Source organism: Myotis lucifugus, unplaced genomic scaffold, assembly GCF_000147115.1.
Source record: "Myotis lucifugus unplaced genomic scaffold, Myoluc2.0 scaffold_518, whole genome shotgun sequence".
NCBI classification, from domain to species: domain Eukaryota; kingdom Metazoa; phylum Chordata; class Mammalia; order Chiroptera; family Vespertilionidae; genus Myotis; species Myotis lucifugus.
Window position 1 is genome coordinate 131,967 of NW_005871566.1, and position 72,089 is coordinate 204,055.

The 72,089-nt window shown below is 40.6% G+C and overlaps 3 protein-coding genes across 6 annotated transcripts in view; 1 reads left to right on the forward strand and 2 right to left on the reverse strand.

Moving 5' to 3' along the window:
- Positions 1-15,344: 15,344 nt before the first annotated feature.
- SYCP2 (synaptonemal complex protein 2) lies at positions 15,345-52,308 on the reverse strand. The gene is made up of 17 exons (XM_023745125.1): positions 52,244-52,308; positions 50,273-50,416; positions 49,204-49,332; positions 48,327-48,431; positions 47,788-47,812; positions 44,568-44,653; positions 43,285-43,370; positions 42,990-43,024; positions 42,037-42,179; positions 40,849-40,901; positions 40,000-40,045; positions 39,383-39,475; positions 39,267-39,269; positions 29,505-29,565; positions 17,262-17,410; positions 16,037-16,111; positions 15,345-15,581 (listed from the first exon to the last, which is right to left on the reverse strand). The coding sequence occupies exons 1-17, from the start codon at positions 52,265-52,267 to the stop codon at positions 15,414-15,416; spliced, it is 1,425 nt and encodes a 474-aa protein (XP_023600893.1). The 5' UTR covers positions 52,268-52,308; the 3' UTR covers positions 15,345-15,413.
- Positions 52,309-63,397: 11,089 nt separating this feature from the next.
- Positions 63,398-66,568, reverse strand: PPP1R3D (protein phosphatase 1 regulatory subunit 3D). Its single transcript, XM_006103886.3, has one exon. The coding sequence runs from the start codon at positions 66,488-66,490 to the stop codon at positions 65,591-65,593; it is 900 nt and encodes a 299-aa protein (XP_006103948.1). The 5' UTR covers positions 66,491-66,568; the 3' UTR covers positions 63,398-65,590.
- Positions 66,569-69,293: 2,725 nt separating this feature from the next.
- FAM217B (family with sequence similarity 217 member B) overlaps positions 69,294-72,089 on the forward strand; it is a 6,370-nt gene continuing 3,574 nt past the window's right edge. For 2 of the 4 annotated variants that reach the window (XR_002826519.1, XM_023745126.1), the window contains exons 1-3: positions 69,294-69,401; positions 69,500-69,585; positions 71,816-72,089. The exon at positions 71,816-72,089 is cut by the window's right edge. Coding sequence is in view for 3 of the 4 variants with exons in the window: in XM_023745126.1 (XP_023600894.1) it covers positions 71,820-72,089 (270 nt within the window). In the remaining variant the exon portion in view is untranslated. Of the gene's footprint in view, positions 69,402-69,499; positions 69,586-71,800 lie in introns of all 4 variants that reach the window. The other 2 variants (XM_023745127.1, XM_023745128.1) reach the window with 2 other exon arrangements.

Below are 72,089 nucleotides of genomic sequence, written 5' to 3' on the forward strand. Positions count from 1 at the left end.
TTACCAGTCAAGTATGAAAATGTTTTAGTAAGTCATTATAGAAGTTAAAATTTACCATATAATTAATCAAATTAAAGATTAAAAAGTTCCATTATTGCTACTATATTTATATCTACCTAAATATATCTCATATAACTTACATGTTCCACTGTATATTTAAAGTAGGTTACATTTCTCTACATTCATACTTTATTATTTTTAAAATCTCATTCATTTGAATCTCTCAATTTGAAAGTAGTTATGTTGGTACAAATGGACAAAACAGACTATTCCCCATTGTGCTATCATAATACTTGAGAGATGATAATGCTATAAACAATCTATATAATAAAAGCCCAGTGACCGTATGGCAGAACGACCAGAATGACCGGTCGCTATGACGTGCACTGACCATCAGGGGGCAGACACTCAACGGAGGAGCCTCTCCTGCCTCCGAGGCAGCGCTAAGAAGTGGCGAGCCAAGCGGTAAGGAGCGAGGAGAGGGGCAGTTAGAAGCGAGCAGGCGGGCAGTTAGGAGTGAGGGGTCCTGGATTTCGAGAGGGCACAGGCTGGACTGAGGGACTACCACCCCCCCACACACAAATTTCATACATCAGGCCTTTAGTAAGACTATAAAGCCTTTTCCTTTAAATTTGTCACATTCATCAAAAAGTAAATATACATGCTTAAAAAATTGATGGGCTTTCTCATACTTACACAGATTTATCTATTTTCCCCACTGCTTGAGAACCACGAACACTATACTGGGATTCATCTAAATAAAACAAAAATTATGGTATTTTCATTTTTCATGCAGTTGGCAGTGTAAAATTGGTATAGATTTTGATCAAGGTTTACATATTGGGATGGAGAGATTGATTGATTGAGTTTTCCCGTTCTCAAACCCAAACTTCTTGGGAACAGAGAGTATATTCTATTTCCTTGTAACCTCTAAGTTCCTTGCATAAAGTTGAATACATTTATTATAAATCTTTCTTTTTCAAATCAAAGAAAGCCAGTGTGGCAAAAGGAAATTTATAAAGAAGATTAAATCAAAAAGTACTTACTAAAATTTTGGTTTAGGAATTCAATGTTCTTATTTTCTGTCTTTTCTGCAACATCAGCAGTTTTGATATGCTATAAACACAGGAGACATGTTAATGTAAATTTGAATTAAGGTACTGTAGGAAAACAACTTTTAAAAGTCAGAATATTAAAGATTAAAACTTTAAAAATAAATTTGCTTTGCTATTAAAAGCTGGATAGTATTTCTATTTACAGTTGATCTTAAAACAAATTGGGGTTGCCCTGACGGGTTTGGCTTAGTGGATAGAGCATCGGCCTGCACATTGAAGGGTCCCAGGTTCGATTCCAGTCAAGGGCATGTACCTTGGTTGCGAGCACATCCCCAGTAGGGGGTGTGCAGGAGGCAGCTGATTGATGTCTCTCTCTCATCGATGTTTCTAACTATCCCGCTCCCTTCCTCTCTGTAAAAAATCAATAAAATATATTTTAAAAAAATAGAAAAAAAATCACAGACATTCCAGAAAACTGGGATCTTAAGCCAGCCAAAGGAATGACATTTCAATTTTTCATTTTTATTTTTATATTATTATTTTGTTAGGTTTTTTTTTGGCTTTTTTCTTTGTTTTCTCTTTTTTTTGTTGTTGCTCTTTTTTTTTGCTTTTTTCTTTGTTCTTTTTTTTGTTTGTTCCTTTATTTCCTACTTCTTTTCTAATTATTTTTCAAACACGTGAGCAGCAGACACGTGTGCATTGCGCTCTTATCCAGGGAGCATCAGCCCCGTGAGCAGCCTGCCTCGGGCCTAAAGAGCAGAAGCCTCATGTGGCCTGCCCCTGATCAAGGAACAGCAGCTGTGTGAGTGGCCTGCTTCCCCGTCCGAGGAGCAGCAACCACGCGAGCAGGCCGAACTGTCTGAGGAGCAGCAGCCCTGCGTAGCCCGCCCCCATCCGAGGAGCAGCACCTGCACACAGCCCACACCCTGCACTAGTCTGAGGAGCAGTAGCTGCACAAGCATCTTGCCCTCATCCAAGCAGCAGCAGCCGCATGAGCAGCCTGCCCAATCTGAGGAACAGCAGCTGTGTGAGCAGCCTGACCCCATCCGAGGAGCAGCAGTTCTGCGAGCGGCCCATCCCCATTCGAGGAGCAGCAGCAGCTCACCCCGGTTGGAGGAGCAGCAGCCACACAAGCAGACCACCCACATCCGGAAGCGGCAGCCCTGCGCAGCACGCACCGGTCCGAGGAGCAGAGCCACAACAGCCTGCACCTGTCCGATGAGCAGCAGCTGGGTGAGTGGCACATCCCTGTCCGAGGAGGAGCAGCCACGCGTGCAGCTCACTCCCGTCCAAAGAGCAGCAGCCTCACAAGCAGCCCACCCCCGTCCGAGGAGCAGCAGACTTGCAATCAACCTGTCCAAGTCCAAGGAGCAGTAGCCCCACAAGCAGCCCACCACATCAGAGGAACAACAGCAGCGTGAAGCCAGCCCCCATTCAAGGAACAGTAGCCACGTGAGCAGTCCGCACCAGTTCAAGGAGTAGCAACTGCGTATGTAGCCCACCCCCATCCAAGGAACAGCAGCCTCGTGATCAGAACACCCTCTGTCTGAGGAACAGCAGCTGTGTGTGAAGCCTCACCCCATCAGCCAGAGGAGCCACCACAGCTGTGAACAGCACCCACCAAAGGAGCTGCTGCCAACTGAGGAGCAGCTGCTACCACAACCACCTGAGGAGCAACCACAGCCCGAGGAGCCACTGCCACCCAAGGAGCAGCCCCCGAACGACTCAACATCTAGATATGTCAGTGAGATCAAACATGGATAGACAAAGAAACCCCCAAAGGAAAGAAAAGGAAGACTCACCAGAAAAGCAGCTAAGTGAAACAGAGGCATGCAGCATGACAGAAAAAGAATTCAGATTAGGGGTCCTAGAATGCATAAACCGGACAAAGGAAAAAATCAACAACTTATTAAAGAATCAAGAAGAAACAGATGAAAAAAATCAACAACTTATGTAAGAATCAAAAAGAAATGGATGAAAAAAATCAATAACTTATGTAAGAACCAAGAAGAAATGAAGAATGATATAGCTGCAATAAAAAACACCATTGAAAGTTTCAACAGTAGACTAGGAGAAGCAGAGGACCGAATTAGTGAATTAGAAGACAGGGAAGCAAAACACACCCAAACTGAACTGCAATTGGAGAAAAAAAATTAAAAGACAGGAGGACAGCCTATTGGAGCTATGGGACAACATGAAACGAAACAACATACAAATAATAGGGGTGCCAGAACAACAGAAAGTGGAACAAGGGTTAGAAAACCTATTTGAAGAACTAATATCTGAAAACTTCCCTGAGGTGGGGAAGAAAAAAGTCACACAAGCATAGAGTTCCAAACAAGGTGAACCCAAAAAGACCCACACCAAGACACATCATAATTACCATGGCAAATGTTCAGGACAAAGAGAGAATCTTAAAGGCTGCAAGAGAGAGACGGAAAGTTACATACAAGGGATCTCCCATTAGATTATCAAATGATTTCTCAACAGAAACACATCACGCCAGAAAAGAATGGATGGAAATTTACAAAGTGATGCAAAGCAAAGGACTGAATCCAAGAACACTCTATCCAGCAAGGCTATCATTCAAAATTGAAGGGGAAATAAGAAGCTTCACAGACAAAAAAAAGGCTAAGAGAGTTTATCACCACCAAGCCATCAATGCAAGAAATGCTAAAGGGACTAGTGTAAAAAAGAAGAAATAAAAAGCTCAGAAAGAAAACAGCCACAAAAAATAGAAATGGCGACAAACAAGTACCTTTCAATGATAACTTTAAACGTAACTGGACTAAATGCTCCAATCAAAAGACATCGAGTGGCTGAATGGATAAAAAAACATGACCCATACATTTGCTGTCTACAAGAGACCCACCTCAGAAGAAGGGACTCACACAGACTGAAAGTGAAGGGATGGAAAAATATCTTTCAGGCAAATGGAAATGAAAAAAAAGCTGGGGTAGCAATACTTATATCAGACAAAATAGACGTCAAAGTGAAGGCCATAACAAGAGATAAGGAAGGCCACTTCATAATACTAAAGGGATCAATACAACAAGAGGATATAACCCTAATAAACATATATGTACCCAATGCAGGAGCACCCAAATACATTAAAAAAAAAACTCCTGGAAGATATTAAGGGAGAGATTGACAACAATACAATCATAGTAGGGGACTTTAATACACCACTGACATCACTGGATAAATCCTCTAGACAAAAAATCGGCAAAGAAACAGCAATCCTAAATGACTCACTAGATCAGATGGACTTAATTGACATCTTCAGAACATTTCACCCCATAGCCACGGAATATACGTTCTTCTCAAGTGCTCATAGGACATATTCAAAAATAGACCACATATTGGGTCACAAACAAAGTCTCCCTAAATTCAAGAAGATTGAAATCATACCAAGCATCTTCTCAGATCACAATGGCATAATATTAGAAATAAACTACAATAAAAACAACCCAAAATACTCAAACGCTTGGAAGCTGAATAGCATGTTATTAAATATTGATTGGGTTACCAATGAGATCAAAGAAGAAATTAAAAACATCCTGGAAACTAATGACAATGAAAACACAACAATCCCAAAACTATGGGACACAATGAAAGCAGTCCTGAGAGGGAAATTTATAGTTCTACAGGCCTATCTCAAAAAACAAGAAAAAATGGTAGTAAATCATCTAACTCTACATCTCAAAGAATTAGAAAGCGAGCAACAAGAAAAGCCCAGAGTGAGCAGAAGGAAGGAAATAATAAAGATTAGAGCAGAAATAAATGACAGAGAGACCAAAAAAACAATACATAAAATCAATGAAACCAAGAGCTGGTTCTTTGAAAGGATAAACAAGATTGATGAACCTCTAGCCAGGCTCACCAAGAAGCAAAGAGAGAGGACCCAAATAAACAAAATCAGAAATGATAGAGGCAAAATAACAACAGACTCACAGAAATACAAATGATTGTTAAAAAATACTACGGACACTTCTACTCCAACAAACTAGACAACTGGAGGAATGGACATATTCCTAGAAAAATACACCATTCCAAACTCAATCGGGAAGAATCTAACAATCTCAACAGGCCAATAACTATGGAAGAAATTGAAGCAGTCATCAGAAAGCTTCCAGCAAACAAAAGCCCAGGGCCTGATAGCTTCACAGGGGAGCTTTACCAAACATTCAAGGAAGAACTAAAACCTATCCTCCTCAGACTACTACAAAAAATTCAAGAGGAAGGAACACTTCCTAGCTCATTCTATGAAGCCAGCATCACCCTAATACCAAAGCCAGGTAAAGACAACACAATGAAAGAGAATTACAGGCAATATCCCTCATGAACATAGATGCCAAAATCCTCAACAAAATCTTAGCAAATCCGATCCAGCAGTACATCAGAAAGATCATACACCATGACCAAGTAGGATTTATCCCAGGGATGCAAGGATGGTACAATATCCACAAATCAATGAACATGATACATCACATAAACAAATTGAAAGAAAAAAAACACATAGTCATATTAATTGATGCAGAAAAAGCATTTGACAAAAACCAACACCCATTTCTGATAAAAACTCTCAGCAAGGTGGGAACAGAAGGATCATACCTCAACATAATAAAAGCTATATATGACAAACCCACAGCCAACATCATACTCAATGGATAAAAACTAAAACCATTTCCCCTAAGAACAGGAACAAGACAGGGATGCCCACTCTCACCACTCCTGTTCGACATAGTACTGGAAGTATTAGCAATTGCAATTAGACAGGAAGAAGAAATAAAAGGCATCCAAATTGGAAAAGAAAAAGTAAAACTGTCCTTATTTGCAGATGACATGATATTATACATAAAAAACCCTAAAGACTCCATCAAAAAACAATTAGACTTAATAAATGAATTCGGCAATGTAGCAGGATACAAAATTAACGCCAAGAAATCTATGGCATTTCTATACACCAATAGTGAACTTACAGAAAGAGAGACTAAAAAAACAATCCCATCTACCATCTCACCAAAAAAATTAAGATACCTAGAAATAAACTTAACTAAAGAGGTAAAAGACCTCTACTCAGAAAAGTACAGGACGTTGAAAAAAGAGATAGAGGAAGACATAAAGAGATGGAAGAACATACCATGTTCTTGGATTGGTAGAATCAACATCATTAAAATGTCCATACTACCCAAAGCAATCTATAAATTCAACGCACTTCCCATTAAAATACCAATGGCATATTTCACAGACCTAGAACGAACTCTCCAAAAATTCATCTGGAATAAAAAAAGACCCCGAATAGCTGCAGCGATCCTGAGAAAGAACAAAGTAGGTGGGATCTCAATACCAGATATCAAGCTTTATTACAAAGCCACTGTTCTCAAAACTGCCTGGTACTGGCACAAGAACAGACATATAGATCAATGGAATAGAATACAGAGCCCAGAAATCAACCGGAACCAATATGCTCAATTAATATTTGACAAAGGAGGCAAGAACATACAATGGAGTCAAGATAGTCTCTTCAATAAATGGTGTTGGGAAAATTGGACAGATACATGCAAAAAAATGAAACTAGACCACCAACTTATACCATACACAAAAAATAAATTCAAAATGGATAAAGGACTTAAATGTACGACGGGAAACCATAAAAATACTACAAGAATCCAAAGGTAACAAAATCTCACACATATGCCGAAGCAATTTCTTCACCGAGACAGCTCCTAGGGCATTGGAAACTAAAGAGAAAAATAAACAAATGGGACTACATCAAAATAAAAAGCTTCTGCACAGCAAAAGAAAACATCAACAAAACAACAAGAAAGCCCACTCCATGGGAGAACATATTTGCCAATGTTATCACCGATAAGGGTTTAATCTCCAACATTTATAGGGAACTCATACAACTTAACAAAAGGAAGATAAACAATCCAATCAAAAAATGGGCAAAGGACCTAAATAGACACTTTTCAAAAGAGGACATTCAGAAAGCCAAGAGACATATGAAAACATGCTCAAAGTCACTAATCATCCGAGAGATGCAAATCAAAACAACAATGAGGTACCATCTCACACCTGTCAGAATGGCTATCATCAACAAATCAACAAACGACAAGTGCTGGAGAGGATGTGGAGAAAAAGGAACACTCGTGCACTGCTGGTGGGAATGCAGACTGGTGCAGCCACTATGGAAGACAGTATGGAGTTTCCTCAAAAAGCTGGAAATGGAACTCCCATTTGACCCTGTGATCCCACTTCTAGGAATATATCCCAAGAAAACAGAAACACCAATCAGAAAGGATATATGCACCCCTATGTTCATAGCAGCACAATTCACCATAGCTAAGATCTGGAAACAGCCTAAGTGCCCATCAGTAGATGAATGGATTAGAAAACTGTGGTACATCTACACAATGGAATACTATGCTGCTGTAAAAAAGAAGGAATTCTTACCATTTGCAACAGCATGGATGGACCTGGAGAGCATTATGCTAAGTGAAATAAGCCAGTCAATTAAGGAAAAATACCACATGATCTCACTCATTTATGGATAATAAAGACCATTATAAGCTTATGAACAAAAATAGATACAGAGGCAGAGCAGCCTCAAACAGACTGTCAAACTACAGCGGGAAGGCCGCGGAGGGTTGGGGGGCAAGAGGGGGGGCGGTAAGAGATCAACCGAAGGACTTGTATGCATGCATATAAGCATAACCAATGGACATAAGACACTGGGGGGTAGGGGAGGCCAGGGGATTGTCAAGGGCGGGAACAAAAGGAGACACATGTAATACTCTTTGTAATACATTAAGCAATAAAACAATTTAAAAAAAAATTGGGGGTTAGGGATACTGACCCCTCACTGTCAAATTTGCATAGAACTTTTGATTCCCCCAAACTTAACTACTAATAACGAATTGTCTGGGTTCCTTACTGATAACAAATAATTGACTAATACATATTTTGTATGTTATATGTATTATATATTGTATTCTTATAATAAAGCCCGAGAAAATAAAATGTTAAGAAAATCTTGAGAAAATACATATATTTACAGTATTTATTGAAAAAAATCCATGTATAAGTGAACCATGCAGCTCAAGGTCATATTGTTCAAGTGTCAATTGTATTTTATTAAGGTTATGCCCATTTTAGAATATCAGTTAATTTAAACTGGGTCTCCAAATTGCCTAACACTGATACTCATTCTTAGCCTTTTCCATTATCTCTCAGTAGCTATTCCAAATCTTTACTTGTCCCTAAAATACAAGAAAATAATTTTCACTGCAGATAAGGAAGCACAAGATTCTATAAATTTTCTGATCACTTCATAGCCAGTAAAACAATTCAATCTTCATCTGGAACTGACAATTTCTAGAACCTCCATGGCACATTTCTTATTGTTTTGATCTCATAACCTGCATCTATTCTGTCTTTTCACTAATATACATAAAGGAGTTGGAAATCATGGAACATTAAATGTTTTGTAACTTTATGGCCATTGCACAATCAACTTCTTAACTACAGCAAGCTTCCCTTTTTCCACAGCCACAGATACACACTTACCCAGATCAAATAAAAATCTGACATCAGTGTCAGAAGAATATACCCTCTAGGCCAGTGATGGCGAACCTTTTGAGCTCGGCGTGTCAGCATTTTGAAAAACCCTAACTTAACTCTGATGCCGTGTCACATATAGAAATTTTTTTATATTTGCAACCATAGTAAAACAAAGATTTATATTTTTGATATTTATTTTATATATTTAAATGTCATTTAACAAAGAAAAATCAACCAAAAAAAATGAGTTCGCGTGTCACCTCCGACAGGCGTGTCATAGGTTCGCCATCACTGCAGTCTAGGCTAAGATATTTTGCTTCATCCTGGCTTTCTTTATTTTTTTAAAAAAATATATTTTATTTCTTTTTTTACAGAGAGGAGGGGAGAGGGATAGAAAGTTAGAAACATCGATGAGAGAGAAACATTGATCAGCTGCCTCCTGCACATTCCTCACTGGGGATGTGCCTGCAACCAAGGTACATGCCCTTGACCGGAATCGAACCTGGGACCCTTCAGTCCGCAGGTCAACGCTCTATCCACTGAGCCAAACCAGCCAGGGCCATCCTGGCTTTCTTTCCTACTTACTCTAGCCAGTGGTTCACTACCTTGGGAGAGGAGCAGTATGAAAATGTGAAGGTGTGGTTTTGGTTGTCATAAAGACAGATAAGCCAGCACAGACCTAGCATGCTTATCATCCTACAACATTCAGTACCACACCACAAAACTGAATAGTGTTCCTAGTAAGAAGCACTTAGCGAGACAATTTGAACCATCACTTTGACTACTTTTTCTAATATCTTCAACTCTTGCACCCTTTATCTTTATGCCATATAACCATTTAATTTTTTAAAAATCACCATCTATTCTTTTTCTTTTTTCTGTTTGCAATCTTCTTTTATTATATTCTTTTTCAATCTAACATCAAGGATACTAAACTCTGAAAGAGTATTACATGTTAATTCATAGTCTCTAATTTAAACTGGGTCTCCACATTGCCTACCACGATACTCATTCTTAGCTTTCTCCATTATCTCTCAGTAGCTATTCCAAATCTTTAATTGTCCTTGAACACTCTACATCAATTTATCCCCAAGAAAAATCCACCATCCTCACACTTCAGAGGAAAGAAAAGCTAGCTAGTAGGTGTTCTTCACCTACAAAGTTATCTGTATCTCTGATTACCTCCTATTTCTCCAAGAAACAACTTTCTCTTATCCATTCCCTGCTCTGTTTCCTCAGAGCAGGAATGAATACCCTTCTTCTCAATGTCCATTTGAATAACCTTTATTTATCCTTCAAAAACCAACTCATTTTCCATCTCCTTAGAGCAGCAGTTCTCAACCTGTGGGTCGCGACCCCTTTGGGGGTCGAACACCCTTTCACAGGGGTCGCCTAAGACCATCGGAAAACACATATATAATTACATGTTGTTTTTGTGATTAATCACTATGCTTTAATTATGTTCAATTTGTAACAATGAAAATACATCCTGCATATCAGATATTTACATTACGATTCATAACAATAGCAAAATTACAGTTATGAAGTAGCAATGAAAATAATTTTATGGTTGGGGGTCACCACAACATGAGGAACTGTACTAAAGGGTTGCGGCATTAGGAAGGTTGAGAACCACTGCCTTAGAGAGCCTCTCTTGATTTTTCCCTCCCTCTCCAGCTCTGGGGTTAGACATTAGCCTCCCAATAGGTTCCTACTGAACCCTATAGGTCAGTGATGGCGAACCTATGACACACGTGTCAGAGGTGACAGGCGAACTCATTTTTTTTCGTTGATTTTTCTGTGTTAAATGACATTTAAATATATAAAATAAATATCAAAAATATAAGTCTTTGTTTTACTGTGGTTGCAAATATCAAAAAATTTCTATATGTGACACGGCACCAGAGTTAAGTTAGGGTTTTTCAAAATGCTGACACGCCGAGCTCAAAAGGTTTGCCATCACTGCTATAGGTATATATGAGAAGATTTATACAATAGTAGAATGATCTTATTAATTTATCTAATTCCCATGCTAGAGTTGGAGATACTTAAGGACAGAGTCCACTTGTATTTTATATTTCTATACTAGAACATCCCCATAGCACACACTAATTTGTATAACTAAAAGAATGATGATGAGTCCATTCTCCCACCAAATGGGTAAATCAGAGTTATATTGAATGGATATTACTAAAGTCTATTGTCAGCACAGTAAATGAGTTGTATGTGAGAATGACCTTACTTTCAAGGACAATAAATGATAACTTTTAAGAAAGCAATGCCTTAAACAAAGACACTCACTGCTTGTAAAAAGTTAGCTCTATATGTATTTCTACAATAACTTGATAAATAACTTATTGTAAAAATGCTTTCAAAGTAAAGTTACTTTGTGTGTCTCATCTCCTCTACTTCTTTCTGCAGGTGATTCAGACTGACGTGATACAGCATTATCCACTCCAGTTTCAGAAACACAAGGTTTCTCTGCAGAACTCCTCACTTGCAGCGGTGGTTTAATTTTTCCTCTTCGTGATGCTGCTAAAAAGGAGAATGAACAACTGGTATATTTGTGGGTTTTTAACATTACATATTGCTATTATTGAGGTACTATTTAGATGAGGAAGGTAAAAAAGGAAGGTTCTAGGATGGGTCCCAGGTTTCTGGTTTAGATGAGTAAGTGGATACCATTTACCAAGGTAAGATATGGAGAAAAAATTGGTGGGGGGTGGTGGTGGAAAGATGAATTTATCTTGGACCTGTTAAATTTGAGGAGCCTATTAGACATTAGACAGCAGCCCAGTAGGCAATTTGATTCTGGAAACAGAAAGTCACTATTAAATTGTCATAAAGATTTAAAAAAATTGTCATAAAAATTAAATAAGATGGTATTTATAGCAATTTGTATATAGTATCAGGTTATTTATTTTTATTTAGCTCTTAGTATGTAACAGGTACTGTCCAAATGTTTCACAATATTCCTTGTCATGTGAATGAATGATTTTTACTTAAACCTCTATACAACTTTTATAGAAAAGAAACTGGTTCTAAGCTTAGCTAGAGGATAATCTGTACCATGTACACAGTTGGGAGTGGGGAAACAAGCCAATGTGGCCTAATTCAATGTTTTATCCACTATGTCATTCTACTGCCACTTGTGATATTAAATTATTATGCTGGATATTAATATTTTGAATAATATTTATGTCAATACCCATTAAACCTTTCTTAGTCATTTGAAATTTCTTGACAATTACAAGATATTAGTGGGTCATAGTTTTCAATTTTTATATCCCCAACTTATCCGGCAGGTAAATTATGTACAGAATATCCCTGGATTTAAAAAGGCCTGATTTAAAATATATTAACAGTTGTTAGAAATCTTTTAAGACTGGAAAACTCACATGTGTTGGTTAAATGTAATGGACTTCTCTTGTTGTATATTTCTGCACCAGTAACAAGAATTGAGGCTTCAGACATTTTTCTTTTGCCAGGAGTAAATATCTTAAACCATGAGAAACAACCACAGTAAATACACAATATCTTTTGAAATTAAATATTCTACAATATTCTTCATAACAATTTACCTTAACTATACACAAAAGATATGTGGCATTTTATAAACAACACTAGAGGCCCAGTGCACAAAATTTGTGCACTCAGGGGGTCCCACAGCCTGGCTTGTGCCCTCTCACAGTCTGGGAGCCCATGGGGGAGCGGGCCTAAGCCATCAGTCAGACATACTTAGTACTGCTGTGGAGGTGGGAGAGGCTCCCAACACTGCTGCTGTGCTCACCAGCCGTAAGTCTGGCTCAGGGCTCTGGCTGAGTGGCGCTCCCGTTGTGGGAGGGCACTGACCACCAGGGAGCAGCTCCTGCATTGAGCATCTGCCTCCTGGTGGTCAATGCGCATCATAGCGACCAGTCATTCTACTGTTCGGTCAATTTGCATATTAGCTTTTTATTATATAGGATGATGCCCCAAAATTTCTGTTTTAGGCTTTCATTAAAAATTTTATCCTAATATTTGATATTGAACAGGTAGCCAAAACAAGAAAGAAATGTTGTTTTTAAAGTATATTTATAGAACATCTAGACATGTAAAAAAATTTTTTTATTGCTACTGAGTTTATCTAGTTAACCAATGGCTCACAGTTTCCTATTCTATTTCATGTAGAGGATGTTTAGACACATATTAATGTAAACTTGTTTGTGGATACATTCATAATGTTAATCATTGTCTAAAACTTTCTCACATTTAAAAATTTGTTTTAGCCGAAACCGGTTTGGCTCAGTGGATAGAGCGTCGGCCTGTGGACTGAAAGGTCCCAGGTTCGATTCCGGTCAAGGGCATGTACCTGGGTTGCAGGCACATCCCCAGTAGATGTGCAGGAGGCAGCTGATCGATGTTTCTCTCTCATCGATGTTTCTAACTCTCTATCTCTCTCCCTTCCTCTCTGTAAAAAATCAATAAAATATATTTAAAAAAAAATAAAAAATAAAAATAAAAATTTGTTTTAATATTTTGTGAAGACTACTAGTAAACTGCCTTTGGAGTAAAAAGTAGCTACAGGAATTCAGAAGCTCAATGACACACAAGCTATGAGCTGCATTTTTAACTTCATCCTGGAATGACTGGTAAGAGACACAGAAGTAGATAAGCAGAGGCAGGGATAATATGGGACAGGAATGTTAGAGGGTACCATATAAAGGAGTAGATGGTGACAAAGTATAGAGGAGGAGGAGAGCTATTTAAAAAATGCACCTGCCCCTAAGAGAAAAAAATACTGATGGAGTCTGGTATAGGTCTGCTTATGGTGCATGGAAGAAAGGTGGGAGAGCACAGGAGAAAAGTGCATTCTAACATTAAGCTGGAAACAAACTATGAAACCAGTTGCTTCTTCTTAAAAAAAAAAAAAAAAAGGCAGTTCCTAGTGGTATAGCAAATGGGACTTGACACAGTTTACTCAATCATATAAATGCTTCAGTGACTCCTTATTGAGGCATCAGACATTTTTCTTTTGCTAGGACAGTGGTTCTCAACCTTCCTAATGCCGCGACCCTTTAATACAGTTCCTCATGTTGTGGTGACCCCCAATTTCATTGTTACAAATTGAACATAATTAAAGCATAGTGATTTATCACAAAAATAATATGTAATTATATATTTGTTTTCCGATGGTCTTAGGCGACCCCTGTGAAAGGGTCATTCGACCCCCAAAGGGGTCGTGAACCACAGGTTGAGAACCGCTGTGCTAGGAGTAATTATCTTAAACCATGAGAAACAACCACAGTAAACACACAATATCTTTTGAAATTACTGAAAACATAGTGGCTATTTCACAATACTGCAATATTTTAAAACTTTACTGTGCTTAAGATCTTTCCCAGAGGTTTATGATTTAGTAGTTATAAGGGGATGGGGGAAGAGTCCAAGTATCTGCATTTTAATAAGTACTCAAGTTATGATTCTGATATAAAGACACAAAAATGCCTTTTACGATATAATCATCTAAGGAAATTATGACATTTTAAATTTAATGACAGACACAAGATTAAAGGGAAAAATCATAACAAACATGATTAAATGTACGGAAAAGCCTGTGTGATTTATAGTTGCTTAAAGGTAAGAGATTAGTAAACACTGAAATAATCAGAAAAAAACTCCAGGAAGAAGAAAAATGAACCAAGATTTGCAAATGTATGTACACCTTAGATGAATAAAGGTAAAATAGGAACAAACAATTTAAGTAAAAGTATCGAGGCAAGAATGACCATGACATAAAAGAGAGTAAAGCAACTGACCTTCTCAAAGTGAAGGGCATTTTAATATAGTAAAATTGTAATCTCAGAACAGAGTCAAAGGTTAGACTGAGTGAGATCAACACGGATCACAAAGTTTTCTGAGCAGAAAAGTGCTAATATTAAGAAAAACCAGTGTTTACCATATAAGGTAGTCACAGGAAAAACAATGTTCAAATAAAATCAATTAAGAGGTTACTATGTTAACTGAGCTAAGTTAAAGTGAGCAATGAAAGGGAACAAGGAGGAGAGTAGGGAGATATAGGAAACACAATCACTAACACCTTGGTTGTAGTAAGGGGGAGAAGAGGCTGGAATCAAGGATACTGTCAATGGTGCATAATGGAAGTATGAAGGCAGATACAAATTTGAGGTGAAAGATAAAGACTTATCTGTTAGACTTCAGAAAAGGGCTTGAGGAGACATAGAGAAGGAAATACTAAAACAATAAGTGGAGATGTAGCTATAGAACTTTAAGAGCTTAAATTAATGCACAGGAAGGAAGCTGGCTAAAGGAGAAGGCATAGAGATTTTGGGTATGAAGCTTTGAGAGCAAATCTACTTTCTGGAGGTAGGGAGAGAGTATTTCTGATACAGTAATAGAAGGAGGTAGAGAATTAAAATACTAACATAGAAGTCAAACAATAGGAGGACATTAAGGAAGAGAGGGCTGTTAGCAATGTTCATTGTCCCAGGAAGCTATGACGAAGGAGGCTGAGGCTGAGAAATGGTGCTATAGGACATGACCTAGAGAAGATCCCCAATGGCACAGGAAGAGGGGAAAACAGAGGACAGAAAGGTTATATCTCTAACTTGGAATTTCCAAGTATAGAGTGCACCTTGTTCTAACCTTTACACATGAACACAATTTGCTAAAACACTACCTTTTGTTTCTATTTGTAAAAGGCAGGGACAGTACTTTGAAATGTTACAGATGCTTTTCTCTGTAATTATATATAGCAATAATTTGATCTATCTATATATTTTTTATAAATAACTATTTTGACACCATATTTACCTCAGATTGACTGTTTTTCCTGTCCCCTTGAGTATTATTTTTGATGTATTCTGGAGGTTTAGGACATTTCTTTTGGGAGTTAGGATTTTCTTTCAAACTAACGAGTTCTTCTGCAACAGGTGAGATTTGACTTTCTGGCACAAGAATCTGTTGGAGAATGTGGGAAAAAATATTTAAAACTGAAACCTATAGGACATCCTCAAAAACCATTGGATATCTCACACTTCCAAAGGTCAATTCTTTCCATATTCTATGTACTGTTATAATTTTTAGTCCTACAAAATAACTCAACTAAAGGCATCCACTTTTTCAAATGTTAATAGACCTAACAAAAGCTTTTGCATTAGTGGAAGGACATATACTTCTGATTTTTAAACTTACCAAAACTGATATTGATTAAAAACTTAATATCTATCTTCTGTACTCAAATAATCATTAATAACATGTCTAAAAATCATTAACATCTTATTGAAGCATTCATTATCCATGTTTAGACAATTTAATTTTTAGACAGTTACCCTACAACATGAACTCTTATTATTGTGCTATTATTTGAGTTAAACTTAGCCCAATGATTAAAATCAAGTAAGTTAGATACATACCTGTGATCCACTTGCGTCAAAATGTATATGCACAGATGTTTGGGCAATTGAAATACCTTGTTTGCTGGTATACTCCTAAAATTAAATTAATTCAGTGATATCATTTTCTTCTAGCTCTTTCTATTTTAATATAATTATTCCCTACCTGTTTCAAAATTGCCAAATTATTTCAAGTCATTACTTTGTATATATAAATACATTTCTCAGAATACATTAATGACTCCCCACTAACCACAGTCTTCTTAGCCCATCATTTTGGCAAGGGCTGCTCATAAACATATTCTCTATTTTTCACCATAAATCTTTTACACTCTATAGACTGACTGTGCTCCCACCCCAATTCATGTTGAAACCCAAACCCCAATGTGATGGTGTTAGGAGGCAGGGCCTTTGGGAGGTGAAGAGCTAACCAAAATAGAGCCCTCATAAATGGGATAGTGCCCTAATAAAAGAGACCCAAGAGAGCTCCCTCACCTTTCCTACCCACCATGTGAGGACCCAGTGAAAAGATGGCCACTATGAACCAGGAAAAGTGCCCCCATGAGACACCATGTCTGCTGGTACCTTGGATCATGGACTTTCCAGCCTCCAGAACAGTGAGATATCAATGTTTGTTGTTTAAGCCACCTAGTCTATGGTATTTTTGTTATAGCAGCCTGAACTTGTCGACAGACTATTTCCCCCAACATAACATGAATTGTCACCTTGGATTTCCAATTACACAATATCTAACTCATAATGTGGTGGAAAGGGTCTTACCTACTTTTATCCATCAACTTCAAAGGCCATTCAAACCCCATCTCTACAGCTTTTCCTTCAAGTCTGACTTCTAAAGAGTATTCTCTTCCCTCAATGTCTATACTTCATTTTCCTTATGTCACTTATTTACATTTTCTGAGGTTTATTCTGTAATTCTCACAAATTATATTTATTATCTTAAAAACAGGGCTTCATCTCATTTTATGTTTTAAATAGTTGGCAGGAATTCATTAAATGCTTTTAGTAGCTGCTGCTAATTTTGTCATCTGAAATTTTTCCTAATAGGTATCTCAAAGGGTATGGCTAACAATCTAATGGCTATTCCAATACAAAACTTAAAGAACTAAAAATCTATGTGTTATTTAAAAAATTACAGACAAAAATTAATGAAACTTATAATCGCAAGTAACCAAGTTTCCAGGATCTGAAAATAATGGATTTTATTATAAATAGTTTAAACACTTACCCAATGTTTATTTGCACCAAAAAGTTTTTCTGTCACAATAGTGATTTCTAACGAAGCATCAAAATACAAAAGCAATTCTTTCCCTTCTGTGTTACTAATTTTTAAAATACTTTTCAGAATTATGGTCAGTAGCTTCTTCGATTCTTTCTCTGTACACAAACAAATCACACTGATTACTTTATATTCACTTCTATGATACTACTCTATAGGTACACTATAAATAAGAAAAGTATACAGCATATTCATAAAAGTAAATTTGATAAAGTTAACTTTTAGAATTTCACAGTATTTAAATTAATTCTAATATTATCTATGTAAACAAATCAAGTCAATTTTATTTATTTATTTATTTATTTTTAAACCACTTTTATTTTTTTAAAATATATTTTATTAAAATATATTTTATTGATTTTTTACAGAGAGGAAGGGAGAGGGATAGAAAGCCAGAAACATCGATGAGACCTGCACGCCCCCCACTGGGGATGTGCCCGCAACCAAGGTACATGCCCTTGACCGGGTACATGCCCTTGACCGGAATGGAACCTGGGACCCCTGAGCCAAACCGGTTCGGCTCAAGTCAATTTTAAAATAAATTTTAAGTCAACTTATTTTTCAGAGCCTCCTTTTCCTGATCTATAAATTAACAGGCCATAAAATAACTAATGAGCTAAAAGCTCTGAATATATTCTGAACACCAACAGGTTCTTAATAAATAGTCCTTGAACATATCTGAGAAAACTATTTTCTTAATTTAAAAGAGCTCATTCCATAAATAACTACATTTCTATACATAAGCATCTGTTTGAACATTTCTATTAAATCCACAGTAGTTACAAATATGTTGACAGTAGACAAACAGCATTTGCTAAAAACATGAGTGCTAGGAAATTGTGAAGTAAGGATATAGTGCTAACCTTCAATGAATTTATCAATCCAGTGAAAAGAAGATATTGTAAGTGCCAGTTTATAAGGTATTCACCTCCCTTCCTCCAAGAAATCAACAAAGATTTACTTGGCACACAATGCCTGTGCCTGTATTATGGGCCAACCGCCACTTTGGCCTGTCCAACCTCCACTAGTGCTCTTCTTGCTGATCCATGTATAGTTTTGTCTCCCCGCCCCCCTCTCCCCCGCCCCGTCCCTGTGCCCCATGTACCCATGTATACTTTTGGGCAGGAAATCATCTTGAGGGAAAAGGAGCACACCAAGTAGAAAAATTTATCCCTACAACAGGAAAAGCTCTGTTGGACACTCAGTGACCTACACTAAAGGACACATGTCCCCACAGCCTAGAATACTCTGATTCTTTTATTTATTTTTATTTTATTGTTTAAGGTATTACAAATAGTAGTACATATGTCTCCTTTTTTTTTTTTTGCCCCACTGACCTCCTCCTGGCCTCCCCTACCCACTGGCACTTGCCCTCAACTGCCCCCCCCCCAGTGTCTCCCCCCAGTGTCTTGTGTCTACTGGTTATGTTTATATGTATGCATACAAGTCCTTCGGTTGATCTCTTACCCCCCACTAAACCTCCCCTGCCTTCCCACTGTAGTTTGACAGCCTGTTCCATGCTTCCTTGCCTCTATCTATTTTTGTTCAACAGTTTATAATGTTCTTTATATTCCACAAATGAGTGAAATCATGTGGTATTTATCTTTCACTGACTGGCTTATTTCACTTAGCATAATATGCTCTCCAGTTCCATCCATTCTGTTGCAAATGGTAAGAATTCCTTCTTTTTTGTACAGCAGCGTAGTATTCCATTGTGTAGATGTACCGCAGTTTTCTAATCCACTCATCTGCTGATGGGCATTTAGACTGTTTCCAAATCTTAGCTACTGTAAATTGTGCTGCTATGAACATAAGGGTGCATATATCCTTTCTGATTGGTGTTTCTGTTTTCTTGGGATATATTCCTAGAAGTGGGATCACGGGGTCAAATGGGAGTTCCATTTTTAGTTTTTTGAGGAAACTCCATACTGTCTTCCATAGTGGCTGCACCAGTCTGCATTCCCACCAGCAGTGCACGAGTGTTCCTTTTTCTCCACATCCTCTCCAGCACTTGTCGTTTGTTGATTTGTTGATGATAGCCATTCTGACAGGTGTGAGATGGTACCTCATTGTTGTTTTGATTTGCATCTCTCGGATGATTAGTGACTTTGAGCATGTTTTCATATGTCTCTTGGCTTTCTGAATGTCCTCTTTTGAAAAGTGTCTATTTAGGTCCTTTGCCCATTTTTTGATTGGACTGTTTATCTTCCTTTTGTTAAGTTGTATGAGTTCCCTATAAATGTTGGAGATTAAACCCTTATCGGTGATAACATTGGCAAATATGTTCTCCATACAGTAGGCTTTCTTGTTTTATTGATGGTTTCTTTTGCTGTGCAGAAGCTTTTTATTTTTATGTAGTCCCATTTGTTTATTTCTCTCTTTAGTTTCCATTGCCCTAGGAACTGTATCGGTAAAGATATTGCTATGACAAATGTCTGCTATTTTGCTGCCTATGGCTTCTTCTAAGATTTTTATGGTTTCCCATCTTACATTAAGTCCTTTATCATTTTGAGTTTATTTTTGTGTATGGCGTAAGTTGGTGGTCTAGTTTCATTTTTTTGCAAGTATCTGTCCAGTTTTCCCAACACCATTTATTGAAGAAACTGTCTTGTCTCCATTGTGTGCTCTTGCCTCTTTTGTCAAATATTAATTGAGCATAATGGCTTGGGTTGATTTCTGGGTTCTCTGTTCTGTTCCATTGATCTATATGTCTGTTCTTGTGCCAGTACCAGGCAGTTTTGAGAACAGTGGCTTTGTAGTACAGCTTGATATCTGGTATTGTGACCCCCTCCAACACTGTTCTTCTTTCTCAAGATTGCTGCAGCTATTCGGGGTCTTTTTTTAATTCCAGATGAATTTTTGGAGAATTTGTTCTAGGTCTTTGAAGTATGCTGTTGGTATTTTAATGGGGATTGCATTGAATTTATAGATTGCTTTGGGTAGTATGGACATTTTAATGATGTTGATTCTACCAATTCATGAACATGGTATATTCTTCCATTTGTTCATGTCTTCCTCTATCTTTTTTTAATATATATTTTATTGACTTTTTACAGAGAGGAAGAGAGAGGGATAGAGAGTTAAAAACATCGATGAGAGAGAAACATCAATCAGCTGCCTTCTGCATACTCCCTACTGGGGATGTGCCCGCAACCAAGGTACATGCCCTTGACCAGAATCGAACCTGGGACCCTTTAGTCCACAGGTTGTCGCTCTATCCACTGAGCCAAAGCAGTTAGGGCCCGCTATCTCTTTTTTAAGCGTCCTGAAATTTTCTGAGTACAGGTCCTTTGTCTCCTTGATTAAGTTTATTCCCAGGTATCTTAATTTTTTTGTTGCAATGGTAAATGGGATTGCTTTTTAATTTCTCTTTCTGTGAGTTCATTATTGGTGTATTGAAAAGCTATAGACTTCTGGGTGTTAATTTTGTATCCTGCTAAATTGCCGAATTCATTTATTAAGTCTAGTAGTTTTGTGATGAAGTCTTTGGGGTTTTCTATGTACAATTTCATGTCATCTGCGAATAAGGACAGTTTTACTTCTTCTTTTCCAATTTGAATGCCTTTTATTTCTTCTTCTTGTCTGAAGAAGAAATGGCTAGTACTTCTAGTATTATGTCGAACAGGAGTGGTGAGAGTGGGCATCCCTGTCTTGTTCCTGTTCTTAGGGGAAATGGTTATAGTTTTTGCCCATTGAGTATGATGTTGGTTGTGGGTTTGTCATATATGGCTTTTATTATGTTGAGGTATGATCCTTCTATTCCCACCTTGCTGAGAGTTATTATCAAGAAAGGATGTTAGGGAGAAACCAAGATGGCGGCATAGGTAAACACCGGAAATTGCTGCCTCGCACAACCACTTCAAAAATACAACTAAAAGACAAAACGGACATCATCCAGAACCACAGGAATGCTGGCTGAGTGGAAATTCTAAAACTAGAAGGAAAGAGAAAAGCACTCAGACTCAGAGGAGGTGCGGAAGTGAAGTGCAGAGGTATGGAGGCGCATGCCAAAAGGGCTGGCAACTGAGGACGCGGCGCACTTGGAAAGGGCTGGCGGATGAGGACACGGCGCACATGGAAAGGGCTGGCGGCTGAGGACAAGGTTGTCTTTTTCAATCAGGAGGGAGTCTCAATCTCCCAACTGCTCTGAACTCCAGTTCTGGGTGAGTCTCTGGGGACCCAGACTCATACAGGGAGAAACTGGACTGGGTGAGTCTCTGGGGACCCAGACTCATACAGGGAGAAACTGGACTGTCTGGCATCAGGCAGAACTTGAGGGCAGCTTTCTCTCAGAGGTGCTTGCAGCGATTACCGGGACACTGAGATGCGGGGCCTCTTATGGTAGGACTGGGGAGTAGCCATAGCTGCTTGCTCTTCCCTGTTGATCCCCTGAGACCCCGCCCCACCCAAGCTGTGCACAGAAGCTTTTGCATATGAAAGGTCTGGTCCTTTGCAACCTGAAAATTACCTAACAAACTGTAGCTGGGTCAGAGAGACCAAGAACATCCAAAAGAAGGTCCAAGGCCCCATAGCAGCTTGCATAGCTTCACAGCTGGGCCTCATCTGGGCACCTCCAAAACCCAAACACAGAAGAGGGATCTCTTCATAGCTCCTGCTGGGTAGCCTCAGGCAGAGGTTAAATTAGCACCTCCTTAGAGATCCAAGAGCCAGTGTGCCCAGTGGTCAGAGTGGGACCATCCAAATTACAACTCCTCAGATCTATAAGGGACATACTCAGGGGGCAGACTCCGTGAGCACCAAAGCCCCACTGAAGCAAGTCTTGCCCTGGAGGGGTGTTTCCAGCACAGAAGTTCTCCCACTGCAGACACAGCTGATTCACACAGCCAATTGGCCTGGAGGTCAATTCCTCTCAGTGATACCTACAACAATCAAGGCTTAACTACAACAAGACTGTGCACAAAGCCCACAAGGGGGTGCACCAAGAGTGTCCACCTCAGGTAATTGGGGAGGCTGAGCCACTGGGCCCTATAGGACATCTAACACACAAAGCCACTCTATCAACACAGGGAAGCATAAAAAATGCAGAGACAAAGAAACAAGTCACAAATGACTGAAATGGAGGAAAGCAAACGACTGGATATAGAGTTCAAAACCACACTTTTAAGGTTTTTCAAGAATTTTCTAGAAACGGCCTATAAATGTAGTGAGACCCTCAAGAAATGTAGTGAGACCCCCGAGGTTATAAAAAAGGACCAACTAGAAATTAAGCATACACTGACTGAAATAAAGGCTATTATGCAGAGTTCCAACAGCAGACTAGAGGATCGCAAAGAATCAAGTCAAAGATTTGAAATACAAAGAAGCAAAAATCACCCAACCGGAAAAGCAAAAAGAAAAAAGAATCCAAAAGTATGAAGATAGTGTAAGGAGCCTCTGGGACAACTTCAAGCGTACCAACATCTGAATTATGGGGGTGCCAGAAGAAGAGAAAGAGCAAGATATTGAAAACCTATTTGAAGAAATAATGACAGAAAACTTCCCCTACCTGGTGAAAGAAATAGACTTACAAGTCCAGGAAGTGCAGAAAACCCCAAACAAAAGGAATCCAAAGAGGACCACACCAAGACACATCATCATTAAAATGCCAAGAGCTCACCGAAACCGGTTTGGCTCAGTGGATAGAGCATCGGCCTGCGGACTGAAAGGTCCCGGGTTCGATTCCGGTCAAGGGCATGTACCTGGGTTGCGGGCACATCCCCAGTAGGAGATGTGCAGGAGGCAGCTGATTGATGTTTCTCTCTCATCGATGTTTCTAACTCTCTATCTCTCTCCCTTCCTCTCTGTAAAAATCAATAAAATATATTAAAAAAAAATTCCAAGAGCAAAAGACAAAGAGAGAATCTTAAAAGCAGCAAGAGAAAAACAATCAGTTACCTACAAGGGAGTACCCATACGAATGTCAGCTGAACAACCAATACACATCTATCAACAAGTGAATCTAAAAATCAAGTGAATAAATAATCTGATGAACAGAATAAACTTGTGAATATAATAGAATCAGGGGCATAGAAAGGGAGTGGACTGACTATTCTTGGGGGGGGGGGCAGGGAAGGGGTGTGGGAAGAGACTGGACAAAAATTGTACACCTATGGATGAGAACAGTGGGTGGCAGGGGTAAGGGCAGAGGGTGGGGTGGGAACCGGGTGGAGCAGAGCTATGGGGGGAAAAAGAGGAACAACTGTAATAATCTGAACAATAAAGATTTAATTGAAAAAAAAACAAAATAAGTGAAATCCATACAAAAAAAAGGATGTTAGATTTTGTCAAATGCTTTTTCTGCATCAATGGATATGATTATATGGTTTTTATCTCTCAGTTTGTTTATGTGGTGTATCACATTTATTGATTTGCAGATATTGTACCATCCTTGCATCCCTGGAATAAATCCCAATTGGTCATGGTGCATGATCTTTCCAATGTAATGCTAGATTCGATTTGCTAGGATTTTGTTGAGGATTTTGGTGTCTATGTTCATGAGGGGTACTGGCCTGTAATTCTCTTTCTTTGTATTGTCTTTATCTGGTTTAGGGATTAGGGTAATGCTGGCTTCATAGAAAGAGCTTGGAAGTGCTCCTTCCTCTTGAATTTTTTGGAATAGTCTGAGGAAGATAGGCTTTATTTCTTCTTTGAATGTTTGATAAAACTCCCCTGTGAAGCCATCTGGTCCAGGGCTTTTTTTTTGTTTTGTTAGAAGTTTTTTGATTACTGCTTCAATTTCCTCCATAGTTATTGGCCTATTCAGATTTTTTTATTCCTCCTGGTTGAGTTTTGGAAGGTTGTATTTTTCTAGGAATATGTCCATTTCTTGTAGGTTGACCAGTTTGTTGGAGCAGAGTTGCTCATAGTACTTTTTTTTTACAATTCTACATATTTCTGTGGGGTCTGTTGTTATTTCACTTCTTTCGTTTCTGATTTTGTTTATTTGGGTCCTCTCTCTTTGCTTCTTGGTGAGCCTGGCTAGAGGTTCATCAATCTTGTTTATCCTTTCAAAGAACCAACTCTTGGTTTCATTGATATTTTGTATTGTTTTTTTGGTCTCTATGTCATTTATTTCTGCTATGATCTTTATTATTTCCTTCCTTCTGCTCACACTGGGCTTTTCTTGTTTCTCTCTTTCTAATTCTTCGAATTGCATAGTTAAATGGTTTATTACTAGTTTTTCTTGTGGTTTTTTTTGTTTTGTTTTTGTTTTGTTTTGTTTTTTAGGTAGGCCTGTAATGCTATGAACTTCCCTCTCAGGATTGCTTTCACTGTGTCCCAAAGATTTTGGATTGTTATGTTTTCATTGTTGTTTATTTCCAGGATGTTTTTTACTTCTTCTTTGATCTGTTTGGTAACCCATTCATTGTTTAATAGTATGCTATTCAGCCTCCAAGCGTTTGAATTTTTGTGATTGTTTTTATTGTAGTTGACTTCTAATTTTATGCTATTGTGATCTGAAAAGATGCTTGACATGATTTCAATCCTCTTGAATTGGGATAGACTCTGCCTGTGTCCCAATATGTGGTCTACCTTTAAAAATGTCCCATGTGTGCTTGAGAAAAATGTATATCTGTAGTTTTGGGGTGGAATGTTCTAAAGATGTCAATTAAGTCCATCTGATCTAGTGAGTTGTTTAGGATTGATGTTTCTTTGCTAACTTTTTTGTCTAGAGGATTTATCCAGTGATGTTAATGGGGTAATAAAGTCTCCTACTATGATTGCATTGCTGTCAATCTTTCCCCTGATATCTTCCAGAAGTTTTTTTATGTATTTGGGAGCTCCTGCATTGGGTGCATAAATGTTTACCAGAGTATATCCTCTTGGTGTATTGATCTCTTTAAAATTATGAAGTGGCCTTTCTTGTGTCTTATTATGGTCTTCACTTTGAGGTCTATTTTGTCAGATATAAGTACTGCTACCTCAGTTTTTTTTTTTTCATTTCCATTTGTCTGATAGATATTTTTCATCCCTTCACTTTCAGTCTGTGTGAGTCCCTTGTTCTGAGGTGGTCTCCTGTAGACAGCATATATATGAGTCATGTTTTCTTATCCATTCAGTCACCTGATGTCTTTTGATTGGGGCATTTAATCCATTTACGTTTAATGTTATTATTGATAGGTACTTGTTTGTAGCCATTTCTGTACTTTATGTCTGTGTTACTTCCTCCCTTTCTATTTCTTCTTTTTACAGCATTCCCTTTAGCATTTCTTGCATTGCTGGCTTGGTAGTGATAAACTCCCTTAGCCTTTTTTTGGTCTGTGAAGCTCCTGATTTCCCCCTCAATTTTGATTGATAGTCTTGCTGGATAGAGTATTCTTGGATTCAGTCCTTTGCTTTGCATCACTTTGTATACTTCATTCCATTCCCTTCTAGCTTGATGTGTTTCTGTTGAGAAATCATTTGATAATCTGATGGGGGATCCTTTGTACATAACTCTTTGTCTCTCTCTTGCAGCCTTTAAGATTCTCTCTTTGTCGTTAACATTTGCCATTGTAATTATGACGTGTCTTGGTGTGGGTCTTTTGGGATTCACTTGGCTTGGGACTCTCTGTACTTATGTAACTTTTTTCTTCCCCATATCAGGGAAGTTTTCTGTCATTATTTCTTCAAATAGATTTTCTAATACTTGCTGTTCTTCTTGTCCTTCTGGTAGCCCTATTATACGTATGTTTCTTCATTTCGAGTTGTCCCAAAGCTCCCATAGGCTCTCTTCCTGCTTTCTAATTTTTTTCTCCAGTTGCTGTTCAGCTTGGGCTTGTTTCTCTACCTTATCTTCTAACACACTAATTCGGTCCTCTGCTTCTTCTAGTGTACTGTTGAAACCTTACATAGCGTTTTTGATTGTAGCTATATCACTTTTGATTTCTTCCTGAGTTTTGCATAGGTTATTGATTTTCTCATCCATCAGGTTTATGAACTGTATGACCATTACTCGGAATTCTTTTTCTGTCGTGTTGCATGCCTCTGTTTCACTTATTTCCTTCCTTGGTGATTTCTCTTTTTCTTTCCTCTGGGGATTGTTTTGTTGTCTCCCCATTCTAGCTATCACCAGAAGGTTCAAATGACTAGTTGTGGGGGTCTGGGCCATGTGCAGTGGGAGCTTCGTGCCACACAAGTGTCACTGAAGAACTCCAACACCAAGACATGTGGCTACAATGGGTTGGTGGGAGCCATGCTCACCCAGGATCAGAGTCACCAGTGCTCAGTGCAGCTTTGTGCACACACTTAGAATCAGGAACTCCACTGGTATGGAGTCCCCTAGCACATGCCAGGAGTCAGAGTTCCCCTGTGCCCACACCGAGAATTGAGTATCAGAGTCTCTGTTGCTTGGTGGGGCCTTGTGCCAAGAATCAGGGTCCCTGTGTGTGCATGCGCTGAGAACTGGAGTCACTGGCTCTTCGTGTGCGTGCACTGGGAATCAGGGATCCCATGTGTGTATGATGAGAAACAGAGTCAAGTCACTGGTGCTCAGTGCTGCCTCTCACGTGGAGAATCAAGGTCCCCGGTCTGCTTGGGGGACTGGGTAGCACAGCCACCCTGTGTCGGCGGGAGGTCCACTCCTGTGCTGTGGGAAACAGACTTCCATGTGCGCTTGCCCAGAATCAAAGTCAGGTGGCACAGCTGTCCTGTGTGGGCGTGGGGTCTGGTCACGCGAGTGCACACTGTGGGAAACAGCCTCCCTATGTCTGTGCACCCAGGCTCAAATTCAGGTAGCGCAGCCTCCCTGTGTTGTGTGGGGTCTGGTCACGTGAGTGCGCACTTTGGGAAACAGCCTCCCAGTGTCTGAGCACCCAGGCTCAAATTCAGGTAGTACAGCTGCCCTGTGTGAGCAGGAGGCCTCCTTGCACAGAGTGAGTCTAGCAGTTCCTATGCCGCTGCAGTGGGCCTGTGGGGAGGGGGTTGGGCTCTGTGACTCACAGAAATCTAGGGCCAGGATGTCTGGATTCTTGGTGTCTGTGGGTCTGCAGCTGTGGTTGCATGTCTTTGTCCCTAGCGGCTGTAGGGTCCTGGTTTGCGTCTGAGACCAGATTGGGTGGTGGTGAGGCTAGGACACTAGTCTCAAGCAATTCTGTTTTTCAAGATGGCGTGGTCTCTGTGCCCGTGCTGGCTGCCCCTGGAGTGTCTGTGGTGGCAGCAGGGTTTCGCTAAGACTGCCCGGTTTGGCAGTCCCCTGGAAGACCTGCAGGATCTAACTGTCCCTAGCTCACACACACACAAACACCACACACGTCCACACACTCCTCTATTACTCCCTCACTCTCTCACACACTCTCTCTCCCCACCTTCTTGCCGGTCACTATCTTGCAATCTAGAACATTCTGATTCTTATGAGGCTACCCAGCTGAAAATGTCTTACTTGCTTTTGCAACTATACAGTCATGAAACTTCCACAGTAATGTCCTTTGATAGAAGTAAGAATTATTAATTGTTTGAAGATAGTTGCAACATTTTCTAACTCAAACAGTGCCAGTGGTTGTTTTTTGTGTTTTTTGTGTGTTTTTTTTTGCGGGGAGGTGGGGGTTACTAGGGGGAGTCATGAGTTTCAACATTAAGTTTTCAGGTTTTAGAGATGAAGATTAATTAATTACACTTAAAAGTCAAATTCATACAAATAAAACATGGAACGGTGGTTATCACCGGCTAGGTGAAGGGGTGAAAAGTGGAGTTGTTTAAAGGATACAGACTTTCAATTTTGCAAGATGACAAAAGTTCTGGAGATCTATTTCACAACAATGTAAATATACTTAATATTCTGAACTATACACTTAAAAATGGCCAAGATTTTTATATTATACTTTTTTTTATTATTGCAAAAAAAAACAAAAGAGAAATTGAGTGAGCAAACATTCTATGCTATTTTGGAAGTATATTGTGTTACAAGGTTCTTATACTCTACATAAAGGGGTATAATATTACTTGAACATACACACTATTAGGTTAAAGATGTATCAAATAAACCCTAAATCAACCACTAAGAAAAGAAGTATAAAGCCAATAAAAGAGATACAATAAAAGCATGTAAAATTAATTAACACAAAGGAAGAAAAAGAGAGAAAAAATAGAAATATGGCAGGTAGAATGGCAAGATTTTATAAGAGCTAGATGGTAAATTTAAAGTATATCAATAATTACATTTAAAAATTACAAATTACATTTAAAAAACAAGAGCCAATATATGACACCTACAAGAAATCCATTATATATACATATAGATGATCCTTAAAAACACACACACACACACAAATGAATAAGTTAAAAATAAAAGAAAATATATGCCTTGCTATAACTAACCAATGAAAAGCTAGAAGGGTATATTAATGTTACATAAAGTAGATTACAGAGCAAATAATATTACCATAGGCAAAATAGGGCCATTTCATAATGACCATTAAGAAAATAAATAAGTAAGAGATAGACTGGGAGAAAAATACTCATGGAACATATATCTGTCAAAGAATTGGTATCTAGTATATGTAAGAACTCAAAAATGTAGTAAAAGAAGGCAGTCCAGTAAAAAATGGACAAAATATTTAAATATTTAAATAAATACTTCACAAAGGAAGACACATGAATGGCCACTAAGCAGATGAGAAAGTGCTCAATACCACTGGTCATTAGGAAAATACAAATAAGAACTGTCATGATGTTTTACCCCAGTGGTCGCCAACCTTTCGGACCTCATGGACCACCAGTTGGCGACCGCTGCTCTAAAGGTTTCCTTAAACCAGCAGTTGCCAACATTTCGGACCTTATGGACCACCAGTGGTCTGAAGACCATCGGATGGCGACTGCTGCTCTACCCCATGCCAATTGCAATGACTAACAGGTCTTGATATCTGAACCTGCAGTGGTGCCAGTCTGCCAAACTGTCTGCTTTTGTCCACCAGGGTTATGCAGTTGGAGTTGTTTAGATCTAATTGAACAAATAGTATGGAAGGGCAAGACCCCTGAACATATTAACAAGAAAGTGACTGTTCATGGACTGTAGACTAGACAGAGAAGGAAATAAGTACAGGAGGGAGCTGGGAGATTGTGGGAGGCGGGAAAGTAACCATCAAATTTATGAAGGTGAACATAATGAAAATGTTGACTTTACTTTCATTAGCCTATTTAGTTTTCCCAGACAGCATCCAACTTGTACTCCATATGATAAGAGTCAAGAAGAGAATCAGAAAATAAGATTAATACCTTTAATGTAGTATATTTGTACTTCTTCCTCAGGCACAGTGACTGCTTCCCACTGATGATCCTTAAAATTTAAAAACAGGTTTTAACTATAAACAAATAATTTATTCCTGCTTTAAAGCTTCTATAATCACAATTTTTCAGTTATACAATCAATAATGGTTATTTATTACTAAGTAACCAGTTGATATAACATGTTTCTTGCTCCATCTATTGACTGCATAATACATTATACATGTCACATTTATTTGTTTCACTCTTAAAAGGAAATTAATGGTATTAATTTTATGGTTTCTGACTCTTGACCTAAAAAAGTGACTGTACATTATTTATTTGAAGATACCTTTTAAAAAATTACCAAATCCTGCCCTGGCTGGTGTGGTTCAGTGTTTACAGTGTCAGCCCATGCACCAAAGGGTCTCAGGTTCCATTTCTGATCAAGGGCATGTACCTGGGTTTCAGGTTTGCTCCATGTCCTGGTCGGGCCATGGGCAAGAGGCAACCAGTTGATATGTCTCTCTCACTACCAGGTCTCTCTCTCTTTCTCTCCCCCTCCTTCCCTCCGTTCCACTGTCTCTGAAAAACCAACAGAAAAAATATCCTCAGGTGAGGATTAACAACAACAAAAATGTTATCAAAACCTGTCATTTCTTCCTTGGAAGTGTTTTGTGAAGTACACATTCCTCAATTTTCACTTATTGACTGTCTTTAGATTCAAACATTGAATGCACAGTAATAACCTAAAATTGCCAGAACCGGTTTGGCTCAGTGGATAGAGCGTCGGCCTGTGGACTGAGGGGTCCCAGGTTCGATTCCGGTCAGGGGCATGTACCTGGGTTGCGGGCACATCCCCAGTAGGAGGTGTGCAGGAGGCAGCTGATCGATGTTTCTCTCTCATCGATGTTTCTGACTCTCTATCTCTCTCCCTTCCTCTCTGTAAAAAATCAATAAAATATTAAAAATAAATAAATAAATAAAATAAAATAAAATAAAATAATTTTCCCTTCAAGTACTTTCATTGAAAATGTGTATAGCCCTAGCTGGTTTGGCTCAGTGGATAGAGCATCGGGCTGTGGACTGAAGGGTCCCAGGTTTGATTCCAGTTAAGGGCACATGCCTGGATTGCTGGCTCGATCCCCAGTAAGGGGCATGCAGGAGGCAGCCAATCAATGATTCTCTCTCATCATTGATGTTTCTATCTCTCTTTCTCTCTCCCTTCCTCTCTGAAATCAATAAAAATAGATTTAAAAGAGAAAATGTGTATAACTGAATAAAATACTGAATTAACAAAAAAGTCAGTGAACATTGGATGCCATTCCTAAGAGATGGAATCCTAAAACCTTCCAGTAATCTGTGAGAAAAATAGATGCAGTTTTGTAGTTAACTTAAGGACCACTCTCATTCTATAGAAATTCTCCCTAATTGAAACCAGTCTATAATGGCAACACTACCATTATAACCCTCTTCAGTTAAGGTGCTAATTCTCCCAAAGCTCAAAAGCTCCGGGTCAGGAGGAAAGTGTTGGAATCATCTCTGCCCAGTGCTCTGAGCAGCTTTCTGTTTCTCTGTGTGTAAAACACAGATGCTACCTTCCAGGCCCATGCCAAGTGACATACTCTGTGCCAGAACCTACTGGTTATCATCTACTAACTTCAAAATGACTCTTCCTTATATATGGAGGCACATGGTTCACTGCCTTCCTTTACATTTTTTTTATATTATGGAAAATTTTAAGCAGCTTTTTAAAAAGTAGAAATCATTATATAACTAATGCAAAATATGTGCTTACCTAGTTTCAACAGTTACCAATACACTGTGTCCATCTTATTTCATCTTCACCCCCTACTCTCCTTCCATTACACTCTCTTCCTCTTGGCATTAACTTTTTATTTAACCTGCCATCCCAGTCATCAACTTTAAAAAGTTCTTATCCTTAAAAGAAAGTACCTAACAAAAATCCCTCCCTTGAATCCACATCACACTTGAGCTATTATTGTGCTCTTTTCCTTAGCTTGATATCTTATTTCCTCTATATTTCAGCTTTCCAGGAATGTCTAAATCCTTGTCTCTTAAGTGAAACTGCCTTCATTGATAACATTTTTGACAGTGTGGATCATTTCCTCATGAAAACACCAATCCCTTGCCTTCCATAACATACCTTTTAACTGTGTTCTCTTTTGACTAATTCTTCAAGTATCCTCCAGGCTAAAGTCTCTTCTACCTACTTTGTATAAATTTGTGTTTTTCACAGTTCTGTTATCTAGGCATTCATTAAATCCATGATTTTATTTATCATCTATATATAGATAGCTTCTAAATCTCTACTAAGGCTCAGTTCCCTTACCTGAATGTCAGACCAGTATATCCAACTGCCCACCAGATATCCCCAGCTAAATATCCCACAAGTATCTCCAAATCAAAATGCTCAAAGCTGAACTCATCATCTTTTCTCTACAAAACATCCTCCTGTGACAGCATCCCCAACCATCCAGTTAACCCGTTTTATTAATCCTTTCTCTTTTTACCACAAACAAATCACCAGGTCTTCTCAATTCTATCTATTCTCAAGTTTTTCTGAAATCTATCTGTTTCCATTCATCACCACTGTAACTTTCTAAAACCATGCCACCATGATTTCTCACCTGAATTATTGCAAATTTCCTACCTGCTTCTGGTCTTGTCCCTTTTTAATCCATTGTCCCCAGTAGGAGAATCTTTTATATGAATGTGGTCCTCAGCACCTAGCACATATCTGGCACATAGTTCCTAATGTTCATTAAATGGATGTTACCTCCTACTTTTATTTTTTATCTTCTTTTTTCTTTTTTTTTAAATTAAATCTTTATTGTTCAGATTATTACAGTTTGTTCCTCTTTTTCCCCCCATAGCTCCCCTCCACCCTGTTCCCATCCCACCCTCCACTCTCACCCCCCCCCCACTCTCCTCATCCATAGCTGCACGATTTTTGTCCAGTCTCTTCCCGCATCTCCCACACCCCTTTCCCCCCCAAGAATAGTCAGTCCACTCCCTTTCTATGCCCTTGATTCTATTATAATCACCAGTTTATTCTGTTCATCAGATTATTTATTCCAGTGATTCCTAAAGTGGGCACTACCGCCCCCCGGTGGGCACTGCAGCGATCCAAGGGGGCGGTGATGGCCACAGGTGCATTTGGGGGCGATGAATAACTGCTATTAAAATTAAAAAAAAATAATTTCCAGGGGCTGAGTAATATTTTTTCTGGAAAGGGGGCGGTAGGCCAAATAAGTTTGGGAACCACTGATTTATTCACTTGATTTTTAGATTCACTTGTTGATAGATGTGTATTTGTTGTTCATAATTTGTATCTTTACCTTTTTCTTCTTCTTCCTCTTCTTAAAGGATACCTTTCAGCATTTCATATAATACTGGTTTGGTGGTGGTGAACTCCTTTAGCTTTTCCTTATCTGTGAAGCTCTTTATCTGACCTTTACTTCTGAATGATAGCTTTGCTGGATAAAGTAATCTTGGTTGTAGGTTCTTGGCATTCATCACTTTGAATATTTCTTGCCATTCCCTTCTGGCCTGCAAAGTTTCTGTTGAGAAATCAGCTGACAGTCGTATGGGTATTCCCTTGTAGGTAACTGACTCTTTCTCTTGCTGCTTTTAAGATTCTCTTTGTCTTTTGCTCTTGGCATTTTAATGATGATGTGTCTTGGTGTGGTCCTCTTTGGATTCCTTTTGTTTGGGGTTCTATGTGCTTCCTGGACTTGTAAGTCTATTTCTTTCACCAGGTAGGGGAAGTTTTCTGTCATTATTTCTTCAAATAGGTTTTCAATATCTTGTTCTCTCTCTTCTTCTGGCACCCCTATAATTCGGATGTTGGTACGCTTGAAGCTGTCCCAGAGGCTCCTTACACTATCTTCATACTTTTGGATTCTTTTTTCTTTTTGCTTTTCCGGTTGGGTGATTTTTGCTTCTTCGTATTTCAAATCTTTGACTTGATTCTTGCGATGCTCTAGTCTGCTGTTGGAACTCTGCATAATAGCCTTTATTTCAGTCAGTGTATGCTTAATTTCTAGTTGGTCCTTTTTTATAACCTCGAGGGTCTCACTAGATTTCTTGAGGGTCTCACTACATTTATCGGTGGTCTCACCAGACTTTTTGAGGATCTTACTAAATTTATCAGCGGTTTCTAGAAAGTTCTTGAAAAACCTTAAAAGTGTGGTTTTGAACTCTATATCCAGTCGTTTGCTTTCCTCCATTTCTGTCATTTGTGTCCTGTTTCTTTGTCTCCGCATTTTTTATGCTTCCCTGTGTTGATAGAGTGGCTTTGTGTGTTAGATGTCCTATAGGGCCCAGTGGCTCAGCCTCCCCAATTACCTGAGGTGGACACTCTTGGTGCACCCCCTTGTGGGCTTTGTGCACAGTCTTGTTGTAGTTAAGCCTTGATTGTTGTAGGTATCACTGGGAGGAATTGACCTCCAGGCCAATTGGCTGTGAGAATCAGCTGTGTCTGCAGTGGGAGAACTTCTGTGCTGGAAACACCCCTCCAGGGCAAGACTTGCTTCAGTGGGGCTTTGGTGCTCACTGAGTCTGCCCCCTGAGTGTGTCCTTTATAGATCCGAGGAGCTGCAGTCTGGATGGTCCCACTCTGATCACCGGGCACACTGGCTCCTGGATCTCTAAGGAGGTGCTAATCTAGCCTCTGCCTGAGGCTACCCAGCAGGAGCTCAGCTGTGAAGCAATGCAAGTTGCCATGGGGCCTTGGGACAGCTGCAAGTTTGTTAGGTAATTTTCAGATTGCAAAGGGCCAGGCCTTTCATATGCAAAAGCCGGCGCACAGCTTGGGACGGACGGGGGTCCCAGGGGATCAACAGGGCGGGGCAAGCAGCTATGGCTGCCCTCAGAGGCCCCGCTTCTCCGTGTCCCGGCAATCGCTGCAAACACCTCCAAGAGAAAGCTGCCCTCAAGTTCTGACCAATGCCAGACAGTCCAGTTTCTCCCGTATCAGTCTGGGTCCCCAGAGACTCGCCCAGAACTGGAGCTCAAAGCTTGAGACTCCCTACCAATTGAAAAAGACAACCGTGTCCTCAGCCGCCAGCCCTCTCCTCGTGCGCCTCCGTACCTCTGTACTTTACTTCCACACCGCAGCTCCTCTAAGTCTCGGTATGCTTTTCTCTTTCCTTCTAGTTGTAGAATTTCCACTCAGCCAGCCTTCCTGTGGTTCTGGATGATGTCCGTTCCGTCTTTTAGTTGTATTCTTGAAGTGGTTGTGCTAAGCAGCAATCTCCGGTGTTTACCTATGCTGCCAACTTAGTTTTCTCCGTTACCTCCTACTTTTAATCATTTGGCTTCACACTGCCTTATTATTTCCAGTCTCCTTTGCACTAACCATACTATGTATCTTTCAGTTTTTTGAATATTATATTTATTTATTCTTATAATAAATATGGATAGCTATAAATGAGAAAGTTGGGTTCTGGATTTCATCAATCTTACATTCAATGGGGAGAAAGCAGACAACAAACAAACAAACAAACAATAAACACAGTAACTTTAAGTAGAAATAGCTTACTATAAAAAAATAAAGCAGGACAATGTGTTGTGATGTGGCTGGGAGGTTACTTTAGGTTGAGTTATTAGAGAATACCTCTACAAGGAGGTGAGCTTTGTGCTGGAATCTAAATGGGAATGAAGTAAGATAAAAAGATCTGGAGGAAGTTTCTAAGCAGAAGAGCCAGCAAGCAGAAAGACCTAAAATGGGCATAATCTGTATTAGAGGACCAGAAAAAAGTAAGATGCAGCTGGAACATAGTAAGCATAAAGAACAGTTTGAGCTGTCAGAGCAATAGCCAGGGGCCAGATCATAAAGACCATCTATACCCATGATGGCAAACCTGTGACACGCGAACTCATTTTTTTGGTTGATTTTTCTTTGTTAAATGGCATTTAAATATATAAAATAAATATCAAAAATATAAATCTTTGTTTTACTATGGTTGCAAAGATAAAAAAAAATTTCTATATGTGACACAGCACCAGAGTTAAGTTAGGGTTTTTCAAAATGCTGACACGCCGAGCTCAAACGGTTCGCCATCACTGATCTATACCATGGTAAAGAAGCAAAAAAAAGGTTTTAAGCAGCTGCTCATGTAGAATGGCTTCTAGTAAGAGAGAATACAGGGATAATGTACTATTGCTATAGAAATCCAGAGGAGAGAGGATTCCAAATACTCTATTTTGGGGAAAAAGAATTTCCTAGCATCTCCAGATCACTTTCTGGAACATAACAGGCATTAAATACTTATAAATGCATTTTATGCTATCCCAATCATATTTAATACTATATTGCTTATTTTCTTGTCTAAATCATCCAATAAACCGAGCTGAATGAAGGCAGGAACTACATCAATACGATTCTGTCCTCTTCTCCCAAAATTGAAGTTCAGTTTCTGAAGAAAATCCAGTTAAAAATATTCCTATATTGCCGAAACCGGTTTGGCTCAGTGGATAGAGCGTCGGCCTGTGGACTGAGGGGTCCCGGGTTCGATTCCGGTCAAGGGCATGTGCCTGGGTTGCGGGCACATCCCCAGTGGGAGATGTGCAGGGGGCAGCTGATCGATGTTTCTCTCTCATCGATGTTTCTGACTCTCTATCTCTCTCCCTTCCTCTCTGTAAAAAATCAATAAAATATATTAAAAAAAAATATTCCTATAGCCTGGCTGGCGTGGCTCAGTGGTTGAGCATCAACCTATGAACCAGGAGGTCATGGTTTGATTCCTGGTCCGGGCACATGCCAGGGTTGCGAGCTCGATTTCCAGTGGGGGGCGTGCAGGAGGCAGCCAATCAATGATTCTCTCTCATCATTGATGTTTCTCTTTCTCTCTCTCTCCCTTCCTCTCTGAAATCAATAAAAATAAACAAAATATTCCTACAAATCCAACAGGAATAAATAAACTAATGAAAATTGTCAGTGCACCTCTTAGAAAAAGTGCTAGTATTTGGACCTCCATTTTAATCAAGCAGTCTAAGTAGTACTACAAAATAAAAAGAAACAAAGGTATGTGGAAGTCCTAAGAGGCATTTGATTAATGTTCATTTTTAAGAGTTGAACTGGAAGAAAAAGCAGGGTTTTTACAAGAGTTCAACTAAAAGGACTAATGCTTCATTATAATATCAGATGCCACAATTAGATTAGTACATACAGATCAACTCTTTGCTCAGATTTTGGCAAAGTGATAATACAGTTTGAGCTAAAGTATCCCAAAGTATCAAATATTAAGGAGCAGCTATTTGGAAACAAAGGCTCAAGAGTTTTCCTCAGGTTAAAAAGAGGTCAGTAGAAAATATACTGCCTGGTGGGAGGTTTTAAACATAGCTACCATATACCACAGAAGGAAAAGAACTAAAATTCACTTCCAAATACTACCAATAAGAATTAATGACTATTTTCAAGCAGAAGATTATATGACTGAATAAGAGCATTTGCCATTATCTGTTAATGTTATTTCTGAGTGCCTCTGTATTTGAGTAACTGGTTTTCTTTCTAGACTCAATTCACTTTATTCATGTGAATGGTAAATTTTATCTGACATTAACATGTAACTTATTTCTGAAAAGCTGTTAAAAAACTAGTAATAAAATTTAGTGTTAATTTTTCTTTTCTGTTGCAATAAATCATCAGAAATAGTTTTTATTTCTAACTAGAAGCCCAGTGCACGAATCCATGCACCAGTGGGGTTCCGTGGCCTGGCAGCAGGATCGGGCCGAAACCGGCTCCCCGACAACCCCCATGGGATCCCAGATTGCGAGAGGGCACAGGCCAGGCCGAAGGACCCCCACTGGTACACAATCGGGGCCAGGGAGGGATGCGGGAGGGCTCCAGGGCGTGTAGAGCCCATCCTGATTGGCCGGGACCCAGCAAAAAGCTAACCTACCAATTGAAGTGTCTGCCCCCTGGGGGTCAGTGCATGTCATAGAGAGCAGTTGAATTGCCTTAGCATATCATTAGCATATTATGCTTTGATTGGTTGAACAGCCAACCGGACAACCAGACACTTAGCATATTAGGCTTTTATTATATAGAACTGGAGGCCCGGTGCACAACAATTAGTGCACTCGGGGGAGAGAGGGGGGTCCCTCAGCCCGCCTGTCCCCTCTCACAGTCTGGGACCCCTCAGGGGATGACCACCTGCTGGCTTAGGCCTGCTCCCCAGGGGATTGGGCCTAAGATGGCAATCAGACATCCCTCTGGCAGCCCGGCAGCCCTCGGGGAATGTCCACTTGCCAGCGGGGAACAGGCCTAAACTGCAGTTGGACATCCTTAGTGCTGCTGAGGAGGCAGGAGAGGCTCCCACCACCACTGCTGTACTGGCAGCCATCAGCCTGGCTTGTGGCTGAACAGAGCTCCCCATGTGAGAGTGCCCTGACCACCAGAGGTCAGCTCCTGCATTGAGCATCTGCCCCCTGGTGGTCAGTGTGTGTCACAGTGACCAGTCATTCCCTGTCCTTCTGCTGTTAGGGTCAGTTTGCATATTACCCTTTTACTACATAGGATAGAGGCCTGGTGCACGGGTGGGGGCCGGCTGGTTTGCACTGAAGGGTGTCCCAGATCAGGGTGGGGGTCCCGCTTGGGTGCCTGGCCAGCCTGGATAAGGGGATGATGGCTGTTTGCAGCTGGTCACACCCCCTTCAGGGTGGGGGTCCCCACTGGGGTGCCTGGCCAGTCTGGGTGAGGGGCTGAGGGCTGTGTTCAGGCCGGTGGGTGACTGAAGCTCCCAATCTCTCCTTTTTTTCTTTTTTTTTTTTTTATTCTGGGATTTATTTACCTTCTATGGCTGTCACTGGAACTGAGAGCCGGCTTTAGCTCTGAGGCTTGGCTCCAGCTCTGAGACCTCAGCTGCTGAAAGCAGGTATCTGGGTTTGTTTGGCTTCTATAATTGAAACACTGTTGCAGCTTCAGCTCTGAGGCCCGGCTGGCTGAAAGCAGGTTTCTGGGATTTGTTTAGCTTCTATAATTGCAACATTGTTTCTTAGAGTGCAGCTCAGAGGCTGGCAGCGGCATGCGGGGAACCTTGGCTTCCTCCATCACTGGAGCAAGCAAGCCTCCTGTTCGCTTCAGCTGCCTGGCTGCCGGCCGCCATCTTGGCTGGCAGTTAATTTGCATATCTTGCTGATTAGCCAATGGGAAGCATGTCGGAGGTATGGTTAATTACCATGTTTGTCTATTATTAGATAGGATTAGCTTGATACATTACCATACTAATAGAAATCACTCAGATAACACTGAAATATATTGAAATAGCTATAAAATACACAATGAAATCAATATTACTAAATTGGTTTTTTGTTTGTTTTGTTAATCCTCATCTGAGGATATTTTTCCATTGATTTTTAGAGAGTGGAAGGGAAGCGGGGGGTGGGGGGAGAGAGACACTGATGTAAAAGAGACACATTGATTGATTGCCTCCCACATGCGCTCTGACCAGGACCAGGGATTGAGCCTTCAGTACATGCCCTTGACCGAAATTGAACCCTGGAACCTTCAGTCCACATGCTGACGCTCTATCCACCAAGCCAAACTGGCTAGGGCTACATTGTTAAATTGAATTAGGACATTTTTTAAAAATATTTTTTTTATTAATTTCAGAGAGGAATGGAGAGGAAGAGAGAGAGATATCAATGATGAGTGAGAATCACTGATCCTGCTGCCTCCTGCATATCTCCTACTGGGATCGAGCCTGCAACCCGGGCACGTGCCCTGACCCTCAATCAAATTGAGACATCCTGGTTCATGGGTTGACACTCAACCACTGAGCCACACTGATAGGGTTTGAATTAGGACATTTTATATATACATATACATACATATAAAATAGTACAAAGGGAATAAAACTTACATCATCTCCAGCAATGTAGAATGATAGGGTCTGGCTCCCAAGATTAAAATCTATCCAAAATTCCTCAAGTTTTTCATCTGATGGTATTTGCAGCTAATAAAATAAACATATAAAACTAATATATCCTATGCTTTTAAAAGTGACAATGGAGAATTATAATCACGTAATTCATAGTTGAGTGTTGTTGTTTTTTAAAAGAGTATAGATGGAAGGGGAGGGAACATAGAGGAGACAAGTATTGCATTTAAATAAACTTAGAAAGAATAAAAAAAACGCTTAGTATTCTACACAGAAATTAGCTAGCTCAATCAAGAATATTCCAAGTGCAAATAAAGGTTGAAAGTATTAGTTTGAATATATTCATGAATGATAAATCAATAATGAAATTAAGGAAACAGAAAAATATTTGAAATACAGCTTTTTGTATTTCATTTATCTACAGCTACAAATGTGCCATGTTATAAAATGTCTTTCAGATACAGAATAATAGACCAGCTGTATTTTTTATCTAATTATGACTATTGTTAAAGTTTTTGTCACTTTGTAATCTGTAATTCACTTGGCTCTTCCATCAAAATTTATCCAATAACTAAAACACATGTTAATTTAAAACTTACCTCATATTTATCAAGAAATGCTGATAAACAAGGAAATGTAAAGACCCTGAAATAAGAAGTTTGAGGTAAAGAAAGAAATTAATCAGACTTTACAACAGCATAAGCTTGACTAGCAATAGAAATCATGCCTAGGATCAAAGGAAAATCAGGCAGTGGTCAAAACAATTTAAATAAAATCATATCTCTTTTATTACTTTAAAAAAGAGCTTAATGAAAATTTATTTCTGTAGAGAAAGCATATTATCTTGAGGGTACTACTCAAACTACCATTGTGTCTGAAGTGATTGACTCTGAGCAGAGATTGCTATTACATTCCATGCTATTGACTCTGAGCAGAGATTCCCATCTTAGCTTATACTATTAATACAATGAAAGTTCCCATAGACCTTAGATGGGAAAAGAAGAGAAGTGAATAATACTCCTAATAAAAATGGCTGAATTCAGTGAATACTTCCTTGGTCAGATATGATTACAAGTACTCCCATATAATTATCTCCTTTAAACCTCACAACAAACGTATTAAGTACATATTATTAGTATTCTTATTTTACAGATAAGGAAACAAAGGCGAGTAAGGTTAAATAATCTGCCCAATGTTAGAATAGAAAGAGAGAAATTTATGATTCAAATCCAAATAGTATGACTCATTGCACTTACCCCTCAACCTATTTTTTATTTCCTTAGTAAGTAAAGAAAATGTGAACTCAGACATCCAGTGTATCTGAGCACCTATAAGGCGCCAGGCACTGCAAATACTGTGCTCTTCTGTCATTATCAAAGTGATACAAGTTTATATCACTCAGCCTCACATGCCTACTCCTGAGATTAAATAATCTGCATTAAATTTACCTTCTCTTGTCTCCAAGCATGCCATTTACAAGGTTGAGAAAAATCCTGCAATCCTAATTTTTTTAAAAAAAGAAAGACTTTTAAAAAGCATAGTAAATTGACAAATCTCAGAGGGAGGGGGGTGACAGGGAGAGATTAGCCAAAGAACTTATATACTTACTAGAGGCCTGGTGCATAAAATTTGTGCATGGGGGTGGGGGGTGTCCCTCAGCCCAGCCTGCACCCTCTCAATCTGGGACCCCTTGGGGGATGTCCGACTGCCAGTTTTGGACATCCCTCTCACAATCCAGGACTGCTGTCTCCTAACTGCCCGCCTGCCCACCTGCCTGCCTGACTGCTCCTAACCGCTCCCTACCGGCCTGATTGACACCTAACCATTCCCCTGCTGGCCCAATTGCCCCCAACTGCCCTCCCCTGACAGCCTGATTTCCCCCAACTGCTCTCCTCTGCAGGCCTGGTAACCCCCAACTGCCCTCCCCTGCTGGCCTGGTTACACCCAGCTGCCCTTCCCTGCTGGCCCCATAGCCCCCAACTGCCCACCCCTGTTAGCCTGCTCGCCCCCAACTGCCTCCCCTGTTGGCCTGATCGCCCACAACTGCCCTCCCTGCTGGCCATCTTGTGACAACCTGAGGGTGGCCATCTTGTGATGACATCACATGTGACGCCACTTAGGCTTTTATTATATAGGATATGTATAGCCCATGGACACAGACAATAGTGGGTTGGGGTAGGGACTGTGTAATGGGGGTCACCTGTAATAATGTCAATAATAAAAAATATATTTAAAAAGCATATTAATTTTCAAAAGCTATTATTAATTTACTAGAGGCCTGATGCACGAAGATTCGTGCAAGAATGAGCCTTCCTTCCCCTGGCTGCTGGCACCGCCTTTGCTCCAGCTGGAGCCACCTTTCTGACTTCGTTCCGGCCTAGAGCCGTCTTTTCACATTCCCATGCTGCCCAGAGGCCCTGAGTGGCTGGGGCGGTACGGAATGCCTGCGTCATTGCCATGGCCACAATACAAGCATACGGCCCCACCCCTTGCCACTCAGCACCTGTGTATGCAAATTAACCCGCCATTTTTTGGGTTAATTTGCATACTCGCTCCTGATTGGCTGGTGGGCGTCGTGAAGGTACGGTCAATTTGCAACTTTCTCTTTTATTACTGTAGATTTTTATACTACTTACTGTTTCAAATTCAGAGTCTTTAATTCCTTTAAATGCATTAGCAATAAAATCCATTGAAAACCAATGACATGCCAGTTTCCGTCTTTGTTTTTCTGTCGTCATTCTACATAAAGCCTCTACGATACCTACTTGTAAGTCATAATCTTGAAAAAAAAGTTAATGTATTATTTGAAATTATAAAAATTAAGAGTTTATAAATGTCAATATATTTTATAAGGTATTACAACTAGCAAGATAAAGAAAACATTAGTGTAAATTACTTATCTGTTGCCATTTCTTCATATGAATTAAAACTAGCTCCTTATTATAGAAATGAATACAGCCCAAATAACAAGCTTACTAACAAGAGTGAAAAAAATTTCTAAAGGTTACTTAAGAGATACTCCTAAATATTCAAAGACTATGCATTCCATTATTATTAGAGTTGTGAACTATAAAACAACTCAATGGCCTATAAATCACAGAATCTTTGTTTTCCTTTTGTGTAATATGACATTTAAAGTTATTCCAAAGTACTTTAAGTTTATTCTATAGATAAAATCACAAGATCAAAATTTTCTAATATGAAACTTAGGAAAGAAAATTTGAGTTCTTTTAATAAACACATTGTTTAAAAATAAATCTATCAATCCCAGGAATATTTAACCTCCTAACTTCATAAAATACCATTTGAGGCACTTCTTAGCAAAAGTAATTAAAATCTATTGGAAAATTAAGTTATTATTCATAAAGCTACAACTTGGGTACAAATTATATTTAACTCCTGCTTAATTATTTCAGTTAATTACTAAAATATTTGTCATTTAATTACTTGTTAAAGTAATTAAAATTGCTTGACTATAGTTTATAATCCCCTCACATCTCACTACATTAAAATGTTAATATATTTTGACTAAAACGATTCTATTATGTGTGTAATAACTTCAAATATAAACATTTTGAAAAAAACTTACCTCCAGCATCTAAAATCCTTTCTCCCATACTATTCCTATGAATCAAAAGAATAGATTATATACTAGACTAATATAAATTAAATAGAAAGCCTATATGTTGGGGGGAGGGACTTCACTAAAATTTACAATTGGCTAGTATCACACTTTTACAGAAATTATATCCATAAATTATAATAGAAACCTACAACAGTTTAATGAGTTTTAATTATCAATGCAATTCACGGTTGCCTTATAAAGCATCCTTTAAATTCTTAACTTGAACCACTAATTAAAGCAATATAGTAGAAATTATTACATGAGAATTAACATTTCTTGGTTATAGAGTATTTTCCTGGCATCTTGAGGTATTTTGTCAAGCATAGCATTCATTTTTTTTAGAGTCTAGAAAAGAAAAGAAAAAAGATAAGCCATCAATATTTTATATTCTGTAAAACATTACAGCTTTAGAAAAATATTCTAGGTATATAAATTTAGAAGCCTATTTTTTTCTTTATCATAGCACTAGAGACCCAGTGCACAAAATTGTGCATGGGTAGGGTCCTTAGGCCTAGCCTGCGATCACAGCCATCTTCTGCCCACTCTCCAGTCCCCAGTCCCGCCCTGCCGCCACCCCCACCCTGGTTCCCCGTTCGCTATCCTGCAATTAGAGCCTGTGGGCTGGGGGGAGGGACCAAGAGGTGGTCAATGCACCTCACAGTGACTGGTCAAGCGGTCATTCTGGTCGTGACACCATTATGGTACTGGGCTTTTGTTATATAGGATTTTTTGCAGGGAATGGAGAAAGGTAAAGACTATCTTATATAATAAAAGGCTAATATGTGAACAGACTGAATGGCAGAATGACCGGTCACAATGATGTGCACTGACCACCAGGGGATAGATGCTCAACACAGGAGCTGCCCCCTGGTGGTCAGTGCGCTTCCACAGCGGGAGCGCCTCTCAGCCAGAAGCCCTGAGCTGGGCTCACAGCTGGCTGGTGCAGCGGTTCCACAGCAGTCGGACATCCCCCGAGGGCTCCCAGACTACTAGAGGATACAGACCAGGCTGAGAGACACACCCGAGTGCACAAATTTCATGCAACGGGCCTCTAGTAAAGTATAAAATAGTGAATACAAAAAAAACATGTATAATATAATAAAAAAAGAATATACCATGATTTCTATACTAAAATAGTTATACTCTTTGCAATACAACATATATTTATTATCACTTTACGAACTAGGAAGGTAAAAATATTAACTTATTAATATTCATTCTTAAGGTTATACAAATGTACAAATATCTACACACTATTAAGGTTATTTTTAGTATTTAATACTTAAGAACTCCTAATATTAGATGGTATCATTTATTTTCATGTGAGATATATGTATACATAAGCCAATATGGTTATTCATTTTCAATAAATAGGTAACATATTCATCATGTCAGGCAGTGAATTAAGACAACAGATATATACTACATGATAAATAATTTAGTGCCAAGATAAAAATGATTATTTAATTTGATAAATTGCTACCAAGTTTTCTTCTTTCTCATTTTTAAGTTTCAAAAGAAAAATCTAACAAATGACTTTACCTCCTGCTGAATACAAATATTCACTCTTGAGTCAATAACCAGGGCACAAATTCGAGGTATGAAACTTTCCACTACTTGCTTTTTACCTGAATAAAAGTGTTAAATTATTGATAAATGTGTATTTTAAATTCTTTTAAAAGACAGTCTTTACTTATATGAGTTAATGTAAAGGAAGTACTGGTTCAGTTGAGAAGGTCGACTTGACAGGCCTGGGCATCAGGAAGCATACAATTCAATCCTGGTTCTGCTATGAACTAGCTATGTGTGTGGCTTTGGAAAAAAAACACACATACACACACACAAAACCAAGAGATGTGACTGAATTCTGGCAAAGAAATCCAAATCCAGCTTCTTCTTTCAGGCACATAAGGCACTTTTCTGGATGAAATAAATATCATTCAAAAGTGTAAACTTCTATATTGAGGTTTTTAGAAAACTGACCTCATTAATACTAATAACTCAAAAATTCCATAATAGCCATCAATACTTCTGAGCTTTCCTAAAAGCTAACTGTATTCTCAAAAGACTAGGCTTTATCAATACTAAATATATTTAAAGAAATTTTCCACATGCTATTTCATAATACAAATTTTAAAAATAATTTTTTAAAATGCCAATACTGTAACAGAACATTCCAAAGTGACCACATTAAAAAAACCACTCAATTAGGGGAAAAGATATGATAATTTGCTTTAAAAAAAACCCTGTTAGATCACTTTATAATCACTAGTGATTTAAGACTGTTTTCTACCCTAAAAATGTAAGAATTCAGACTAGACTGCAAAGAAATCATTGAAAAAGTAGTAGCTACTATTGAAATAAACAGTAATAGATTTTTTTTTAGTGATGCATGGGTATATTTTAGAGAAAACTGCTTAGTAAGGCTACTTTAAAGTGTGTTTTGAGGTTAAGACCTAAATAAATTCAATAGTGAGTCATGAGCATATCTGAGGTAGATCATTCCAATGTGAGGAGATGGAAAGTGCTAACACAGAGAGCAAAGTAACAGTGATCAATGAGGTACTGTCTCCAAATGAGGTCAGAGAAGTTGGGTCTCAAAGACATAGTAAACAATTTTGATATCTAGACAACCACATTTAGCTAATGATCAATGGCCTAAAATTTTATATATATGTAATTCTCAACTATCATATGATTTCTTTTATATAGTAGTTCAACAAAAAGCACATATAGTCTTTCAAAGACATTTTCAAAAAATGTTTAAAAAATGAGGGAAAAATTAAAACTTTTTCAAAATGTAAACTTATTTTGAGAAGGTGACTACATAAAAAGCAAGTCTATTAGTTTTTCCATCTTATAGGGAAATCTCCATTAATTTTTATTAAATTACAGCTAACAAAATAGCAACTGATCTTTAACATTTTGGCTTTGATGGCAGCAAATAGCAGCTGTTCCTTTATGTATAAATAATTCACCAGCCTCAGTTACCAATTCTAGTTAATTCTTTCTCAAGTAACACAGAGATAAACATAACTTGGACTGACTGCTTTTCACAAGACACCTGCTAGCCATAAGTGAAAGGAAGAGTTCTCAGTGGACTATTGAAAATTTTGTTCCATTAGCTCAAGGGTTGGCAAACTATGGCCCATGAACCAAATTCAACCCACCGCTGATGAATAATACATTTCATCAGCAAGTACTCTGGAAATGTTGATCTATCATGTTTAATGACTAGAGCATCAGGTGAATTCATTTACTTTCATGAACTTAGCCATCTTCAGTTACCAGTGAATGATTTTGGTAATAGCTTGTGATGCAGAGTCAATAATGTTTCTTAATGACCTCAACCCAAAATTACAAGGCAAAAATGTGCTATATAAGAAACTTATGCCCAGACCGGTTTGGCTCGGTGGATAGAGCGTCGGCCTGTGGACTCAAGGGTCCCAGGTTCGATTCCAGTCAAGGGCATGTACCTTGGTTGCAGGCACATCCCCAGTAGGGGGTGTGTGGGAAGCAGCTGATACATGTTTCTCTCTCATTGATGCTTCTAACTCTCTATTCCTCTCCCTTCCTTTCTGTAAAAAATCAATAAAATATTTTTTAAAAAAAAGAAACTTATAATTCAGTAAAGTCATTTTAATGACACTAAATGAAGTTATTTGCATTACAAGTAATGCCAAGCTTCTTTCTGTACTTCCTGGGGTGTCAAAAACTAAAACAAGAATTGACATCTCCATTCCCACACACATATTTATAGGGGATATTTTTTCTTTTCAAGTTCCAACTACAGGTCCAGCAGCATTTTTGGACATTGATGTAAGTGCAAGGGAAAGTTTCCATATGTCAAAATCTTTTTAATTGTGCAGATGAGGAGCTTCTACTTAACCTTCAATTAAAGTGATTAATCTGTAGTGCAATGACATTTTAAAAGGCAAATATTAAGAAAATAACTTAATATAATTCTATAAATGCTTTCTAAGTGATGAATATGCTCAATTAAGAATTATGCTTATAGCCCTGGCTGGTTTGGCTCAGTGGATAGAGCGTCGGCCTGCGGACTGAAGGGTTCCAGGTTCGATTCCGGTCAAGGGCATGTACCTCGGTTGCGGGCACATCCCCAGTAGGGGGTGTGCAGGAGGCAGCTGATAGATACTTCTCTCTCATCGATGTTTCTAACTCTCTATCCCTCTCCCTTCCTCTCTGTAAAAAATCAATAAAATATATTAAAAAAAAAGAATCATGCTTATAAACTTATAGCAGTATTTGTCATTATTGGCATGAAAAGATTTTCTAATGCAATATGTGTATATATATATATATATATATATATATATATATATATCCTCATTACAAATAAGCATCAATAAATGAATATAATCAATTTTGACTAGAGCAAAAACTAACTCTGAACCTGAATAAGTGAAATATCATCCCCTCAAAAAAGAGTGCTATTCTTCACATTAGTATACCTGTATTACAAAAACATCATACTCAATTATTATGTTTTGAATTGCACCAATAAAACATTTGTGGAAATGTGTTTTCTTTCTTGTTATAGTACCTACATATTATCCTCAATTTTTTTTCTGGCCCACAAATCCTAAAATATTTACTATATGGCCCTTTACAGAAAAAGTTTGTTGATACCCGAATTAGATAATGAATTCCTAATATTGGGAAAATTGCTATGAGAATTGCAAAATTATACTAAAACTCTAACTGCAAATTACTGTTCCATAAAAGAAAATGTTCATTATACCTTCATCATTGATGCCATATACGACCTGAAAAGCAAGGAATAATATTTATATTTTATTGTCTTATATTATAAACCATTATAAATAGTATTAAAATAACAGGTTAAATTTGAACTCACCACATAAGTACTAATTATTTAATTACATTACACAAGATAAATGCTTTACAATCTGAATAGGTTAATCCAACCAAGTCACAAGCCATTCTGTTACTGTCTTTTAGGCTTAAGGCATATAGAACACAAATTGTTTTTATTTTTTTTTAATTTATTTTTTTTCATCATGAACTGTGTTTTCTTTTTCTTTCTTTTCTTTTTTTATTGTTTAAAGTATTACAAATATAAGCATAACCAATGGACGCAAGACACGGGGAGGGGGTGAGGGCATGTGCTGGAGGGTAGGGGAGGCTGGGGGAAGGTCAATTGTGGGGGAAAAAAGGAGACATATCTACAAGTTGTTTTTAAATAAAGTGCTTGCTTAGGCAGCATATATACTAAATAAGCACAAGCTTTATAACATTGGTTAATCAATGTGATTTTACCATCAAAAGATCAAATAAGTCTTCTATCATATTTAAAAGAGCTTCATCTTTTGAAGTTCCTCGACTCAGAATTATCTCCTTGGATTTTTCAAACCAGGCAACCATGTAAAGAAAAAAGTATATTAGTTATTTTAAATTCAATTTTGAGAATGTACTTATCTATATTTGTATAAATAGTAAACCTAGGAATAAAGAAATAACAAAAATGAAAATTCCAGTATTGTATCAAAATAAATTTATGCTTTCAAAACATCATCATTGTTTTTGTTTTTTTGGTAACTCACTCTATTTGCCCATTGTTTGGATGAGAATGGATAAAGTTAATACTAATTCCAGGTAGAAGACCTTCATTTCCCCCTTCAAATTCCTTGTTCAGATACATTCATATAATAGATGAAAATAAATAATCACAAGTTAGATTATTTTGGCATTGTTACTATTTGATAATTTTTGGTATTTTTCACTTTTATTAATTAAACTATTTGAATATAAACTACATCTCAGATACTGTTCAGGGCACTGGGTATACAGCAACGAACAAAACAAACAAAAATTAATGCCATACATGCTAGTATGGCAGACAGACAATAAATATTAAAAAATAATAAAGTCAGATAGTGATTAAGATGAGCTAAAGAGAAAATAAAGCAAGTAAAGTCGTTAGAGAGTCTTCTGGCCTTAAATTCACATGATTATCAAGGACCCTGTGAATAGTTTCCTTGTGACATACTACAGGTTATAAAAATCTTTATTGTAACTCAAAGTTTTATATAAAGTACCCAAATTTATTTTTCAATGGTTTGAAGCATTTACTTTATTAGAAAGCACACCTTTAATAATATTTCCCTCATATGAATGTTACATAGTCTATACTTATCTTTTGGACTAGTCCTTGTTTTATCAAAGTTATAAGTCCAACTTGCCCCAAAATACTGATATTCCTGCTACATCTTCCAAAAGAAATCAAAATGATTGAAACAGTTTGGATATCCTTTTTATTAAGTTCCTGAAATGAAAAGTATACATTTAAACATCTGTTAACACAAAATAGCAAGGAACTGGCTAAGCACTTTATAATCCTCACAAATCCTGAAAGCTATAATCTTAATCTTCAAGGACAAACGACAAAATGTGGTTTAAAAAAAGCAACTTGTCTAAAGCCAGTAAATGACAAACTCAGTACAAAAATGCAGATCTAGCAGTTGGTTGACGTATCATCCCATACACCAAAAGGTTGTGGGTTCGATTCCTGGTCAGGGCACATACCTAGGTTGCAGTTTTGAACCCTAGTTGGGACACATATGGGAGGCAACCAATCAATGTTTCTCTTTCTTTCTTTCTCCCTTTCAGCAATAAAAAACATATTCTCGAGTGAGGATAAAAAATGCAGATCTGTATAAATTCAAGAAACTTTAGACTATGATACAAAGTTACTTTTCATTCTAAAAAGCTCTAGGTATCTAACAAATACAATAAATTTTTACGGAATCTTTTAGAGTCAAAGCAAATCTCAAATACTGGGAGAGACTGTCAATAACCACATTTTCTTGCATATAAACCTGTCTTACAAAGTCCAAGGTTTTGGATATTATTTTTTATATTTGCAAGCAACAAACTTTGTCCATATAACATGCAGAATATATTGATAGGCTTTTTAAAAAAGAGATTAAATTGTTTAAACTTCCAAGATGTATACTATTTTTCACCAGTGGTAACTCTGAAAACATAGCTATTTTAATACTTTATTTATAAAATGGTCCAATATGCTATTTGGAGCTTGTCAAATTAAAAAAAAAAAAGCAAGTGGTAAAATAAAGATTTATTTATATAATTATAAGTGAGTTTGCCAAAGGTTTTTATTCATTTTTTTCCAATGGTACTTTCCTGGAAAGTAGACTGCTATCTAATAATGATAACAATAATTCAATAAAAATAAATATATTTACCCTGCATATAAGGTCATCCAACTTGTGGAAAAACTGTTTGCTGCATTTTATCTTCACATCTTCACAAACATCAATTTGTAAAAGTGTTTTCAAAGGTTTGAAATCATTTTTTCTTAAAGCATCATCAATGCATTTTTCCAACTGCTAGAGAAATATAATTAATGGCACATATATTGAATCAAAATGAAAATTATTCACCTTATGCAATCTAGTAATTTGAGAATGGTTTTCACATGAAAATTCTCAAAAGAATTTATATAATATCAATGCACACTTATTTTTTTTAAACTTCCCACTCTTAAATTTGGAGTAATGTAGTCAGATTAAGTTTCTTTGATAAGATTCTATATAAGAAAAATATATTTTACTAATTTTCCACTTCATGTCTTAAATTGGAAAGTCATCATTATGTTGAATTCAACAAAAACCTGTTAATGAAAGAAGTAAAATAAATTTTATGGTAAATAATCTGTAATACCATGGATAAAACTTAAATATATCTATCAACTTCTTAATGAGATTTAAATGTATAAAAAAGGCATAGATGGTTAAAAGCACTATTTAGAAAGTATACCAACCAATGAGTTAAGCATCTCTCTCATACAAACACAATATTTATTGTATTACATATTTATAGTCATGTGCTACATAATGAGGTTTGGGTCAACAACAGACCACATATATAATGGTGGTCCCACAAGATTACAATGGAGCTAAAATGCTCCTATTGCCTAGTGATATCATAGCCATTGTAACCTCGTATCACAACACGTTGCTCACATATTTGTGTAAACAAACCTATTGCATTGCCAATCATAGAAAAGCACAGCACATACAATTATGTACAGTACATAGTACTTGATAATGATAATAAATGACTATGTTACTGGTTTATGTATATTTACTGTACTATACTTTTTATTACGTTAGAGTATACTAGTACTCTTTCTACTTATAGATATCTGCTGTAAAAAAGTATGCCATTAGGCCTGCAAGCAGCCTCATACATCTCATGTTTATTACATCTTCTGAATGCATAATTTTCTCTTATGTTTGATTTAATCTCATGTTGTTTTATAAATTTAGTTTAGCCTGTGTACAGTGTTTATAAAGTCTGCATTAGTGTACAGTTATGTGCTAGGCTTTCAAAATCCCTCACTACTTACTCAGAGCAACTTCAATTCCTGCAAGCTCCATTCATAGTTAAGAGCCTGATAGAGCTGTACCATTTTCCATCTTTCATATCATACTTTTACTGTACCTTTTCTATGTTTAGATACACAAATACCATTGTGTTACAACTGCCTTAATATTCAGTACAGTAACAAGCTACACAGGTTTGTAGCCTAGAAGCAACAGGCTACATACCATATAGCCTACGTGTGTAGTAGACCACCTAGGTTTGTGTACATGTACTATGGTGTTCACACAACGACAGAATTGCCTAATGACGCATTTCTCAGAAAGCATCCCCATCATTAAGCAGCGCATGACTGTATAACCTTTACAAAATCTGTCATTCCAGGTATTAATGTAAACATCATTAATAAGTAATTTTCATACTACAATCTGATCATCAGACTTTGGAGTGAATTGCATAGCAATTGAATAGATAAAACTTAGTCTTTACCTAAATGAAGTATCTTACCATTTTAAACTTTGATATGATAATATTCAGGCATAAGTTTTAAAAATGAACCAATGCATGATTCTTTTCAATATAAAAGATATATAGATACATATACACATAAATAATTAGCGTCTATAATTTAAATATTTTTAAATATTGAAAACAAATCTATTAAAAATAAAAAGATACCATTTGCATTTAAATTATTCTCCTCTTGACCTCTTCATAAAAACAAGAAAGCTTGTCTTTCTTAAAAATATAGCACTTAATACCTATGAACAAACAAAAAATGATTTTAGAGACTAAAATAAAATACTTGCTTTTGGTCCAGGACTACATACCTGGAGATCTGGTCTTATTGGCATTTTGATTTAATTTTTAAAATGGCAGGTCAAAACAAACACCTATAAAAGAAAACATACACTCTGTATCTTACAATCTGTTCTACATATTTAAAATCTTAATACACATACATATGCATTGCTGTTTACACCAGAGGCAATAAATATTTTTTCTTCAATTTCCTGGCTGTTTATGAAATTACTCATTTTAATTTGGCCAAAAAAGTTTCTGGAGAAAAGCCTGAATAGCATTTATTCAAGCTTTTGCTGTTTATGAACTACTTAAACGCCAAAGACTCTGCTAAAAGGTCACAAAACTAGTGAAAGAAAAATCGGGATCTGCCTCATCCTAGAGTCTTGCTATATTTGTTCCAATTTTGGGTAAAAGAAGAAAAATAACCTTGAATTATTGTCTAAATGATGTTCAGACTTGTAAACACAATAGGGAAGAATATGCGAGTATGTTACCAAAGAACAGGATATATGGGAACACACAAAAATACAATGAGAAGAGTGAGGAAATGATAACCTAAACACATTTTCTCTTAAAAAGATAATGGAAACAAGAAACAATGAGGTTACATTAAGCACCATCTACCACCTTAACAAAAGTATCTAAAATTTCCAAATGCAATTTGGAGGTTAGCTCTATAAAGAAAAAGAAATACTACAATCTTTTCTAGATATCACGACTAGAACAATTTAAAATTAATCTACTATGTAACAGAAACACTAGGACATCCAACATAGAGAGGCAATTAATTCATTAATCAAACAGGAATAGAGGACTGTGTACTTATAAGACAACAAGAGGCATTAGTTTACTTTCTTGCAGATATGGCAGTAGAGAAATTTAAGTGCCAATGAGGATATACATATAAGGCAAACAAAAAGGGTTAGTAAAAATAATCTCTTGCATTTCCAAAGATTAACTCTAGGGAAAAAGTTCTGATCCCCAAAGAAATATTTGCTCTATGTACATAAGAAACTGGGTCTAAAGATGTTTTTGCAGCATTATTTTGAGTGGCAATGATTCAAAAGCACCTAGATGGGATTTGGGAATGAGAGGAGCATGAGAAATAAATAAATACAACGTGGTAACTAATTTTGTGAATATAATAATCAAATAAAAAGGCCCAGAATTTTAGGTATTTGTATTAAATTTTAAGTGATTAAAAATATGTTGCTAAATGATACAGTGAAAAAAGAAACTTTGTATCATTTATATGTCTAGGTATATGCATGTACATGTACACATATTTGTGTGTGCATGTGTTTAGACAGACATTCACCTATACCAGTGGTCGGCAAACTCATTAGTCAACAGAGCCAAATATCAACAGTACAACGATTGAAATTTCTTTTGAGAGCCAAATTTTTTAAACTTAAACTATATAGGTAGGTACATTGTTATTAACTTAATTAGGGTACTCCTAAGCTGGCCTTTGCTAAAAACATCCTTAATCTGAGGGGTCGACCTCAGCGAACGTACCCTCACTTCTTCTAACGCCACTTCTTCAAAATAGACTCGCCCAGGCCGAAAACTGACTTCTGTGCATGGGCCACGAAGTTTCAATCACACTGTACGTGTGCGCCCGCAATGGTATTTTGTGAAAGAGCCACACTAAGGGGCCAAAGAGCCGCATGTGGCTTGCGAGCCGCGGTTTGCCGACCACTGACCTATACCAATCAAGACAGTTGGAATGCTTATCAGGCTCATTGGAGAGGAGCAGTAAGGAGTTGTACAGAACTGTAAACTGTAAACTATTTGTCAAAGTAAGACTTTAGTTTTATTTGTAATTTATATTTATACTAGAGGCCTGGTGCATGAATTCGTGCAGGGGCGGGGGTGGGGGAGGGACCACAGGAGGTTGGCTGGCAGGCCCCAATCCAGTTGTGTAGATGTGTTGAGGTAGTGGCAAGCAAAGACCACAGACAGAGTGCTCCAAAATGGCCTCAACACCAGCTATGTTCTGAGGTGGAAATACAGCTCTATTTTGCTGCCCACCCTCGAGCATCTCACTCTCCCCAGGGCAGAGTTGCTGACAGACAAGTCATCTCTCCTACCTCTGCTGCACATTTTTGGGGGGCTATGCTCCCAAGCATGATAGGTAGCTGACTTTGGCCAATGGTGGCACACCGCTGTAGGAGCACTAGCCAATTAGTGGTTGGGAGCCCAGAAAGGTGCGGGGCCGAGCTAGAAGTGGCTGACAGGGGCAGAAGAGCGAGTGGCACTATGCGGTCGTAGAGGTAAGGTGGCGGTGGTGCTTACTTTGCGTCTTTGCAGTTAGGCTGCTGCCTTGCCCCTTCTGCCCCCTCCGAGCTGCTACTCTGTTTCAATCAGCGTCAGGTTTGCTCTCTTCCTACAGACTTCCCAGACCCAGATTCTCTTGGTCCTGGAGCCTTAGCCTGGGGGAGGGACTGGCCAGGGGGAGGGACCGCGAGAGGTTGGCTGTGGGAGTGCACTGACCACCAGGGGGCAGCTCCTGCATTGAGCATCTGACCCCTGGTGGTCAGTGCACATCATAGTGACCAGTTGTTCCGGTCCTTTGGCAGTAACAGTTGTTTAGGCTTTTACATATATAGACTAGAGGGCCCGGTGCACAAAAAATTTGTGCACTTGGGGGGGGAGAGGGGGGTCCCTCAGCCCGGCCTGTGCCCTCCTCGCAGTCTGGGACCCCTCGGGAGAATAACGACCTGCTGGCTTAGGCCTGCTCCCAGGTGGCAGAGGGCAGGCCCCAATCCCTAGGTGCAGCCCCTGGTCGGGCTCAGAGCAGGGGCCGATTTGGGAGTTGGGGCACCGCCCCCCTGTCACACTCAAGGGCAGGGTTGATGGGGAAGTTGCGGTGCCACACACAGAGCAGGGCCAATCAGGGGGGTTGGGGCGCTGCCCCCTGTCATGCACAGAGCAGGGCCCATCAGGGGGTTGGGGCTCTGTACCCTGTCACATACAGAGCAGGGCTGATCAGGGGTTGAGGAGCTCCCCCCTGTCACTCACAGAGTAGGGCCGATAGGGGAGTTGGAGCACCGCCACATGTCACACACAGAGCAGGGCGGATCAGGGGGTTGAGGCACCGCCCTCTATCACCCACAGAGCAGGGCCGATCAGGGGGTTGGGGCGCCGCCACTGTCACACTCAGGGCAGGACCAATGGGGAGGTTATAGCTCTACCCCGTCACACATAGAGCAGGGCCCGTGGGGGGGGGGGGGTTTGGGCGCTGCCCCCTGTCACGCTGATCCCGGTGCCGGGAGGCATATTACCCTTTTACTATATAGGATAGAGGCCTGGTGCACGGGTGGGGGCCGGCTGGTTTGCCCTGAAGGGTGTCCTGCATCAGGGTGGGGGTCCCCACTGGGGTGCCTGGCCAGTCTGGGTGAGGGGCTGAGGGCCGTTTTCAGGCTGGCGGGTGACTGAAGCTCCCAACCTGTCCTTTTTTTCTTTTTTTCTTTTTATTCTGGGCCAGCTTTAGCTCTGAGGCTCGGCTCCAGCTCTGAGGCCTCGGCTGCTGAAAGCAGGTTTCTGGCCTTTGTTTACCTTCTGTATTTGAAACAATGTTGCGGTACTGCTGGCTGAAGCCTGGCTGACTAAAGCAGGTTTCTGGGGTTTCGTTTAGCTTCTATATTTGTTACAATGTTTCTTAGAGTTGCAGCTCAGAGGCCGGCAAGGCAGGCGGGGAAGCTTGGCTTCCTCCGTCACTGAAGCAAGCAAGCCTCCCTGTTCGCGTCAGCTGCCTGGCTGCCAGCCGCCATCTTGGCTGGCAGTCAATTTGCATATCTCCCTGATTAGCCAATGGGAAGGGTAGCAGAGGTATGGCTAATTACCATGTTTCTCTTTTATTAGATAGGATACCTTACTAAAAGTATAGTAAATTCTTGCCAAAATGCAGGTAAGTGACATCCAAAACATGGGATCAGTAAATTGTGGGTTTGAGTTATTGTGAGGGAACTGAAATGACCAAAGCTAGCCTTTGCAGTTAAACATCTAGGAGTCCAACTACTCCATCCAAATCTATCCAGGGCCTAACTGTGGTTTTTCCCCATCTGGTTGTATTTATTTACTCTGGCTTAACTCTAAAAGGGGCCAGTCTAGTTGTGGTAGCTGGGAATTCCAATACACCAACAATGATTCCAGGACCTCTACATAGTCAGAAGTCATTGTATCCAACTCAGAGATGCAGGGACACATTCTTTGCCTCCCCAATTCCTAAGAAGGAATTTGCCTATTTTCTATGTAGTTTCACTCTTTCATTCTTCCCAGGCCATCACAGAAGATAGAAATTTAGCCTGGTCCTATTTGAAAATATTATTATCACAAGTTACAAGATTTTAGCTTAAAACGTGCATGTGCATTTATATATGCATATATACACAAACACACACACACACATATACACACATATATGCAGACATATGTATAAACTTGCTTCATAGAATGTTTTTTAAAAGATAGGAAAGTATTATTTCAAAATGGAGATAAATAAGTATTTGAGGTCAGCAACCCATATCATCATAGGCCTGAAAGCTCAGGGGGACGGCTGTTTTCAGGAGGAAACATTCTTTGGGACAGAAAAACCAGGTTGAAACATGATCCAGAATATCACAAAGAATATACAGAAGATAATGTTGGGATATAAAGGAGAAATGCAGATATTCCAATACCTATTTAATAAGAATTTCAGAAATAAAAAAAATAAAATAAAAAAAGGGTGACAACATTTGAATAATAGCCAAGAAATTTCCCAAAATAAATATAAACACCCACAAATTGAAGGAATCCACTGAATTCCAAGGAAGATAAATAAAAAAAGTACATTTTGACACACTGTGAGGACATTTCTGAATAAGAAAAAAGAGAAAATCTTAGGTCACCAGAGCCAAAACAAACAGAAGCATGCAAATAAATCAACATAATAGATACCCTGTTCTTACAATGCAATCGAAATGTAGAAATTAGGTACAATGGTAGCCTCAGACTTCCTATATATCTGGAAATTAAAATACATACATTTGAATAGTCCATGGGATACAAAAAGATGGAAATGACAAAATATTTAACTGCATAAGAACATGTGTACATACATAAAAACTTACAGGATGCAACCAAAGCAATATTTAAATGCAATTCATAGACTTAAATGAATTTATTAAAAGGTAAAAAACAGCCCTAGGCCAATTTGGCTCAGTGGGAAGAGCATCGGCCTGCAGATTGAAGGGTCTTGGGTTTGATTCTGGTCAAGGGCATGTACCTTAGTTGCAGGCTTAATCCCTGAGCTTGGTCAGACATTTGTGAAGGCAACCAATGGATGTGTCTCTCTCACATATATGTTTGTCTCTCTCTCCCTTCCACTCTCTCTAAAAACCAATGGAAAAATATCCTCAGGTGAGGATTAACAAACAAACAAAAATGGTGAGAAACAGATCCCTAGGATCTTCAGAAGGTAGGGTTATTAAACAAATACTTTAAAATAACTGTAAATACTATGTACATAAAGATTATTAAACAAGTATTTGAGGTCAGCAACCCATATCATCATAGGCCTGAAAGCTCAGGGGGACGGCTGTTTTCAGGAGGAAACATTCTTTGGGACAGAAAAACCAGGTTGAAACATGATCCAGAATATCACAAAGAATATACAGAAGATAATGTTGGGATATAAAGGAGAAATGCCGCCCTGCTCTGTCAACTCACACCCATCACGTCCCAAAGAAACACTTCACTTGGCCATGCCTCTGAAAGAGGGGGACTGCAGTAAATTGCACTATTCTGTTTATTTGGTACTAGAGGCCCAGTGCATGAAAATTCATGCACTGGAGTGGGGGGGGGGGGGTCCCTCAGCTCGGCCTGCCCCCTCTCACAGTCCAGGAGCCCTCCGGGTGGGAGGCAACCTGGCGATCAGGGGAAGGAGACACCCCATCACACCTCTGTTGCTGCCACTGCCGACAGTGCAAGCCTTGGTCAGCCCTGGTTACCTGCGCCTCAGGCAGCCCTGGGTGGCTGGGCAGCTGCCATCAGAGGCTTGCTGCGTGCCTGCCACCCTGGTGGGGCTGAGCACCGCCATTTTGTGGTTGTGGGTGCTGCCATCTTTGAGGGCGTGGCAGTCAATTAGCATATTTCCTCTTATTGGCTGTGGGCACCGCCATCTTTGTGACAGCATGAGGGTCAATTAGCATATCCCCTCTTTATTAGATAGGATAGGATAGAAATCCTCCATAATAAAAAGTTTAAAGAATGGGGTGGGGGGGGGTGTTAAAACAATGCAGAGAAGGATATAGATTGCGCTGATACTGATATTTTAGTCTATACTTCAGAATGACGCTATAATTTGAGCAATTTAAGTGCTCTCAGGTAAGAGAAAAGATAGTAATTAAATCAAATCCTTCCTCTGGCAGAGCTTACAGTTGATTCTTGCATAAGGAAGAACTGATTCTTAATAATGCCTAATGTCCATTTTCTTGCTTCTCTTTGTATTCCAACTTGTGGTACTAGAAGCACTAGCAATTTTGTGCACAATACCAGTATTTGCAACAGTTACATATAGTGACTGGGGAACACTTGTAGTTCTAAGCAATTCATATTATTCTTTAATTTATATCTATGTAAATCTAGACATATCTGCATGAACATGATATGAACTCTTTAAAATGGCAATTAGATGGCAAGTAAAGACTAGAATGGTGACTAAGTTTATATTAAAATAATAAGATTTACATATTAAAAATAAATAATTTGTTATTCAAGTAATTTTTATTAATATTCATTGTATTGTACCTTAATTTTAAAATAATTTTAATATTTCAGAGAATTTTAAACAATACTTTTTACACTTATTTTATGTTTTTGATAAAAATATACTCAAATTAGTATATTTTTAATAAATACATAGTTTTAATCCTTAAATCATACTGTCACTAGAACAACAAATAAGTCTTGCTTATAACATATTCACTGATTTTGATAAAAAAAATACGGTATAATAATTTATTCATTATATATTGATATAATTAATATCTACACTAATAAAAGAGAAAGATGCAAATTGCCCATACCTTCACAATACCCACCAGCCAATCAGGAGTAAGTATGCCAATTAACCCAATAAAGATGGTGGGTAATTTGCATACACAGGCATCAAGCTGGGGGCTGGGTGGGAGGCAACATGCAAGCGCTCTGTACTGCCCCAGCCGCTCGGGGCCTGTGGGAAGGCAGAAAGGCAGATCTGGCCTCAGTGAAGGCAGTGAAGGCAGCCAGGGTGAGGAAGGCCCATTCTTGCATGAATCTTCGTGCATCGGGCCTCTGGTATAAGTTATAAAATAATAGGTGAATTAACTGCCTAATGTAAAATGTAAAAATATCAAATAGCAATTTGTGTAAGAGACAATGATATACAAAAACTTCATATCTATTACTTTTCATGATTGTGCTTTTTGTCTTAAATATTCCCATATTATAAAGCCTAAGAGATATCCTACGTATTTCCTTGTAAGTTTTTAAACCTTTACATTTTACATTAGGCAGTTAATTCATTATTATTTTATTACTTATCCAAAATTCACCAGTCCATCATCAAATAGCCATAATAAATGCATTCAGTTATCTTTGATATTTTTCCAAGTCAGTCATAAAAATAGCTTTACATATATTTTTCTATTTTGCTGCAATGGTGGTATATTTGTGAGGTTGAAGACTAGAACATTTTATTTCACAATTTTAAAACTTCATTAAAAGGCTTAAATACTTAAATATACAGTAGGGGCCTCCATTTGTACTCTGCCTGGGTCCAGTAACCGTTGGGCCAGGCCCTCACCCGGAAACAACCTCAAGTTAAGTGTAATTTACAAAGTAGTCCGCGACAAGGATATAGCACAGAATTACTTGAGGCCCAGAGGCATGGAAAGCTAACAAGTTGATTTAGTTTCTAAATCTACTTTTGTGCAAGTCAGCCGAAGAAAAGGAAAATTAGCATCCACACAGGCAGGTTTTTAAAAGTAAGGAAATGGAACAATCCAGGCACTCCCCCCTCCCCCCTCCTCGGAAGACTGGATTCAATGGAGCCAAAAAGGGAGTCCTCTCCATTCAGCAGGCAAACATTCGAGGCTGCAAGCGAAGGCGACCTCCAGGAGGAAACGTGGCTCACTCCCTTTCCTGCATCATGAGCACACAACTAAAGCAGCCTACCACACACCACCTCGCCAACAAGGAACGAGGCGCCGCCCCGGAAGCCCCGACAGAATAACTGCAAGAAGCGCCGGGCCTGTGCGTGGACTCAGCAGGCTCCGTGTGCAAGCGGCAGAAAATGGTTAAGGGTTAAAACTCCCAGCAGCTTCACAGAGACGGAGGCAAAGCCGGACGCACGCACGCAGCGGTAGTTCAATACAAGGTCCTCGCTACATGCAACGTTTCCCAAATGTGAGCCTCTGGCCAAGAGGGAGGGCAACACCTTCTTCTGTAACGAGTGAAGTGTTAACGCAACTATCTAATAAAGCACGCGTCATGCCGCCCCGACATTCAGCATACAGACCCATTTTGTTCTGACCACTATTCGGATACAGGGGGCCTCGGAACAGAGCCTGAAAGAGGGATCCAGGAGAAGCCGAGCAGACAGCGCAGGCCCTGAAGGCCGGCGGGTGGGGTGGGGCGGGGCCTGGGGCGGGCCCCATCCTCCGGAAGTGGGCCTCGTGCCAGTCCTGCCCTGCCTGCAGCACCTCGCACCGCACCGTCACCCCTGGGAACCACCGTGGCCTCCACCCTGAAACCATTAAGATCACACCTGCCGAGCCGGCCCGCGAGACACACTGCGGGCACGGAGAGGGCTCCCGTCACATCCGCCCCTGACCGAGTGACCGAGTGACCGTCGTCCCTCAGAGCACAGGCTGAGCCCGCACAGCGCGCACCGCCCCCTCGGACCCCAGAGCGCCTCTTCCCCACCCCCACCCCACCCCCGCGGGCTACGCAAGGCCCTCTGGACGCCCTCAAACCTGGCACCGTGCCTGTCTGGCCTTTTCCACAATGGCTCCTCCTTCACCCTTCACCGTCCGGGCCGGCAGGCCCCCCGCCCCTGGGCCCAGCTCAACCTGCGGCTCTCAGAGTTTGCGTCCAGTCCGTACCCAACGGGCCGCCCAGAGTCGTGTCTCAGCGCCTGAGGCGGCCAGCTGAAGGCGGGAAGCGCCTGTCCAATCAGCGCTATGTGTGGTCCGCACCATGTCCAATCAGCGCTACCGCCCAGCAAGGTCCCGCCCCTTGTAACCGTCGCGTGCCGGCAGCTGGAGGCCAGAGTCAGGAGCGCCGAGGTGGGCGTGGCTCTGAGCCTCAAGTAAGTGGACTGCAGCGTCCTGATCCTGACCCCAACCCCGACCCTTGACCCCTCCCGGGCGCCGTCCTCGCCGGAAGGCTGCTCCTCAGGTATGCGCAGCCAGAGGAGGCCTCAGCTTCTCTTCCGTCTCTTCCTCCAAGGGCCCCTGCCATCCCCACAACCACCCCGGAGGGCTAGTCAGGGCCGCACAGAAGAGGGGGACCAGCGAACCTGCGAGGATGCTTGGGTTGCACGCCCTCTGGAGAGTCCCACGCTGCGGGCCGGCAGAGGGCAGCAGAGCCACACGGGCCAACTCCCGCGGACCTCAAAGCCTCACTGCCGCGCCCTAGCCCTGGCTTCCGGCCAAGACTCAAGTCTGCGTCAGTCTTGCTCCCTCTCCGCCGGCCACGCCCCCTCCTCCGGACAGCCACGCCCCGTCCGGCCCCGCCCCGCCCCGCCAGGCTGCCAAGCCCCGGTCCTGTTCTGCCGGAGGGTTTCCTGCCTGGGTTTCCTCAAAGCAGGAGCGGCTGCCTCCTTCATTAGGCAGAACCCAAGTCCCCTATGGGAAATTAGGCTTCGCCCCTCTGGGCCTGATACTGAGCAGCAGCATCAGTATATTCCAGGCTTTTTACAATGTTCCCATTTAAAGTATCAGTTTAAACGATAAAAGCAATCGTGCTTTTGTAAAATATACAAGCCACGCAGAAATGGATACAGCAGACACTTCAAAAATTATAAGTAGTGATTTCTCAATTTGCCGCTTTGTAGCAGAGGAGAAGAGTTAGATTCCTTTTATTGCTTCATTTGTACAAAAAGCATAGGAATTGTTTGGTAAACATTAGTATACCACCACAAGGAAGAAAAAAGGCAATCACTCTTTTTAATCTTATTTGTTGTTAAATAGGTTTTTAGATTATAGTGTTAGATGAAAATTCTTTTCTATCAGTCATCATCAAAATTGGGTTCTGGGGTAAGTTGAGAACCACTGCCCTAGAGCTTTCTTCATATGTGACTTGGCACAAAAGATTGTATTTCAGTTTCTCAAAGACATGCACAACTGTGCTACAGAAACAGGTACTAGCATACAATTAAAAAAAAATTTTTTTTGGCAAGGCACTAAGTTTGACTATTTAGGTAAGAATAAGACTTAACCATGAAATTATTTAAACAATCAAGAGTTTCCACTCTCTTCAACTAAAAAAAAAATGGGGATGTTATCTACCAGGTAGTGTAATTTTCAAAATTAAATGAAATCAAATACAGCACCTAGCACTGTGGGCAAGCAAATAAGAGAGGACACAATGAATATTAGTTTCGGTCCCCTGTGTGCAAGGAACAATCCAGGGGGAGTCAGACACACAAGAGTATAATACTGTCTCATCCCCTGCAACCCCCTAGACCAGTGGTTCTCAACCTTGGCTGCACATTAGAATCACCTGGGAACCTTTTTAAAATTCTGATTTCTGAGCCTCATCCTCCGGAAATTCTGTTTCTTTGTTACTAATGTTGTGGCCCCACCCCATAACAGAGAAACAGAATTTCCAGAGGATGAGGCCCAGAAATCAGGATTTTAAAGATTCCCAGGTGATTCTAATGTGCAGCCAAGGTTGAGAACCACTGCCCTAGAGCTTTCTTCATATGTGACTTGACACAAAAGATTGTATTTCAGTTTCTCAAAGACATGCACAACTGTGCTACGGAAACAGGTACTAGCATACAATTAAAAAAATTTTTTTTTTGGCAAGGCACTAAGTTTGACTATTTAGGTAAGAATAAGACTTAACCATGAAATTATTTAAACAATCAAGAGTTTCTAACACGTTTCTGTAATGAGACTACAAGAAAAACACATTCCAACTAACAATTTGTGCACATACAATTTAATTTTGGGTTTGAGTGAAATCACTTCAAATGATAGACATTAAAATATATTTGGGGAGACAACCCAACAATTGCACAACCCACTACAAAATGTTAACATTTAAGCAATATAACTGTGTTTTAGGGTCTGAAAGTTCTCGTTAAGCAGAACTTTATCAACTAGGCAAGTACATTTAAGTTTTTTAAAGGCACATTGAGGTTCTTTTAATACTGAAGATATAATATTTACTTTATACTCCATGACTAGAACCTTTTGGCAAGTAACTTTTACATGGATTATAAGATTCTCTACATGCTTTTATACAATACGTTTGGCAGCTCTAACCTTCGTACATGAATACTCTGGATAATTTCTTGCAATCTGGGTTGGGGCCAAGGACATAGCAGCCAGGGCCCTTACAGGCGTGCTGACCTAATTGGACAGTTTGTTAAACAACAGGAAATGCAACCAGGCTTCTCTCTCTCTTGCAAGTCAATGAAGTGAAAAATGCTAGTAGCCAAAGCTCGTTCAACTTAATCACAATATTTTAAATCAAAATTCAGTGTTCTTAAATCAGAAAGTACTCCCTCTAGATCAGAAAGCCTTTTTCTTCTTGGAATTTTAAAAACACAAAAGTTGCCATTGTAAAAAAAACTGGTTAAAAGGCAAAACTCACCCTTTACATACTGATTTAACAAATGTCAACAAGCATTAAAAAATTCAGAGTTAATTCATTGGTGACAGCTGTCACAATTTACCTCCGAGGTTTCAACTGTGTCATAATTAAACTCCACAAGTTGGAGGCCTTGTCTACCCTGGCTGGGTTTTCACACTTCAGAGCTAGCACCTGTTGTCAGAAAACCATCACTCAGCACCAAAAGACATCACCAGCCCCTTGCTGGGAGTTTTACTAGTAAGTCATTGTGGCACTCTGCAGGGGACAACGGCCTTGACTTCTTGGTTGGAGATATTTAGAAAAAAGAAAGAAGGAAAGAAAAGCATTTAACATTTTAAAACTGGGAAACAAGTTTCAACAATTTTAGAAACTCTCTGATCTGAAGGCACAAAGAATTAAGTTGGCAGGTAGCTGATAAAACCAGGTACATATAAATATAATTTAAAATAAAACCTGGGCATATATAAATACAATTTAAAACAATTAAAAAGTATAAATATTTGTGAATTATTTTTCCTCCAGTGCTCTGGCTATTGCTGAATAAACTTTCTAATTCCACTTGGCATCCTCACGTCTGAAAGATGACTGCTGGAATCTGACGCTTAAGAAGACAAAGAGTCATCTTGATCATCAAAAAGGTAATTGAAAAGGGCGTTGTGCCTGAAATTTTTAATAACTTAAGGCAGAGTTTCTTATCCTGTTTAGGTAGTTTCAAGCCTAAACAGAATTGCCTGATAACATGCGGATAGGTAATTATCAAGTAGGTGCAAGAGACGTGCGAGATGTGAGAAGAGACACTGAAGCTGTTTTGCTAACATTTTAAGCTTTTCCTCGTTCTCAGCTGTGATGTAGGAGACACAGCTTCACCAGGGCAGCCTGGATTCCCAGGAATGGTTGTGATGACTGATAGGCATACACTGCTTGCCTATTAATAGTTTTCCACAGTGAGAAGTCCACAAACATTGGCAAGCTCGGGTTTTCCTTGCCCCAGGGCAGGAATGCCTCAAGGAACCATGATGGGGGTCACACTGGGGCACAAATACACACACTGGTTTCTCTTTTAGCTTATTAAATCCAGAATGCTCCCGGGAAGGCAACCACTAGGGATCAAAGGTCCCAGCATCACAATAATAAATAACACCTATGTTTACAGAGACCCAATCAGGACACATGCAAAAGCAATCAGGCCTTCCTAGCGGGAGGATGCAGGCCTTTCCCAGAAACCCAGTCAGAACCCTCTCAGAGAGCCCAGCACTCCTGCACCTACCCACCCGCACGTCCCCAGCATGGTACACACTAGGCCTCTGGCCACCAGAGGCTACATTTTACAGCTGACACAGACGCTTCAAGTAGATGGCAGGCTGGCCACTGCCAGGGGTCCTCGCAGCAGGACGTGAGGTCAGACTTAGGTGTGGGGACGGAGGGCAGGGAAGGGCAGCTGCCTCTTCTGTGAGCGCCCAGCTACGAAGTGACCGCAGGTGTGGCTTGGGAGCAGGAGCGCCAGGTCCCTGGCCCGAGGCTCAGATGAAGTGGATCCAGCTCTCCTCGCACTCCCCTCGGGGCATGTGCAGCTCGTGGTTGCGGCAGGTGAGGCTGTAGTCGCGACCATCGTTGTTGTCCCAGTACTCAGCGCCGGCCACGCGGTAGCGCACTGCGAAGTGCACGCGGGAGCCTCGCGCCAGCAGGAAGGGTGGCACTGGGAAGCCAAAGGCGAAGACGTCCTCAGTGCCCTCAGAACCCGCGGGGCCCCGCCACCTGGCCACAGCCTCGTGGGTGCTGCGCCAGTCGGAAAAGGTGTAGCGCACCGCCACCTGCTTCTCGAAGGCCACGTTGCGCACGCGCACGGTGCCGCTGATGCCCAGGTCCGAGCAGGTGACCCGCTCCAGGCACACGAGCTGCCGCCCCAGGCGCTCACCGAAGTCGGCTGCCTCGATGGGCGGCAGGAAGTCAGGCACCAGACACTGCAGGGTGAACTCCAGGTCCTGGCGGCTGCAGCACAGGTCCGAGTTGATGGCGAGCCGCGACAGCACGTGCAGGGGCACCGAGGGGTCGTCGCCCGCGTTGAACACCTTGACCTGCGTCAGCTCCAGGCCCAGTGCGTCGGCGAAGCGCACACGGTGCTGCCGGCTGCAGTCCGGCCGGCACGCCGCGCCAGGGCCGCCTGTGGCCTTCTGGCGGCGCTCGGGAGAGCTGGGCAGCGAGTGCGCCCGCCGCACGATGATGGGTCGCAGGCTGGGGTCGCAGCCTGATGGTGCGGATGGCGGCGGCGGCGCGCGACCCAAGCTCCGGTGGGGCCGGCAAGGCAGCTGCTCCGGGGTCGCGCTGCTCTCCAGGTCCGAGAGGCAGCTAAGGCTCCGCGGGGCGGACTTCCGGGACCCCAAGGCGCGGGGCAGGACCGCGGGGCCCGAGCTTCTGGACATGGCCCAGCAGGCCCCCCGGCGATGGGGGTACAATCAGAGGGGCAGCCTCCCGACCCCGCCTCCAATACCTCGCGGCGTCCCCAGTGTCCGCTGGAACTGCAGCCCGAGGGAACCCTGGACCCGCTGCGCCTCCCCTCTGCCGCCTCGCCCCTCGAGTCCTCTCCCAGGTCTTCCGTTAGTTGCAGCGAAAACAGGGCTTGTTTCCCAAGAGACGAATGCTATCTCCAGGGCAAGCTTTTCGGGGCCACGGGGGAGCGCACGCACCGGGGCTCTGCCTCCTGGAAGGTTCTTACCAGTAGAGGAAGGCTGCGTGGGTGGAGCGGCCCCTCCCACCTTCCCGGTCCGCGACTTGACTTACATGGCTGCAACTGGTCTACGTGCAACCTCCCTGCGAGCCTGCGCCCCGCCCCGCCCCGCCCCTCGTGACGCCGCCCTCGCGCGGGCTCCCGCGGGCCAGAGCGCCGCCGGGGAGCCGGCCGAGTTGCGCGCCGCCGTGCCGCCCCCGGCCCGCCCTGCCGCCGTGCACAGCAGAAACGGCTTTTCCCGCTTAGGCGCTTAGGAAAGAAGGCTGGCGGCCCACGTCCACGAGACCTCCGACAATCAAGAAACAGGCCTGAACAATTTTCTAGTCTGCGTCTTCGAGGCCGCGCGCCTATAGATCATAGATCTGTGTCTGCACAAACGGAAGACAAGGAAAATGCATGCTGTGGGTCCTTGGATTTATAGGTTACTGGTGGCAGGGAGGGCGGGGTTGCAAAAACTGGCCTTTCCAGGAGCTGCCCCCAAGCTCATTTCAAGCCTCTAGGCTGGCCAGCTCTTTGTACTTATGTCCTGCTGCCTGGACCCTCGGCTGGACCGAGGGAGCCTCGCTGCACAGATAAGCGTCTGGTCCACACGTCACCCACAATGCTTTGCCCCCAGGACCGCCAGCCAATTCCTGGGGGGCGGGGCGGTGCTGCTACTGTTCCTCTCTAAGCCTCAAGCCCCTAGCAGTGGTTCTCATCCTTCCTAATGCCGCGACCCTTTAATACAGTTCCTCATGTTGTGGTGACCCCCAACCATAGAATTATTTTCGTTGCTACTTCATAACTGTAATTTTGCTACTGTTATGAATTGTAATGTAAATATCTGATATGCAGGATGTATTTTCATTGTTAGAAATTGAACATAATTAAAGCATAGTGATTAATCACAAAAACAATATGTAATTATACATGTGTTTTCCGATGGTCTTAGGTGACCCCTGTGAAAGGGTCGTTCGACCCCCAAAGGGGTCGCGACCCACAGGTTGAGAACCGCTGCCCTAGAGGCAGATGTGGGAACAAGAGTTAATACCCTGTGATGCAGCTATTCTTATTGGGAAGCGTTTTTGCAGCCAAAATCTTGGACTTTTAGCTTTGTTCTGAGGCAAGCCTGAACCAACCTGAGCTTGTTTTCTGCATCCTCAGGGCCTTCGGGTATGTGTCTCCTTAACTTTGTGCAAAAAAACACAGAAGCCTGGAGCAGCTTTGGGCCAGGAATTCTAGAGAGTTCCTTATTACTGTCCAGAGCAGAAAGAACACCAAACTAATGAAAGAGGGTTGGTAAAGAACATCCTGTATATCTAAAATCAAGCCTGTTGATTTTGGCATACCTCATTAATTGTGAGAGCCCAGATGGGATTTTTATTACCATCACATGTAAACTGACCAAAAAGGCATACATGCTTATTGTGAAAAGTAATACAGCGAAGTCCCAGGAAGACAATGAAGACCTATAACCCACCTCCTTCCAGGCAGGCGGCGTTATTAAAGAGGGCATTCACTTTCAAATCAGGGCACTTTTAGGCCACTCAAAATAAGAGGCAGTAGCAGCACTGTGTGGTCTGAGTCAACAGAATTTCACAAAGAGATAAGACGATATGATATTGTGTTAATATATTGATAATCTTTTAATGGGTTGATGTGATAGTGGGATTTGAAAGGGAGCTTCCCCAATAGAGTTAAGCTCCATGAGAGGTGAGACATTGCCACAATCATGTCATTTTCTAGGCACTTCTGTAATTATTTGTGAATGAATGAATGATTGGATATGGGAGCTTTGGAGTGACACCTGATCTTAGCCTCACAGATTTCCTCAATATGTTATTTCCAAAGAGATGGTGTGTGTGTGTGAATCCATTCGCAGCATTTATAGCAGTGTGATCTCATATCCAATATCCACTGTGAAAATAAAGTAGAAAAAATTAAACTGTAAACATAAGGCAATCTCTCCCACCAATATTTTAATACTATACAAAGTTTTAAAAACAAGCTAGTGAGAACCAGCCCAACTCTGGATACAGGACCGTGTGCAATAAATACTCACAGACTGTGCTGGCTTCGGCAACATACATCCCCAAACAGACTGATGCAGAGAGCTTAGCATGGAACCCTGGGCAAGGATCATATGCAAATTTTGAAATTTGTGAAGCGTTCCATATTTTTAGAAACAAACTTGTAGATACAGAGAACAAATTGATGGTTGCCAGATGGGAAGGGAGTGGGGGGATGGGTGAAAGGGGGAAGAAATTAAGAAGTACAAGCTGCAAGTTATAAAATTAGTCCCTAACGTACAGCATAGGGAATATAGTCAACAATATCCTAATGACCATGTCTGGTGTCAGATGGGTACTGGACTTACTGGGCTGATCACTTGATAAGTTATATAAATGTCTAATCACTATATGTCGTATGCCTGACACTAATACAATATGTATGTCAACTATAATTGAAAAATGAATTTAAAAAGTACTTATTGGCTGATTTCTGTTGCTTATAGTTCCAGTGGTAAGGAGTCTTTTCAAAATATAAGAGGAATAAAGAAGCCACCTCCCCACCTTTCACCGTCTTCTAACAGATTGCACAAGAATATTTCAAGCACAACAGAGAAGGTGATGTGCCCGATGGAGGATCGCACTTAGATCTGTTCTGGTTTCTGCCTGTTTCTTGTGTGTTCATGGGATTCATCACCGCGTGTCTGGTTTTTTAGGCAGTGCGTCCAGCCCTAGATGATGACCAGCCCTGTGATTTTTTCAAGAAAGGGAGTAGGGTGAGTGAATCTCATCAGAAGAGCAGGTAAACGGTTTTCCTATAACTGCTGTATCTTGTAAAATTGCGCCATCTCGATCCTCCAGACAGACTGTGTGTGGTTGGGGAAAGAAATAGTATGTCTGTGCATAAGAAACATGCACCTGTCACCCATTTTGTTTTTTGCCCCTTCTGACATATGGTGCTGAGAAGTATTATTCTTAGTGAAATGCTATGTCCTTGGTAAGTAAATTGAAAAGAAAATATTGTCAATGCGGATATGGGGTCCTGCCTCAGAATGAATTACCCCAGGAAGAATTGGGTGCTCTTCTAGCCAAGCACACCGTGTTCAGAAGTTCCCTCTACCCACCACACACCAGACAGCACTAACCGGTTTTCCATTCTTATTGTGTCTTAAGATACCATACAACTGTGTCCTTTTAAATACAGAGTTCCTGTTTCCTATTCAAAATGCTAATGAGCTTTTGGTTGAAGGTATAGGTTGTATATGCTACACTTCTTCATATTAAGACTAGGGGCCCAGTGCACAAATCCGTGCACCTTGAAAGGAACTGTGAGCTGAGAGGCTGCGGTAGGCACAGGGGCGGGTCTCAACCCATCCTTAGCGCCTTTGCCTGGCCCCTCCTGCTGTGGCCTCTGATCACCTGTCTGCCAACAGCCCTGCTGCCACTCTCATGTGCTGACGGCATCAGCCCCGCTCCCACCCGCTGAAGGTGTGAAGCGATTGGAGCCGGCACTGTCAGCAGGTGTGAGTGGCAGCTGCTGCCCTGATCGCCCCTCAGGAGCAGGGGGAGGTGGAGAAGCCCTGAGGGGCGATTGGGTCCAGCAGCTGCTGCTTGCACCTGCTGACGGCGCCGGACAGTCAGGGCTGGCGCTGGGCGCTGGCAGCGGGTGCGAGCAGCAGCTACGGCACTGGCAGCAGGTGTGAGCGGGACCGATGCTGGCAGCAGGTGCGAGTGCTGGGTGGACCACAGAGCACAGGAGCAAAGAATTTTCAGTAACCACCAGAGGCTCACCCCATTGACAGTGACTGGTGCCCTGCCTTGGTCTGGCACCCCCACTCACCTGCTCTACCATCCTGCCATGGCCAACGCCCACCATGTTCCGCACATGCCCCCTGGTGGTCAGCGCACATCATAGTGACCAGTTGTTTGGTTGTTCGGTTGTTCTGCCGTTGGGTCTATTTGCATATTAGCCTTTTATTATATACGACTAAAGGCCCAGTACACGAAATTTGTGCACTCGGGAGGGTCCCTCAGCCTGGCCTGAACCCCCTCACAATCTGGGACCCCTCAGGGCAATGGTTCTCAACCTTCTGGCCCTTTAAATACAGTTCCTCATGTTGTGACCCAACCATAAAATTATTTTCGTTGCTACTTCATAACTGTAATGTTGCTACTGTTTTGAATCGTAATGTAAATATCTGATATGCAGGATGGTCTTAGGTGACCCCTGTGAAAGAATCGTTCGACCGCCAAAGGGGTCGCGACACACAGGTTGAGAACCGCTGCCTCAGGTGATGTCCGAATGCCAGTCTAGGCCTGATGTGGGATTGGGCCTAAACTGGCAGTGGGACATCCCTCTCGCAATCCAGGACCACTGGCTCCTAACTGCTGGCCTGCCTGCCTGCCTGATCGCCCCTAACCACTCGCCTGCCTGCCTGATCACCCCTAACTGCCTCTGCCCCTACTGCCATGGCTTTGTCCAGAAGGACATCCGGAATGACGCCCAGAAGGTCATTTGGCTGTCCGATCTAATTAGCATATTACACTTTTATTATTATAGATTTTAGTTGGCTCAGGATCCTCACCAGCTAGTAAGTTCTATAAAACATGCCTTTTACATCTTGTTTACACTTTATTTAAAACAGGCATATAAGAGGAAGCCATGGATTTCCTCCTGAATGTTATTAAACACTGCTCATCACTAACAGAACAGGTTGAGAGTTCTCCAACAGACTCTTTCCAAACCAGCGGTTTTCAAAGTATACACAGTAGCCTAGGATAATAACCTGAGCTCTTAAGAAATGCTGGTTAATGATATAAATAGAATCTGTGCAAGCATGTCTGGCACCTGTGTTGGTTGTATGGCGTTTCCAGAACCGGTTCTGGGTTGTCTGTAGACCTGCTCGCTCCGGGAGCTGCGAGGCCTGCCTTTGGCCCTTAGCCCTGGCCAGGTGGTTCTGTGGGCGAAGGGCAGGCAGACAGTGTCTGTCCCGGGTACTGGGTACTAAGAATCGCAGTTTTGTTCCTCACAGCAGCATGGATGCCGGCCGGTCTTGGAATAAAGTGCCACGTTGGAAGAACGCTTCAGGGAAAAGGCAGAGCGAGCCCGGAGGCCTCCCTGTTCCTTCCAGGCCAAAGGGCAGCCTCCTCCGCGTCTCCCCTCCGGCTGGGGAGGAGCTTGGAGGAAGCATTTTCCCAGAAGGTAAAGCCGAAAGGAGTCCGCTGCGGCCCGGTGGTCCGGGGGCCTCGGGAAACAAGCTGCTGCTGGACTTCCAGTCCCTGAGGCTCATGAAAGAGGACTCCGAG

What these genes read in the sequence shown, in the direction of transcription:
- PPP1R3D (XM_006103886.3), bottom strand. Translation starts at nt 66,490, where the DNA reads ATGTCCAGAAGCTCGGGCCCCGCGGTCCTGCCCCGCGCCTTGGGGTCC.
- SYCP2 (XM_023745125.1), bottom strand. Translation starts at nt 52,267, where the DNA reads ATGCCAATAAGACCAGATCTCCAG. An exon ending in CAAGAAATGTTAATTCTCAT is followed by an intron (nt 43,025 to 43,284) that starts GTAATAATTTCT and finishes TTTGATTCATAG; the next exon opens with GAATAGTATGGGAGAAAGGA. An exon ending in AAGACTCTGAATTTGAAACA is followed by an intron (nt 40,902 to 42,036) that starts GTAAGTAGTATA and finishes TAAAAAAATTAG; the next exon opens with GATTGCAGGATTTTTCTCAA.